The 72,089-nt window shown below is 43.1% G+C and overlaps 3 protein-coding genes across 5 annotated transcripts in view; 2 read left to right on the top strand and 1 right to left on the bottom strand.

The window, feature by feature from the left end:
- Nucleotides 1–11,447, top strand: part of wfdc3 (WAP four-disulfide core domain 3) — a gene marked incomplete at its 5' end in the record, with an annotated part of 12,188 nt that extends 741 nt beyond the window's left edge. Inside the window, 2 exons of the mRNA XM_033041655.1 lie at nt 8,023–8,160; nt 10,766–11,447. Coding sequence (XP_032897546.1) covers nt 8,023–8,160; nt 10,766–10,899 — 272 coding nt within the window. The remainder of the gene's footprint in view (nt 1–8,022; nt 8,161–10,765) is intronic.
- A 6,383-nt stretch (nt 11,448–17,830) lies between these two features.
- On the top strand, nt 17,831–54,141 carry ttll9 (tubulin tyrosine ligase like 9). 3 transcript variants are annotated; one of them, XR_004415447.1, is made up of 14 exons: nt 17,831–17,896; nt 19,360–19,400; nt 20,945–21,037; nt 23,466–23,577; nt 25,780–25,965; nt 26,606–26,674; nt 28,289–28,379; nt 30,510–30,550; nt 32,802–32,889; nt 34,698–34,756; nt 36,308–36,504; nt 39,591–39,704; nt 48,164–48,296; nt 50,734–51,744. XR_004415447.1 is itself a non-coding variant. In XM_033041651.1 (14 exons), the coding sequence occupies exons 1-14, from the start codon at nt 17,882–17,884 to the stop codon at nt 50,799–50,801; spliced, it is 1,293 nt and encodes a 430-aa protein (XP_032897542.1). In that variant the 5' UTR covers nt 17,831–17,881; the 3' UTR covers nt 50,802–54,141. The 3 variants fall into 3 exon arrangements, 2 of the variants coding, with proteins under 2 accessions (XP_032897542.1, XP_032897543.1); XM_033041651.1 differs by having other exon boundaries at nt 48,178–48,296; nt 50,734–54,141; XM_033041652.1 differs by having other exon boundaries at nt 17,852–17,896; nt 23,471–23,577; nt 48,178–48,296.
- A 9,851-nt stretch (nt 54,142–63,992) lies between these two features.
- LOC116986275 lies at nt 63,993–67,105 on the bottom strand. The gene has a single exon (XM_033041650.1). The coding sequence runs from the start codon at nt 67,064–67,066 to the stop codon at nt 64,604–64,606; it is 2,463 nt and encodes an 820-aa protein (XP_032897541.1). The 5' UTR covers nt 67,067–67,105; the 3' UTR covers nt 63,993–64,603.
- Between the last annotated feature and the right edge of the window lie 4,984 nt (nt 67,106–72,089).

Below are 72,089 nucleotides of genomic sequence, written 5' to 3'. Positions count from 1 at the left end.
AAGGTCGAAGTTATGTTCTCAAGGAGGCTGAATTGGATAGGAACAAGTTGGGGAAGAAGATTAGAAAGCTGTTTGAAAGTGTGAAGACACTCATGGAATCAGAAGAGAACCAGGACAAGGTGGAAGAGAAATTACGCCTGATAAGTAGCCTTAACCATGTCAGGCCTCATGTGAAGAGGAGCGTGAAAGACATTTTAAGTGGGATTGTGAAAATACGGAGTATTATGATGAATCCAAAGAAGTTGTAGAAGGATGGTTAGAGCAAGTTAGCAAAAGTAAAGGTAGCAGAAAAGAAGATACTAAGCCAGAAGAAGAAGGTGATGAAATAGAACCGGGAGATAGTATCTCAAATGTATCTTCACAAAGATCAGGCCGTAAATCTGGTAGCTCAGCCAGTTCGGTTTCGAGGGCTTCTGCTCGTTTGGGAGCAAAGGCTGAGTTAGCAGCGCTCTCAATAGAAGCGGATGCTATGAAGAAAAAACATGAGATGGCCCGACAGCAAGAAGAGATGATGCAACAGATGGCCCGACAGCAAGATGAGACAAAGCGACAGCAAGAAGAAATGGCGCGATGTCAGGAACAACTGGAATTAGATACAAAGTTGAAGGTGGCTAAAGCCAGAAGGGACATACTGGAAAGTGAAGGGTCTAGATGCAGCTCTAGATCATCAAAGGCGATAAGCTCTAGACAGAGAGCCAGACCTGCTCAGAGTGAATTGGCAGTTGAATCGATTCCACGGTCAAAGTCCACAGGATACCTTGGATTGGAAAACCTAAATAGGTTGAGTGAACCTTCAGCTCAGCAAATGGGTGCTGGACCGAAACTAGCTACTATAAGAACATCCGTACAAACTCGAGAAGGACCAGTGGACCAAGGAGAAGGGAATCAGGTTGGTCTATTGGCACTGCTACATAAGCAATCTGAATTCAACGAGATTATAGCTCGACGAAATAAATCTCTCATTTTGCCACCAGTTGAAATTCCTACGTATGCTGGAGATCCTTTAGAATATGAAACTTTCGTGAGGGCACTGGAAGAGGTATTAGAGAAGAAAGTTATGGATGAAAAAGAGCGCTTAAGGTTTCTGGTGAAGTACACACAAGGAAAGGTGAAGGGGCTTGTGGAAAGTTGTCAGATGGAGCCAGACAACCAGGGCTATAAAAAGGCGAGAAGATTATTGAAGGAACGTTTTGGTGATGAACAGAGGATTGCGAATGCATACATTGAAAAGGCCCATGATTGGAAAGAAATCAAGCCAGACGATGTGGATAAATTGAGTGAATATGCAATATTTCTGAGAAGATGTTGCAGCTCGATGAAAAATCTTGGCTATATGGAGGAAATTAATCTTTCAAGTAATATGAGAATCATCATTAGCAAGTTGCCCAGAAGAATGAGAGAAAAGTGGAGAGATAGGGCAGGTGAAATACGTGATAAGAGCAAACAAGTAGCCAGGCTACCAGACCTGGTGGAATATTTAGAAATAGAAGTACGGTACATGTCAGATTCATGCAGCGGGATTATTGAAGAAGCCAAGCCACTTGCAATTTATAAGGGTTCTACCTATGTCAAAACTAAACAAAAGACAGGGCCTAAGAAAAGCAATTTTGCTACCAATATAATACCTGAGAAGGTGTTAGGTGGTGCAAAAGAGGATGCACCGACCAGAAAGAATGAATTCTGTCCATTTTGTGATGAAGTAGGTCACACCATAAGATGGTGTCGTAAATTTAAGGAAAAGAAATATGAAAAAAAGATGGACTTTTTAAAAAGGAATGGAATCTGCTATGGATGTTTAAAGAAAGGGCACATGGTAAAAGACTGTAAGTGTCCAATAATTTGTGACAAATGTAAGCAGAATCATCCTGATGTGCTTCATACTGTAAAGAAAGAGCCAGATCTTACTGAGCAGAAAAAGGAGTCAGCGGATGTAAATGCTATCACCTCGCCTCAAGTAACTGCACATATTGGGGCCGGAGAGAAAGCATGCATTTTCTCTATTTTACCAGTACAAGTGAGAAATAGGGAAACTAATGTAGTGTTGCAAACATATGCATTTCTGGATCATGGGAGTTCAGCTACTTTTTGCACAGAGAATTTGATGAGAAGGTTGGACATTACTGGAGAGAAAGTTAAAATTCAAATGCGTACCATGAATAAAGAAAAGGATTACCAGAGTTATTATATAACAAATATGGAGATATCCAGTTTGGATGAAGATAATTTTATTCCAATTTCAGAGGTTTTCACACATGAAACAATGCCTGTTGGTCGTCAAAATGTACCCAGATGTGAAGACTTACAGCAATGGCCTTACCTGAAAGAAGTCAAAATAACAAAGATAAATTCTGATATTGACTTACTTATTGGAACGAATGCCCTGAGAGCATTAGAACCTGTACAGATAATTAGGAGCCAAGGGGATGGACCGTATGCTATGAAGACCCTACTAGGATGGGTTATTTATGGCTCCTTGGGTAAGAATAAGGAAAGCACCAGCAAAATGAATTGCCGTGCTGTTGCTGTTAACCAAATATCTACAGGTAAATTGGAAAAGCTGTTAATGAAGCAATATAATCATGACTTCAATGAAAGTACCAGCCAAGAACATGAAGAAATGTCTAGAGAAGAATTGAAATTCTTAGATATTATGAACCATTCAGTTAAGATGAAAAATGGACATTATTGTTTGGATTTACCTTTCAAGAAGGAAAGTGTCAATTTACCAAATAATCGCTATATGGCTGAACAGCGTATTCATGGTTTGAAACGTAAATTTGTTAAGAACACGAAATTTCAAGAGGAATATACATCCTTCTTACAGAATATGATTAATAATGATTATGCTGAAAGGATACCAATGAATCAACTATATCGAGATGATGGAGAGATCTGGTATATTCCGCACCATGGGGTGTACCACTCGAAGAAAGGGACATTGAGGGTGGTCTTTGACTGCGCGGCAGTCTTTAAAGGGACATCACTTAACAGTGAATTACTGCAAGGTCCAGACCTTACTAACTCGCTCCTTGGAGTTCTCATCAAATTTAGGCAAGAACCGATAGCTTTGATGGCTGATATCAGAGCAATGTTTTATCAAGTGAAAGTAACTGGTAAACATATTGATTATCTGCGATTCTTATGGTGGCCTGAAGGGGATGTGCAGCAAGACCTTGTTGATTACCGAATGAAAGTACATCTTTTCGGAGCAGTGTCATCTCCAAGTTGTGCGAATTTCGCTTTGAGGAAAACCGCAGAGGATAATAAAGATTATTTCCCAGAGGAGGTAATTTCCACTTTGAAAAATAATTTTTATGTGGACGATTGCCTAAAATCCGTATCTACCGAGTTAGAGGCAATTCAAATAGTGAAGCACCTAACCTTTCTCTGCAATAAGGGAGGATTTGTACTTACCAAGTGGGTCAGCAACAGTCGTGCTGTTTTGGAAAGCATTCCACCAGATGACAGAGCCGAAGAAACCAAGGTGATGGATTTAGACAAAGACAACTTGCCAATGGAAAGAGCACTGGGACTGCACTGGTGTGTGGAAACGGATGTGTTTAAGTTTAAATTGTCAATTCAGGAACGACCATGCACAAGAAGGGGTATCTTACCTGTGATTGGTTCAGTATATGATCCTTTGGGATTTCTGGCACCATTTACACTGCTAGCCAAGTTAATTTTACAGAATCTGTGTCGAGAAAAACTTGGTTGGGATGAGAGTATAACTCAAACATCCTCGCACAGTTGGACAGAATGGTTAAAAGACCTCCAAAAAATGTCAACGTTTAAGGTAGATCGGTGTATAAAGCCTAAAACCATTGGTAATATCGGAAATGCGCAACTGCATCACTTTTCGGATGCCAGCGAAAGTGGTTATGGGACTGTTTCATACTTAAGACTACAAGATGTAAACAAAAGAGTGCATGTTGCATTCGTAATGGGAAAAGCCAGAGTAGCACCATTGAAGCAAAAGACGATTCCCAGAATGGAACTTACAGCAGCAGTCTTAGCTGTGAAAATTTACATAATGCTGAAAAAGGAACTGCAATTTCAACTGGAAGAATCTACCTTCTGGACCGATAGTACTACGGTTTTGAAATATATTAACAATGAAAGCAAACGTTTTATGACATTTGTTGCAAATAGAGTTTCCTTTGTACTAGGAGCTACTAATGTTTCTCAATGGAGATATGTTAATACAAAGGAAAATCCTGCGGATGAAGTCTCTAGGGGACAAACAGCAAATTGCTTTCTTAATAACAAGAGATGGATCAATGGGCCAAAGTTTCTTAGTAAGCCAAGTAGAGAATGGCCAAAGCTTGAACTCGGATTTGAAATCTCTACAACAGATCCGGAAATTAAACAAAACATTTCGGTGAATGTGATTGAAAAAAACTCATATGACACCGTGAATAGTTTAATTACCCACTTTTCATCATGGAATAAATTGAGAACATCGGTAGCCTGGTTTCTTAAAATAAAAACAAGATTGTTGATGAAAATTCGGGAAAAGAACCAAATAACAGAAAGTATCTTGGAGAAGAATCCTGCGGAAAGGGAAAAGGAAATCAAATTCCAGACGCAAGTTTTTGAAGCTTCAGCCAGCCAACAGTGCCTATGTCTTGATGATCTCCTCAAAGCAGAAAATGCGATCATTTCTTTCTGTCAAAGGCAGAAATACAAAGAAGAGATATTAACATTACAAGCTGGTGGAGAAGGGGTAAAAAGAAGTAGTCAATTGTATAAGCTCGACCCAATTTGGGAAGGAGATCTTCTGCGGATGGGTGGACGCCTAAACAGATTGGCAATGCCTGAAGAAAGGAAACGTCCTATCATTCTCGCTAAGGACTTTTACATAACAACATTATTATTACGGCATATTCATGAACAAATTGGGCATGGAGGAAGAAATTACATGCTATCCCAACTTCGTAAAAAATATTGGGTTACCAAGGCTAATTCAGCAGCAAGAAAGATAATAAAAAATTGCATCATATGCACGCGAGAGCGTGGGAAACTTGGTATACAGAAGATGGCAGACTTGCCTTTGGAGAGGATCACTCCAGACAAACCTCCATTCACAGATGTGGGGGTGGATTATTTTGGTCCTATGGAAGTTAAGAGAGGACGTAGCCTTGTGAAAAGATATGGTGTGATCTTCACTTGTACGGCGAGTAGAGCGGTACATCTTGAAGTTGCATCTACACTCGACACGGACTCATGTATTCAGGCATTAAGGAGATTTATTTGTCGACGGGGTCAAGTTACTTCGTTAAGATCGGATAATGGTTCGAATTTCGTTGGAGTGGATAGGGAACTAAAAAAAGCACTCAAAGACTTAAATCAGGATAAAATCCAATATACTATGCTTCAACAAGGCATAAAATGGAACTTTAATCCTCCAATGGGTTCCCATCATGGCGGTATTTGGGAACGATTAATTCGTATGGTACGAAATGTGCTGCGCTCCGTTCTGAGACAACAAGTTTTGGATGATGAAGGGTTACAGACACTGTTTTGTGAAATTGAGGCGATTTTAAACGATCGACCTATTACAAAAGGTTCTGACGATCCTAATGACCTGGAAGTACTCACACCAAATCATATTCTTCTGCTGAAAGCCATTCCAACACTTCCACCTGGGCTTTTTGTAAAAGAAGATTTGTATATGAGACGTAGATGGAAGCAAGTACAATATATGGCAAATCTTTTTTGGAGGAGATGGATACAAGAGTATTTGCCTTTAATCCAAGAACGACAACGATGGCTAAGGATTAAAAGGAACTTTGTTCCAGGCGACATTGTGTTGGTGGCTGACTCTACAGCATCTAGAGGTTCTTGGTTAATGGGTAGAATACTGGAAATCATGCCTGATGTTCAGGGTTTGGTACGTATAGTGCGACTGAAAACAAAAAACAATGTTTTAATAAGACCAATAACTAAGTTGTGCTTGCTTCTAGAAGGCGAAAGCGAAGATGGAAGAGTCGAGAAAGAATTGTGATTGCAGATATATAGTGCATGCTATTTTTTCCTCATTATTATGGTGGTTAGTATCCACGCCTGGCATGCGGGCGATCGCGGTTTGATTTCCTGACGAGGGAGCCACAGGGTTTTATTCCCTGATATTTTGATTTTGATTTTGATGTATGTTAAGCCTTAATGGCCACTTTTTTGATGTTATTTGGTAATTGCCTCATTATGTATTCGGAACAATTAGGGGCCGGTATGTAGTGGCCATTTGGCCTATTTTGTATGTCATTGTGGATGGCATGTTCCTTTAAATTTTAGCCAGCCCGTTAAAATGTGGGTGGGATTTTATGACGTGTCTTGGGGCGTGTTTATGCAGCTTAACTGCTTGCGTGTTAGTTTAGTTGGGAATTCGTTTTGGACAGGAGAGGGAGAAGGTTTATCCTTCGACCATGTCAAGCATGTCAAGCCTCATGTGAAGAAGAAGACACGAAGAGTTTTCTAGTATCTGAAGCATTGCGCTGGAGTTCGAAGAAGATTGCTGGAACAAGTCGGAAAACCTTGGATGTATCTTACTGTTTTATATCTACAATAAAGAAAATATTCATTAAAAGACTGTGTGCTGAAGCTTTATGAAAGTAGAAGCTCTGTAAGTCTCTGAGGCAGCTTGCATGCGTACCGAAGATATTCCCCTTATCCCCTCTCAACCAATTAGTGGCTAGGGAGTTAATTTCCTGAAAGATCTGAAAAATCTGCCGCTACAGTATCTATCGCCTCACTTGCATGAAAATTGCCTAGTCTTCTAAACTCACAAAATTATGTTTTTTTGCACTTTGGAACATATCTTGGATAAATGCAGAGAAAATTCCAAAAAGAATGTTATTTTTTTGTGGGAAGATGATCTCAAACTAAAGACTTGAGCTTCTCAGTAACACCTGTTGATATTAATGAAATGTGGTCTTACATGTCGGGGCCCAGCAATGCTCTGTTTTATACCATGCAGAACAGTAGAATATCATGAGGTTTTTGAAACAACATTATGGAAACATGTAACAGTTTTAATGCTTAAACAATGGAACAATTAAATCTGTAGGTCTTGTGCTACTAAATAATAAGATCCCCCCTTCAGCCAGTTACTCCCCTTTCCTGAAGCCTGCTTTCAGTGAGAGGTGCAGACTCCATTCTTGTGTGACTCCATCCCCCAAGGTCCAGCAATATCAAATCCCTGCTGGTGGTTCAGTTCCTTCTCACTGAGCTTCATCTTCTGAGTACACGCATCACAGATTCCAGAAAAAGTAAGATCTCACAATAGACAATAGACAATAGACAATAGGTGCAGGAGTAGGCCATTTGGCCATTCGAGCCAGCACTGCCATTCAATGTGATCATGGCTGATCATCCCCAATCAGTACCCCGTTCCTGCCTTCTCCCCATATCACCTGACTCCGCTATTTTTAAGAGCCCTATCTAGCTCTCTCTTGATAGCATCCAGAGAACCGGCCTCCACCACCCTCTGAGGCAGAGAATTCCACAGACAATTAACCCTTCCTCACATCTGCTCCAAACTTGTATCAGGCTCGCAATGCCTTGCAATCCACTTCAGGCAGGTCATAGTCTGCAGCAGGTACACCTGGTTGCTAATTGAAGATGATATACCCATCCCACTGAACAGAGTGACAGAGTGCATTGCTCACCATAAAATGAGGATCTGGGTAATTATTATTTCTTAACAGTTCGATATTTCCTAAACCTGGATGTTCCTCTTGAACAAAAAGTGAACTGGTTACTTATAACCTGGGCTTAAAGAGCAAATTTAACTCGCTAAATCAAACTCAATGAAGAAGCAACCCAATAAAAACAAACCCTCAGGCATGACGTAAAGATCAAAATAAGGGGAGGAGTTAATAGAGGGTATGGGGCACTTGAAACAGGAGCCTCCGAGCATAAAATCTGCAGGGGAAATCATTTCACTGGATATTACAAGTGTGATTTATGTTGTATTTCACATCCTGACCCGGCTCTAACAGCAATTAATGTATTTGATTTCCATAGATAAGCCTGGGATCTGTCCTTCGAGAATCAGAGGAATTGGCGTATGTGCTGAATATTGTACAGATGACAGTGACTGCCCTGAGGAGGAGAAATGCTGCAGCAATGGATGTGGCCATGAATGCACCACTCCCAAAGAAGGTAGAACACACCTGAAACATGTTATCATAAGAGCACAAAATATAGAAGCAGGTGTAGGATGATTTCTTCATCTGAACCACTGATACAGATTGTGAACAGTTGGGGCCCCAAATCCTATCCCCATGATAATGGTGTGAGAAAGAACTGTGGATGCTGGATAAAATCAAAGGTAGACACAAAAAGCTGGAGTAACTCAGCGGGTGAGACAGCATCTATGGAGAGAAGTAATGGGTGACGTTTCCGGTCGAGACCCGAAACGTCACCCATTCCTTCTCTCCATAGATGCTGCCTCACCCACTGAGTTACTCCAGCATTTTGTGTCTACCCATGATAATGGTATTGGTTCACTATTGTCACGTGTATCAAGATGTGTGAAAAACATTGTTTGCCTGTTATCTAGACAGATTATACCATATATGAGTTCATCAGATAGTGCAAAAGAGAAAATAAACAGAGTGCAGAGTATAGTGTTACAACAACTGAGAAAGTACAGGTGCTGGAGTGAGGCTGGTTTGCATGATGGTCTGGGCTGTGTTCATAAATCTTTGCCAAATCCTTGCCGGTTAGGGCAGAGCATTTGCTCTCGCAGGCTATTATGCATCTGGATAAGATGTTTTCTATGGTGCATCTGTAGAAATTGGCCATAGTCGTTGGAGACATGCCGAATTTCCTTATTCTTCTGAGGTACTAGAGGAGTTGGTCTGGTTTTTTGGTCATAGTCAACCTGGTTGGATTCTAACAGATTTGTCAAATACAATTTCCCTTCATAAATCCGTGTTGACTGCATCCAATCTTATTATTTTCTTAGTGCCTTTTTAACACTTTTTAGCAATATATTCCAGTATTATATGATTTTAATTTCCTCAGTCCCCTGTTTAATTTATCTAGTGCAAGTCTGCAAGGGATCTACATTAATTGTTGACAATCTGTAGAAGCTTATGCCAACTGTTTTTATGATTCTTTCCAGCCTACATTTATATTCTATTTCCCCTTATCCAAGCTTTATTCCTTCTTTGGCCAATTTTGAAAAATTCCCAAATCTTATGTTTTCGGTTTCTTTTTAGCACAGCTGGACCACTTTTCCTGTGTGATTCCTGTGTATCTTAGTCCCTTAAATGTTAGCCATTGCTAGTTTGCAGTCATAACTTTCAATGTAGCTTCCAAATCCAGCACATACAATCAAAGCCTTACGCTTTGCTCATGTGCTTCATTCAAATTTAAGACTGAATAAATCTTTCAATTTTTATATAAAACTATATATTATGATCTTTGTTTCCTAAAGACACCTTAATTATCAGTCCAATTAACCCTTCCTCATTAAATAGGATTAGTCATTCAAGCCAGTTGGCGGCACAGTGGTAGAGTTACTGTGCCAGAGAACCGGATTCAATCCTGACTACAGGTGCTATCTGTAAGGTGTTTATACATTCTCTCTAGGACCGTGTGGAGTTTCTCAAGGTGCTCCGGTTTCCACCCACACTCCAAAGACATGGAGGTTTGTAGGTTAGTTGGCATCTGTAAATTGTCCGTAGCGTGTAGGTTAGAGCTAGTAAACCGGTGATCGTTGGTCGTTGTGGACTCGGTGGGCTGAAGGGCCTGTTTTCACACTGTACCTCTAAATTAAACCAAACCAAACCAAACTAAACTAAAAGGTCACTCAGAACAAAAGTTACCCAATGTGTATCTGTAAGGGTCAATGTACAGAACTCTATGAGTCCAGGGTTATCATAGATTCAGTAAACTGCAGTGATGTGCTGACCACAACTTCATGGCTCTCTTCAATTAATTTTTCAGGATATCATCGTCACTGGCAAGGACAGCATTTATTGCCCATCTCATAGTTACCCTTTAGAAAATGGTGTTGAGTTGCTTCTTAAATGTGGTAGATCATAGAGCTGTTTCCATGCTGTATAGCTCTATGGCAGTATAGTCCTTCTGGTGAGTGTGCTTCCATAGTACAGTTGGAGAGTGAATTCCAGAATTTAGACTCGATGACGATGAAGGACCAGCAATATATCCCAAGTCACGATAATGTTCGAGTGGAAGGGAATCTGCAAGAGAATTCTCAGACATCTGCTGCCCTTGCCCTTCTTGGTGGTAGAGCTTGTGGGTTTGGAAAGTGCCATTAAAGTGGCCTAGGCAGGTAACCACAGCACATTTTGTAGTTGGTACAAACTGCAGTCACTCTGAGTTGGTGATTGAGGGAACAAATACTTATTGCATATTCACATGAATAGCTTTAAGTTGCTTACAATCATGCAGGGAATTGTTTGCAGTTACCAACATTTAAATACCAACATTTTCCTACAAAATCTGGTCTATTGGTTATTCATGGTAATGTTTACTCATTAACTTTGCTCCCTTTATTAGGATCTTTCAGTACAGTACCTTACAGTATTAAATCTTCTGGATGGCATTCCCAACAATAAGCGAACTTATAAATTATAATATGAACATGAAATAAAGTCATAATGTTCCCCACTGACTCAGCAGTGTGTGTACCTTGGCCCTGAAACATTCTGGAGTACACCCAAATGCCTGCTATTACTTGTACATGAATTGATCACCTCAGTTGTTGACAATGGTATTGGTTTTGTTTATACAGTGAAACCAGGAAGATGTTCCTTGCCCCAAAGAACTCAGATGTGTGCTGAGTTCTGTCAACATGATGGTGACTGTCCAAAGGAGCAGAAATGTTGCAAAACCACCTGTGGGCATGCCTGTGCTGAGCCATGTTAATGTCTCGCCAAGTGTATTTTCATGCTCATCACGGTTGTTAGACGTCTGTTTGTGCCATATTCTAGCCATTAATGCCTGATTAGTAATCTATTACTGCGCTTTTAAAACCTAATCCTGCTCTGCCAGTGGTCAATTACTGCCATGTCCTTGGTATATTTTTGCCCTGCAAGTGACCCATAATGCTTATGCTCCATTAAGACGTTATTAAAGTTGAAAGTGCCTCCTCATTCTGTTGGAGTCCTGTGATCACACTGAATGTTATGTGCTGGACAACTGTAAGACCTTCACTGGAGTCCTACTGAAGTCCTGGATCAGCTGCTGATTTAGCAGTGATCTGCTGGAGTCATAAAAGGATCCTGCTGGAGTTGTGCTGTAATGACACCAAGTCACAGTATTCTCCTGGAGCGACGTCAAGTCACAAATGGCCTCCCACTTTGGAATGTTCACAGGCCAGGCAACTTCCTGCTTCATAAATTAGAAACCGCTAACAGACATGGATACATATGGAACTGTTTAATCAAAGGTAATAAAATTTATATCTGCATAAATTACTTTGTGTGATGTTTTTTGTCTTGATAATGCTTCTGAGAAGCACATAAGAACAGTTTTTCAAGAACAAAAATCATTCTATAAATTTTCTCATATTTTCCTATAACATAGGTGACCATTTGGCACATTGATTCAACGTTGGCTCTTAGGACAAGTATGTCAGTCCCATTTTCCTGATAGAAGCGCTTGTTAGAGCTATACAGCATAGAAACAGGCCCAGCAAGTCCATGCTGACAAGATACCCCATCCAAGAAAGTCCCATTTTCTTGCATTTGGTCCATATTTCTCTAGGTCTTGCCTGTACAAATTTATTTTAAATGCTGTTATTATACTTACCTAAGCAACATTCCCTGGCAGCTCATTCCATACCCCCACCACTCTCTGAGTGAAAAAGCTATCCCTTAAGTTCCTATCAAATTTTCCTTCTCTCACCTTAAAGCTACAGTATGTCTTCCGGTTCTTGATTTCCTTAATCTCGTTAGAAAACTCTGTTCATTCACCCTATCTTATCCCCTCATGGTTTTATACACCTCTATAACATCACCCCTTAGCCTCCTGCGTCCAAGGATTGATGCCCTAGCCTTCTCATCCTTTCCCTATAGCTCAGGCCCTTGAGCCCTGGCAACATACTCATAAATCTTCTCTGCAAATTTTCCCAGCTTGATGACATCCTTCCCAAAGCAGGGTGACCAAAGCTAAATACTCCAAATGCGGCTTCACCTACATCTTGTATAATTGTAACATGACTTCCAAACTTTAATACGCAATAGGAGATACAAGGAACAGCAGATGCTCGTTTACAAAACTGCTGCTCCCAAACATTCATTCAAAATCGGGAGCGGCAGGAGGGAGTTCAGTGATTGGTAAGGTCTTGGGAGTTTCTTTGTGTTCCCGTTCAGGAGCGGTTAGTTTAAAACTGGGCGCGACCAGCTAAGAACTCATTCCAAGTTCAGGAGCGGCAGGAGTGAGTTCAATGATTGGCTGATGAATTGGTTAAGTGGCAATTTGGGCAATTTATCAGCCAATATAAGCAAGGTTTGCAGTCGGGGAGTGCCTTGTCGAGGGAAGGGCCGTGTGAGAAAAGCGCGAGTCTTTGGCTCGAAAGTCTTCGGCGAGGAGGCTGAGGAGAGGAAACCACGCAAAAAGCTGGAGAGGATGGGACGCAGTGAACACATGATGGGTAAGATGATTCCGTGCGATGCTTGCAGGATGTGGGAGGCCAGAGACACCGATGGAGCCTCTGGTTGCTACAACTGTGGTAAGTGTGTCCAGGTTCAGCTCCTGAAGGACCGTGTTGGGGTACGGGAGAAGCAGCTTGATGACCTCAGGGCCATCCAGGATAACAAGAGTTTCCTGGACAGGACCTAAGTAAGGTTGTCATGCCAAGGATACAGGAAGAATGAAGGTGTGTGACTGAGAGAAATGATAAATTAGGTGGCGGTGCCTAATGAAAACAGGTACGTCCTCTTGGGAGCTGTCGGGGGAGAAGTAGCTTCCAGTCCGAGCGGCGGACAGGTCAGTGGCTCCAATCCTAGAGATGAGACTCGACCGGCGAGACTGACGTCGGGCAGAGCCATAGTGGAGGGTGACTCCATTGTCCGATGTGCAGACTGGTGATTCTGTGGCGGCAGGCGAGACTCGAGGATGGTCTGTTGCCTCCCTGGTGCCAGGGTTCAAGATATCATGAACCAAAGAACATCCTCGAGAGGGAGGGTGAATAGCCAGCAGTAGTTGCGCACGTAGGCGCAAACGACATCGGGAAGAAGAGGAAGGAGGTTCTGCAATGCATTTAGAGAGTTAGGAAGAAGACTGAAAAGCAAGACTTCTAGGGTGGTTATCTCTGGAATGCTTCCAGTACCTCGTGCTAGTGAGGACAGGAACAGGGGGATATGGGATCTGAATGTGTGGCTGAGGGGCTGGTGCAGGGAGCAAGGATTTAGATTTATAGACCACATGGATCTCTTCTGAGGTAGGGGTGACCTGTACAAAAGGGACGGGTTACACCTTAACTGGAGGGGGACTGACGTTCTGGCGGGCAGGTTTGCTAGGGCCACACGTGTGGGTTTAAACTAAATAGTGGGGGGGAGGGATTGACAAATTGGGAGTATAAAGATGGAGTTAACGGGGAAGTGAGTACAGGAAAAGTTACAAAAGATTCTCGAATTAACAGGAAGGAAAGTTCGAGAAGGGACAAGAGAGTAAGGTCTGGGCCAATTGTGAGCGTTGTGAGAGGGGAGGTGAATACCAAAGTCAAAGTGTTGAACATGAATGCGCGAAGTATAAGAAATAAAGTGGACAAGCTTGATGCTCAGTTAGAAATTGGCAAGTATGATGTTGAGGAATTACAGAGATATGGCTGCAAGAGAGCCAGGGCTGGGAACTGAATATTCAAGGGTATACCTCCTATCGAAAAGGCAGGCAGATGAGCAGAGGGGATGGGGTAGCTCTGTTGGTGAGGAATGAAATTCAGTCCCTTGCAAGGGGTGACAATGAAACAGGAGATGTGGAGTCAGTATGGACAGAACTAAGGAATTGTAAGGGTAAAAATACCCTAATGAGACTTATCTACAGGCCCCCAAACAGTAGCCTGGATATAGGGTGCAAGTTGAATCAAGAGTTAAAATTGGCCTGTCGTAAAGGTAATGCTAGGGTTGTTATTGGAGATTTCAACATGCAGGTAGACTGGGAAAATCAGGTTGGTACTGGACCCCAAGAAAGGGAATTTATGGAGTGCCTCTGTGATGAATTCTTAGAGCAGCTTGTACTGGAGCCTACCAGGAAGAAGGCAATTCTGGATTTTGTGTTGTGTATTGAACCGAATTTGCTAAGGGAACTTGAGGTTCAGGGGCCATTAGGAGGTAGTGACCATAATATGGTAAGTTTTAATCTACAATTTGAGAGGGAGAAGGGTAAATCAGAAGTGTCAGTGTTACAATTGAACAAAGGGGACTATGAAGCCATGAGGGAGGAGCTGGCCAAAGTTGACTGGAAAGATACCCTAGCAGGGATGACAGTGGAACTACAATGGCAGGTATTTCTGGGAATAGTACAGGTGCAGGATAAGTTCATTCAAAAGAGGAAGAAAGATTCCAATGGCAGTAAGGGGCGACCGTGGCTGACAAGAGAAGTCAGGGACGGTTTAAAATTAAATAGAAGAAGCACAACTAATGTAAGCTAGCTAAGAATGTAAAGGAAGATAGTAAAAGCCTTTTTAGGTATGTGAAGAGGAAAACATTAGTTAAGACCAAAGTTGGAATCTTGAAGACTGAAAAAGATGAATTTATTATGGGGAACAAGGAAATGGCAGATGAGTTGAACAGGTACTTTGGATTTGCTTCACTAAGGACGACACAAACAATCTTCCTGATGTACTAGTGACCAGAGCATCTGGGGTGACGGAAGAACTTAAGGAAATCCACATTAGGCAGTAAATGGTGTTGGGCGGACTGATGGGACTGAAGGCTGATAAATCCCCTGGGCCTGATGGTCTACATCCCAGGGTACTTAAAGAAGTGGCTCTAGAACGCATTGGCGATCATTTTCCAATGTTCTATAGATTCAGGATCAGTTCATGTGAATTGGAGGGTAGCTAATGTTATCCTGCTTTTTAAGAAATGAGGGAGAGAGAAAACAGGGAATTATAGACCAGTTAGCCTGACATCGGTGGTGGAGAAGATGCTGGTCAATTATAAAAGATGAAATAGCGGCACATTTAGATAGCAGTAACGGGATTGGTCCGAGTCAGCATGGAATTACGAAGGGGAAATCATGCTTGACTAATCTTCTGGAATTTTTTGAGGATGTAACTAGGAAAATGGACAAGGGAGAGCCAGTGGATGTAGTGCACCTGGACATTCAGAAAGCATTTGATAAGGTCCCACATAAGAGATTGGTGGGCAAAGTTAGGGCACATGATATTGGGGGTAGAGTGCTGACATGGATAGAACATTGGTTGGAAGACAGGAAACAAAGAGTAGGGATTAACGGGTCCCCTTCAGAATGACAGGCAGTGACTAGTGGGGTACCGCATGGATCGGTCCTGGGACTGCAGCTATTTACGATATACATCAATGATTTGGATGAAGGGATTCAAAGTAATATTAGCAAATTTGCAGACGACGCAAAGATAGGTGGCAGTGTGAACTGTGAGGAGGATGCTATGAGAATGCAGGGTGAATTGGACAGGTTGAGTGAGTGGGCAGAAGCATGGTAGGTGCCGTATAATGTCAATCAATGTGGGGTTATCCACTTTTGTAGCAAAAACGGGAAGGCAGATTATTATCTAAATGGTGTCAAGTTGGGAAAAGGGGAAGTACAACGGGATCTGGGGGTCCTTGTTCATCAGTCAATGAAAGTTGAAGAAAGCAAATGGCATGTTGCCCTTCATTAGGCAGGAAATGAAGGGATGTCAGGACTTTCCTGGGATTCCCTGGGATTCCCGGGATGTCAGGACTTTCATATGAAGACTGGATAGACTCGGCTTGTACTCGCTAGAATTTAGAAGATTGAGGGGGGATCTTATAGAAACGTACAGATTTCTTAAGGGGTTGGACAGGCTAGATGCAGGAAGATTGTTCCCGATGTTGGGGAAGTCCAGAACAAGGGGTCACAGTTTAAGGATAAAGGGGAAATCTTTTAAGACCGAGATGAGGAAAACATTTTTCACACAGAGAGTGGTGAATCTCTGGAATTCTCTGCCACAGAAGGTAGTTGAGGCCAGTTCATTGGCTATATTTAAGAGGGAATTAGATGTGGCCCTTGTGGCTAAAGGGATCAGGGGGTATGGAGAGAAGGCAAGTACAGGATACTGAGTTGGATGATCAGCCATGATCATATTGAATGGCGGTGCAGGCTCAAAGGGCCGAATGGCCTCCTCCTGCACCTATTTTCTATGTTTCTATGTTTTTATGTTTCATAACAAGATGAGTTGAGTATAGGAGCAAATAAGTCCTTCTGCAGTTGTACAGGGCCCTAGTGAGACCACACCTGGAGTATTGTGTGCAGTTTTAGTCCCCTAATTTGAGGAAGGACGTTCTTGATATTGAGGGAGTATAGCGTAGGTTTACAAGGTTAATTCCCGGGATGACAGGACTGTCATATGCTGAGAGAATGGAGCGGCTGGGCTTATATACTCTGGAATTTTGAAGGATTAGAGGGGATCTTATCGAAACATATAAGATTGTTAAGGGTTTGGGCACGCATGAGGGAAAATATGTTGGGGGAGTCCAGAACCAGGGGCCACTGTTTAAGAATAAGGGGAAAGCCATTTAGAACGGAGATGAGGAAACACTTTTTCACACATAGAATTGTGAGTCTGTGGAATTCTCTGCCTGGCTGGTTCTTTGGATACTTTCAAGAGAGAGCTAGATAAGGCTCTTAAAGATGCGGAGTCAGGGGATATGGGGAGAAGGCAGGAACGGGGTACTGATTGGGATAGATCAGCCATGATCACATTTAATGGTGGAGCTGGCTCGAAGGGCTGAATGGCCTACTCCTGCACCTATTGTCTATGTATCTGTGTAACGCATTAACCAATTCTCCATCACGTTTACACCCGGATTTCACTTTGTGCCATCATGCTTCACACATGGGATCTATGCTAGATAGGCACAAAATGCTGGAGTAACTCAGCGGGACAGGCAGCATCTCTGGAGAGAAGGAATGGGTGAGGTTTCGGGTCAAAACCTTTCTTCAGACAGAGGTTGGGGAGGGGAAGACTAGAGATATGCTATGATAGGGTATGGTGTGAAAACAATAGAGTTGAAGAGCAGGAGGCTGCTATTTTATGCGCCTTTTCATGCTCTGGTTATCTTCAGCATTGGATGCCTGAGTTCCCATTCTGCACGGTACTGCCAGTCAGCGCTCCTTGGCAGTGATTCTACCAATACAGTCCCGCCTGATGATAGACACAAAATGCTGCAGTAACTCAGAGGGAGAGGCAGCATCTCTGGAGTTGGGCGATGTTTTGGGTCGGTACCCTTCTTCAGATAGAGTCAGGGGAGAGGGAGACATAGAGATAAGGGAGTGTAAGGTGCGAAAGCATGACATCAAAGGAGATGGAATTCAAGGAAGATGTAGAAAAGATAATTGTTAGCAAAGAGAAAATGACAACGAAGCATAGCTAACAATGATCTATTCAATATTTTCCTTGATCCCCATCCCCTTTGATATCTCATTTTCAAACCTTACACTTCCTTATCTCTGTGTCTCCCTCTCCCCTGACTCTCAGTCTAAAGAAGGGTCTCGAGTCGACCCGAAATGTCACCCATTCCTCAGACAGAGAAGCTGCCTGTCCCGCTGAGTGACTCCGGCATTTGTGTCTCTATTCGGTGCAGAGCAGCATCTGCAGTTCCTTGACACACACCCAACCGCGCATGTGCCTGCCGCGTAGAGCGCGTCGTCGCCATGGTGACGGTGCAGTGTGGAGGCCGCCATGAATCGCAGCAAGGTGCGCTTTCCTCACAAATGTGTCGGTATCCCTCGACCCGGACCAAATTCACTTCCCCATGTTCACTCTCCCTCTGCTTAACGCGCTCATTTCTCTCCACCTCTTTCTTTTTCCATTCGCACTCTGCCCCCTCCCATTGCTCTGCATCCTTCCCTTCACCCTCTGACCTTCTCCCCCACTCCCTCCCTCGTCTTCCTCTGCACGCATCTTCTCCCCCTCCGTATCACCCCTCCGCCCCCTCTTCCCTTCCTCTACCCACATCCCTTGATCTCTTGCACGGGGTACCAAGCAATGGCAGGGATGATAAACTTTGTTTACTATACACGAGTACATGCCAAATATACCCACACGACGTAACAGTGATATAGCTACTTGGAGCTGCAGATGCTGGTTTTACAAAACGAAGACGCAAAGTGCTGGAGCAACTCAACAGGTTAAGTGGCATCCCTGGAGAACATGGATTAGAAATGTTTCAGGTTGGGATCCCCTTCAGAAACAGTTGAAAAGTTCAAGTTCACATTTATTGTCACATGCACCAATTACGGTACAGTGATATTTGAGTTACCATACAGCCATACAAGTTCATTCGTATTCCACTGGAGTTTATAATACTACTGTTAATAGTTGTTCAATAAATTCTCTGAAGTATTAATGATGCTCAATTTCACATTAAATACCAACAATATAATTTAGTGCATTAATGAAGGATTGAACTAAGTAAAACCTAAAACATTGTCCGAAGACAGGCCCCGAACTGAAATATTACGTATTCACATTCTCCAGCGATGCTGCCTGACCCACTGAATTATTCCAGCACCTTGCCTTTATTTCCACGTACAACAGATGGAATGACCTGGGTGTAAGTGGTTCTTGATTACATTGGCTGCTTTCCTAATGCAGCATGAAGTGTAGATGAAATGGATTTTGGAGAGACTGTTTTGTATGATGACATCGCCCCTGGTTTGTATGATGACATAGGCTGCACCCATAGTTCTCTGCAATTTCTTGCGGTCTTAGGTAGAGCAATTGCCAATTCAACCATCTCCACTTTAGCACCATTGATGCTGACTGGAACTTATACATCACCCATTTCTGAAATCAATGTCTAGGTCCTTCATCTTGCTGACATTGAAGGAGATGCCGTTGTCTCGGCACCATGTACTAAATTCTCCATTTTCTTCCTGTACTTCCTGATTTCCTCAATATTGTGGGATCATGCATTTTTATGGGAGGGGGATTAGTATGTGAAGGGGTGTGGTGGAACCAGCTTGCCTCTTTTCTTCGTCCCCCTACATTCCTTCTTCCCTTCTTTCCCCTGCATCTCCCTTCCCTTCCTCCCTGCCACCAACTCCCTACTTTGTAACACTTCACCCCTACGTCCCACCCAGCACCTTCACCTGCACCTTCCCCTTTACTTTTAACTGGTTCTGAAGGTGCAATAACATGTTTTTTCTTATTTATAGAGTGTTGTGAACAAAGGACCATTTGGTAACGTGAAACAGAGGTGGGTTGGTTTGTTTTATTCGGTAGTAAATAAACTATTTAATTAATTAAATGGACCTACGCTCTCCAAAACCCCTTCCCCAACTCATAGAAAATTTGCTTTTAGAGGTCCATTCAACCTATTTGGTCTGTGCCGGTCGGACAAAGTGTGTCAAGCTAAATCATATTTTCTGTCTCAGAATCATAGCTCGCCAAGCCCATATTTAATGCAATTTACAATAATGATGATTTGAGCCTCAACCCTCCTATAGTCCCAGACCACCACTGCCTATTTTTCCTTATCACCCTTTAATCCTTCAATCGATTACTTTAAATTAATCGCCCCTGTTTTTTTTACATCCTTGCTAAGAACAATAGAACCTTTCCTATTATTCTCAGCCGCTTATAATTTCATACAATTCACTTAAGCCTCTCCCATTCTGAAGAAATTCCTGGTTTATTTAATTTTTCCTCAAAGTTGTCATTTTCCAGTTCCTGCAAATATGTGTTGTTCATACTGTGACCTAATGTTGTATAATAGTTCCAGCATAATTTCTCTAGTCTTGTATTCAACGCTTCAAATACTAAAAGATACAGGTAACATGCCTTTAATCTATAGAGTAATTCAGTGTGGAAACAGTGCATTTGGCCCAATGCCCATGCCAACCAACATGCCCTTCTAAATCAGTCCTGCCTGCCTGCATTTGGCCAATATCCTTCTAAACCTATCCTATCCATGTAGTTGTCCAAATGTCTTTTTAACATTGTGATAGTACCTGGCCTCAACTACCTCCTCTGGCAGCTCTTTCCATACACCCACCATCCTTTGTGTAAAAAAAGTTGCTCCTTGGGTTCTTATTAAATCTTTCCCCTCCTCACCTGAAACTCATTTCCTCTGGTTCTAGATTCTCCTACTCTGGGTAAAAGACTCTGCATCTATCTAATCCCCTCACGGTTTTATACATTTCTGTTAGATTGCCTGCCATTGCCCTGCACGCCAAGGAATAAAGTATTAGCTTGGTCAACCTCTCCCAATAGCTTATGCCCTCGAGTCATGCATGGCAACATCCTTATAAATCTTCTTTGCACTTTTTCCAGTTCAATGACATCCTTTGTATAGCAGGGTGACCAAACGATACACAATATTCCAAATGCGGCTTCACTAACTTCATGTACAACTGTAACATAACGTTACAAATATCTATGCTCAATACGCTGACTGATGACAAAGATACAACATTAACCATTATACAGTCTTCCGCCGCTATTCCTCCGGAGATTGAACATTTGTAGTCAGAGGGTCTGGACAGCCTAGGATAGAGTTCACCCAGGCTTGGTGATTTATCCATTTTCTTCCCTTGTGTCCCTATATTCTTTACACCTAACCCCTATCAACCAATATTTTCACCCTTCTCTATCGCCTTGCTCCTCTCCAGCATCCTTTGCCCCTTTCCTTCCCTTTCTCCCTGTATATTTGGGTGTTTAAGTAGTTTGATATTTTGGGTACTGGGAATTTATGTTACATTCTAGTTTTTGCAGTAGTTTACGGTATGTTCTTGTTACTAGGGACCAACGCAACTTCATACGATTCAAATGTGTTTTGACAAATACTATTTTGGATGTTCTGCGGCAGCGACCTGGATGGGTTGAAGTTAAGGAGTGAGTACCCTCTAATTAATGGGTCAGTGGATGTGGAGCAGGATAAGAGGAAAGGGGTGAGAATAACATTAATTGGGATCAGGTTTGTGGCAACCATTCTCTTCTGAGACCTTTGTAGAACAAAACGGACCAAGGAACGGACAAATTTAAATGGTACATAGTGATTGGTCTGGGCCTGAGCAAATTGCTGGGTTAGAGAATGTGATTATGTCTCTCAAAAATCTGGTCGCTATAACTAATACAGAACCTTCAAGTTCTGGGCACCTTCCTTTCCAAGCCTGAACCAAACTCTCATAAGTATATTTAGTTTAAGAAATCATTTAATTCTCATGGTATTTTTCATGGACTCAGATGGTAGAAAAAAAGGCTTTAAGTTACAGTTGTGATTAGGAAACAGTTTGCTCACAACAAGTTCAAAGAGACACAAGGTAAAAATGACCAGATGAATATTGCACAGAGTTCCCTTGCTTTTCTTCAGGTGGGCATGTTATCATTTTTGCCCACCAGAGATGGCACCTGGGTTTAATGTCTCATTGGAAAAAAAGGCAATACTGAGAGTGTAGTGTTTCCCTCAGCACTGGACTGAATTACGAATCTTAACTATATTGACTATTTTGTGGATGAAAATGTTTAGGAGATTCTTGCCTTTCCTGGGGATAATTTCTTAATCAGAGTTGCTATGACATTTTTAAAAACCGGTGGGACATTGTATTCAAAGTTTGTAATTGAGCTGTCAAGTACCATTATCAAAATTATGAAATGGGGGCTATCGTTAGGCTGTTTAATCCTAACGCTAGGTGCCCCCAAAAGAGGCCTTTCCACTTATGTTGTACAGTGTCTCACACCTAAACACATGATATTAAAGTAATGTGAGGGAAGGAACTGCAGATGCTGGTTTACATCGAATATAGACACAAAATGCTGGAGTAACTCAGCGGGACAGGCAGCATTTCTGGAGAGAAGGAATGGGTGACATTTTTGGTCGAGACACTTCTTCAGACAGATAATCATGGGCGAGGGAGTGTAGAGATACAGAGTGGTAATGTGTAAAAATGACAGATCAAAGCAGACGATGACAAGGAAATGTAAAATGGATCATTGTTACCTGAGGGGAAGGTGACAAGGAGGTATACAATCAGTAAAATTAATCAGAAGGACAGCAAAACTAGTCGGAGAACTAGGGTGGGGGAGGGATGGAGAGAGAGGGAAAACAAGGGTTACTTGAAGTTAGAGAAATCAATATTCATACCGCTGGGTGCAAGCTGCCAAAGTGAAATATGAGGTTGGCCTCACCTTGAAATAGAGGCGGCCCAGGACAGAAAGTTTAATTTGGGAATAGAAGGGGGAGTTAAGTGTTTAGCAACTTGGAGATTGCGTAGGCTTAGGCTGACTGAGCCTAATGCTGCAGGTACACAAAAATGCTGGAGAAACTCAGTGGGTGCAACAGCATCTATGGAGCGAATTAAATAGGCAACGTTTCGGGCAGAAACCCTTCTTCAGATAAAATGTCTCTCTGTGTTTAGAAAACAAAAGTCAGGTCACTTCTGAACCAGTGTACCACAAGCTACAAAATATTGCTGAGATCCTAAGCAGCATTGGAAAGAGCAGATAAATAAAAGTCATAAACCAGTCATCTTGGCATCCCCAGGCAATGCACTCCTTGCCTGCATTGAGATGGTTGTAATGGCAGAAATTAGTCAGAATTTCAGTGACATTTTCTTCACAGCTTTAGAGATGCTCCACCCGAAATGTCACCCATTCTTTTTATCCAGAGACGCTGCCTGTCCCGGTGAGTTACTCCAGCATTTTCTGTATGTCTTTGGTTGAAACCAGCATCTGCAGTTCATTCCTACACCATGTCTGTACTAAGTGTTTGACAAGCTTTTAAGTGAACAAATGACTAACTCAGTACCGGCCTAATTATTCCCTACAAATTACAGGAGTGTCGATAAATTTACACACTCATGCCATAATTTGCATGTTGCTCTGCATACAGCCATGGTATTAGAGATGTATGCACGTGCATGTGTGCAAACTTCTTAATAAAGTTAGCTTGTGGTGTATGCATTTCCTGTGATCAACCATCTATTTTTCACTAAAAATCATGCCCTTTCCCCTCCCCACCATTTAAAATATAATTTAAAATTTCCCTTAACCTTCATTGTTCCAAGGAGACAATCACTGTTCCTGAGCTCATAACAGACCACAAGCAGAAGCTTTAAGAATGAAAGGATTTAAATAAATGGTATGCTCAGGATAAAGTTATCTGAATTCTGAAACTATGATTAGCTTGTTTAGAGAAACAGGCACATGGTGATATGTGAAGTGACATTGGTAATTGGTTTTGGTTGCTATCTTAGGTTTATGTGATTTTTCTCTGCTGGTTGTGTTCAAGTCCTGTTTGTCATTGGGTTCTCGTTATTGACAGTGAAGGTGAATGGGACTTTTACTGGTGCGATATCAGCTGGCTACGAGAGAACTTTGGCTATACATATATGGATGAGCATGTTCGCATCTGTCACTTTCGCAATCACTATGAGGTATGAAAGTGGAACTGCTGCCACCCACAGGTACGGTGGAAAAGATCACCAAAGCAGATGGGATGGCCCATACAGGGGATCTTTCTCTTGCCTGTGAGAGACAGGAAAGTATCAATATCACATCTTACTTCAGATTTCCTGAATTTAAAAAAACATTTTGGTAATAAGAAATTATTATGTACCTGTGATATAGTTAGAAAAAACACATTTCACGAGCCAATGGGGCTGCTGGAGGGAAGGAGTTGAACACAGGAACTAAACAACTCAATCTTCTGCAAAGAGCTGATTTTTAAGAAGAGAGATGTCCAAATGCATCCGCTTTTATGATGTGCATGATTGTGTATATCTTTAAGAACCGGATGTGGTATGACATTTGATAACATGACATAAAAAGCAGAAGCAAAAGTAGGCTAGTCAGCCCCTTGTACCTGCTTCACCATCAAATACGATCTTTCACTTCAGCACTGTCTTCCTGCAGTAACCCTATGTTCTTTGATTTCATGAATATCAAGCTCAGTCTCAATTATATTTAGCGACTGAACCTCCAAATCTTTCTTAGGTAGAGAACTGCAAATGCTTCTCATCTTTAGATGACAATTCTTATTTTCAAATTGTGACTCCAGGGTATAGGTGTCCCAGCCAGGGGAAATATCATCCCTGCATTTACCCTCCTATCGGAATGTTATGGGTCAGTCAGATCACCCCTCATTCTTCTAAACTCAAGAGAAAATGGGTTAGGAGGACCAGACCTGTAAAGTGTTCCATTCCAGTAAAACCTTCTTATTTAAAATTCTCCCTGTTAAACCCAACATACCATTGCCCTCCTAACTGCTTTGTGTATTTGCATGATAACTTTAGTCATTTGCATGCAAGAACACCCAGGTCTTCAGAATACAACACAATTCAGTTTTCCACCAATTAAAAAAATCACTGGATTTTTTACTGTTTTATCCAGCGATATAACAAAATATGAGCACACAAAAATGTAGACTTTGGTTAGTAAGAAGATGATTTCATTTTGGTTATTTATTTATTTAATTTGTCTCACTGTTGGATTTTGTAAACGGTGCAGTGGTATGAAAGTGACGTCATTTTGCAATTAATTTGGTTAGCGGCTAAAACTGGTTGACTAACATTATTATCAGCAGACTCAGAATTTGTGATATCTGGAAATACATATCTTTGGCAAATACAGAATATGCTAGAAAACCTCAGCAGGAGAGAGAGTATCTGTGAAAAGAGAAACGGTCAATGCTGTGGGTCTGTGACCCTTTGTCAGTACCAAAATGTTCAGTTTCTCTTTCCACTAATGGTGCCTGATTTGCTGAGTTTTTTCAGCATTTTCTGTTCACATTACACATGCTGGAAATCAGATTTTTTTTTTAACTGTTATGCAAATATGTGGGTCCGACTAAACTAGTGCCTGCAGTATCTATTAAGTGTTGACTTGGTAGATACTGCTCAGCAGAGACCTTGGTGATGCAGGGCATTCATTCAAATAATGAAGCTTTATATTTAAAGAATTAAATAAATTGTTATGGCAGGTTTGGCAGGAGAAGGGATGGGAAGTGAGAGAAATTATTGTCATAAATTAACGGGACTAACAGCTGATAAATGCCAAGTACCTGCTAACCTGCACCTCAAGGATCTGAAATTTAAAAAAAACATTGCAGATGTTAGAAATCTAAAATAAAAAAACGAAAAAATGCTGAAAATACTCAGCAGTTCAGGCCACGTTTATGGGAAGAGAAGCAAACTTAACATTTCAGGCCAAAGACCTTTTGCCAGATCCTGTCACTTGCATACTAAGTTTTTCATCACTTGCCCTGATAGCTCTTCATATGGTTCATAGTAATATTTTTAATTAATCACAGTGTTAATTGCAGTAAGTTGCAGTGGAACATCTTGCATGTCAAAGTTTCATCATATAAGCAATTTTTATAGTTAGGTTTATGTTTACATAAATGAAAAATAAGCAGGCAGCTTATCATTGATCCTTCACACTGTCAGAAGTCCGGTTCTAATCTCGTAACAGTGACTGCCTCCCTTCTGATTGAACCTTCCCCAATATATCTCCCACAGTTAAAATGATTCACTGGAAACAGTAGCACAGTGAGCAATTTAAATTGGTCTCTGTTTGTATATCCAATATTTAGAAACTGAGGTAGTTTCAATTTTCCCTCTTTCCCTCTTATGTGGAAGCTGACACGAAAAAACTTCATGGTGAAAAACCTAAAGCGGTTTCGCAAACAGCTGGAGCGTGAGCAGGGGAAGCTGGAGGCAGCTAAATGTGATTTCTTTCCAAAGACATTTGAACTGCCTGTTGAATATCACCTGTTTGTGGAACAATTTAAGAGAAACCCTGGAATTACTTGGATCATGAAACCGGTAAGAAAATACAGATAATGATCCATTGCCCCATTTTCTGCTCACTGGATAACCACAATACCTATTCATTGACACACACTTCCCAACCGTGACATATCCACATCCACCTTTCAATATGTAACCTGATATATACAAATATAGACACAAAATGCTGGAGTAACAGCAGGGCAGGCAGCATCTCTGGAAAGAAGAATAGGTCTGAAGAAAGGGTCTCCATCTGAAACATCACCCATTCCTACTCTCCAGAGATGCTGCCAGTCCCGCTGAGTTACTCCAGCATGTTGTGCCTATCTTTGGTTTAAACCAGCATCTGCAGTTCCTTCATACACATATACAAATATAACAGTAGAGTGGTACACTACCCAGTTCCCTCAAAAAGTGAACTGAATGTACACCCAATGTACATACAATAATTGACATTTTCCAGTTGAGTGAATGGTTTTCAGTGCAACGAGTGAAGGAGGAAGTGGCTAATCCGAGTACCACTGTAGACCAACAAGTTGTCCATTTCAATACGCCTTTTGAATTCAAGCACAGCAACCACTGAAAATGTTGGCAACATGTCATTCTCTCTTCCAGACAAGTGGTAGGAACTTTACACTTTGGTATTGCTTGTTACCTGAAAATCATTTTCTTTTAGGTTGCAAGGTCACAGGGAAAAGGCATCTTTCTTTTCCGAAAACTCAAAGATATCATGGAATGGAGAAAGGTACAGTTCTTCTCTGACAATATGTTTGTAACAATTAATATTCTTATATAAGGTAAACTGCTTTAGTTAGAATGGAATAAAGGCAACTACCAGAAACAAATTTTAAAAACTGCAGAGACTGGAAATCTGAAATAATAGAGCCTTTGAAGGCATTTCATCTATTCCATCTTCTCTTATCCTCTGTACTTCCACATAAAGCAAGGACTAAGTTGTCCTAGTCTTCACTTTCCATCCCACCAATCTCTGCATTCAATGGTTTATCATTAGCAATTTCTGCCACCTTCAATGAGATTTCACTCCCAGGCACACCATATCCTCCTCTTTCAGTATTCAGAAATGACCATCCTCTTTGAGATTCTTTCCCATTCTTCCATCTCCACCAACTGATCCTCTTCTAATTACACTTTCCCATTAATTGCACGAGATGCAACATCTGTGCTTTTAATTCTTCCCAACATTCAGGGACCAGAGCAGGACTTCCAAGAGATTTAGGAGAGGGTGCAAACGTTTACCAGAATGCTGCCTGGATTAAAGGGTTTAAGCTACAGGGAGATTTATAGCATGGAAAGAAGCCCTTCGGCTCAACTTGCCCTCGCCGACCAACATGCCCCCATCTACACCAGTCCCACCTGCCTGCATTTGGCTCATATGCTTCTAAACCTATCCTATCCATGCACCTGTCCAAATGCTTTTTAAACATTGTGATGGCACCAGTTTCAGCTACCTGCTCCGGCAGTTCATTCCATACACCCACCACATTTTGTGTAAAAAAAACCCCTCAGGTTCTTGTTAAATCTTTCCCCCCTTACCTTAAGCCTATGTCGGGTTCTTGTTTCCCCCACTCTGGATAAAAGACTGTGCATTTACCCTGTCTATTCCTTTATGATCTTATACACCTCGATAAGATCATCCTTCATCCTCCTTCACTCCAAGGAATAAAGTCCTAGCCTTCTCAACCTCTCCTACAGCTCTGGCCCTTGATCCTGGCAACATCTTCATTAATTTTCTCTGCACCCTACCAGCTTAACAACATCTTTCCTATAACAGTGTGGCCAAAACTGAACACAAGACTCAAAATGTGGGCTCACCAATGTTTTGTACAACTGTAACATAACCTCCCAACTTCTATACACCAGGAAAAGAGGTTCGATACACTTGGATTGCTTTGTCTGGAACAATGGAGGATGAGTAGAGACTTGATAAAAAATATATAAAATTATGAGAGGCATAGACAGTCAGAACCCTTTTCCCAGGGTTATAATGTCCAACACTAGAGGGCAGAGCAATGTCTGAAGATTTGTGGGGCAAGTTGGCCACCACACTGTATAAAGATAAATGACAATTTGAACCACCATTTCAATGAAACAGTAAAGATCACCATGGAAGTCAGAGGCCGAATTGGCGTGAGCTTAAGTCCCATGACACCTCTTGTTTGTCAGGAGCAGGCGTTGCTCTCCCCAAGACACTCACAACGAAGCCTCATTGCTAAAGACCATGCTCCAAAATTGCCAAACCTGCGTATACCCTGCCCCAACCTGGTCAGCAACCTCAAAGATTGAGCTGTTTCTCCAAAGCACAGGTATAACTTTTCTCATGGATCCTTTTATCTTCTAGGATGGGACTCGTGCAGATGACTCCAAAGATGAAGCTACCGTGGAAAGTTATGTTGTGCAGCGCTACATCGAGAACCCCTACCTGATAGGAGGTAGCATTCCCTGTCTCTTTTAGAGCACCTTTAATATGGTTAAATATCCATAGTCACTTCACAGAAGTGTTAGCCAGCAACTTTGATGCTGCGCCACATAAGGAGATTTAGACTTTGTTATATATATTGATGACATGTATATAATTGTAGGAGGAATGATTAGTAAGTTTGGGTATGACACAAAAGTTGTGGACAGTGAGGATGTTTGTCCAAGGTAATAGAAAGATTAAACGAGAATTTACCGTTTGAAGTTTGATCTTTATTTTATGAGAAGTTGGAGTGAGAGACTGCGTGAAGAACCCACCTGTCCGTATACGCATCAATCTTCAGAGCCACTGTATGAAACCACACTCCACTTGAACCAGATTCAAGCTATAGAAAGATTAATAACCCTTGACTTACCGAATTAAATTTATTATTCAGGGTTGGGAGTGGAGGGCACGTAGTCTCTCACTCCAACTTCTTATAAAATAAAGATCAAACTTCAAACGGTAAGTTTCCGTTTAATCTTTCTATTTTATTTCGAAGTCTCGTGACGATACTACGTGAAGCCTTTGAAGCTCTGTGGTTTAATGCAGTAAACCAATCTGCATGTGAACACACTACACAGATAAACCATAAATTGTAGAAAAGACATAGGCCATTAACACATGATGCTAACTTTACATTCATGTACATCGCCCTTAACAGGACCACAGTCCCATTTGCCTTGGAGTTACAAACAGCTCTAGTAACACTGTCCAGAATTCTATCTGCAATCGCCCAAACCTGTTTATTATAAAAATCCCGAAAGCGCGTTCATCTGACCATCCTACTGTTGTAAGAATGTGATCAAGAGGAACATCCATTCTACTGGCTGCCGATGTGCCAGCAGCCCTGGTAGAGTGTGACTTTAAAATTCACTCAAAATTCTTGTGAGTTGTATGATAACATCAAGAGGCAGTGCCTCCCTGGCCAGTATTGACCTTTTGGACAGCCAGTTCTGACTTGGTCTTCCCTGAGCCCGGTATCGTTAAGCTGCACCTTTTTGGAGCTTTCGCGCAGGTTGTTCTGCAGACCCTACCTGCCAGCGTCTCCGGGCCCGGGTCGACAAGCTGCTCCTTTCGCGGAAGTTAATTTGCAGGTTGTGTCTGTTCACGTTTCCTAGCCCGGCTTGACAAGCTGCTCTCTTTCGGACCTTTAGAGGAGATTGCTGTGCAGGTCAGGTCTGCCAGCTACTCCGAGACCGGGGTGGGCCACCTGCTCCCTTTTGGAGATTTAACGGTGGTTGTTGTGCAGGCCGCGCCTGCCAGCATCTCCAAGCCTGCTGTTAGCGTCTCTGAGCCTGATAGCAACGGCCACCGACCTTGCTCGTTGCCGTCATTTCCCACTGAATTTTCAGCGGCACATCTATTCTTGTTTGTGGTTTGTCCATTTTTGGAATCAAACCCACGTTGAAACAAGCAGTACCGTTCCTGCAAAAAACCTTACCTTCACCGTTAAACTCTGATGGAGCATTTCCATATGCAATCCGTATCTCGCGCCATGCGACGACATATTGATGCGCATGCGGACTGACGGGTTCTTCACGTAGTCTCGTCACGAGACTTCAAAATAAAATAGCAGGATATAGGTGAGATGGAAAGTTAGGTCAAGCATTGGCAGAAGGAATTTTATCCTGACAAATGTTAGCTATGAATTTGGAAAATCAAATAGGGTCGAACATATACCGTCAATGGTAAGATGCCAAGGAAAGTTGATGACCAGAGAGACCTAGAAAGTCCTTTCCTCCCTGAAAGTGGCATGTCCCGATGTTGGGGTAGTCCAGAACCAGGGGCCACAGTTTAAGAATAAGGGGTAAGCCAATTAGAACGGAGATGAGGAGAAACTTTTTCACTCAGAGGGTTGTGAACCTGTGGAATTCTCTGCCCCAGAAGGCAGTGGAGACCAATTCTCTGGATGCTTTCAAGAGTGAGTTAGATTGAGCTCTTAAATATAGCGGAGTCAAGGGATATGGCATGAAGGCAGGAACTGGCTACTAATTGTCGATGATCAGCTAATACATGGAAAGCAGGCTGAGCCACAATTTATTTTCCCTTGAGAAAGTGGTTATTTATTTGGTTTACTAATGAGATCTTTGGTGATTTACAGGGAGGAAGTTTGATCTGCGAGTCTATGTACTGGTGATGTCTGTAAGTAGTTTTTGTTTTTGAAGACTCTCATGCTCCATACATATTAAACAAATGTAGCATTCAACTAATTCATAGCCTTGGATTAGGTGCGAGGTTGTGTACTGAATTGGCAACGGAAAGGATTCTATTTAATATTCAGATTTATTAATCATATTTTGCATTTACTCTGATGTTGGATTTATGTTTGTCCATTGAAAAAAAATATGTATGTAAATTGAACCTTATCTCTGAAAATGATGGATGAATATGGTTAGAAAGATCAACACAAACGATCTGAAATGTGTCTTAGAACAGTGGTTCTGAAGATGAATGAGGATCGGACATTACCGTGTGCAAATCCTGCACTAGTGTATTTTTCTAATTTAATTGATGTCAACAATCAAACCAAAAAATGGAATTCAAATGTCTACCATTGGTAAATTCATAGCTGACCAAGAGTAGGCAAATGAAGGTCTATTGGTCAAAGCAGATGACATAACCTTACAGTGAATGTGCTGGGTGCCGCCAGGACATTAGGGGAAAGTTACAACGATTAGAAATGCATATCTCCTTAGGCCAAGATCAGACTTGATTTTTGCAGATTTGGGACACGATAGATGTAAGATGGCACCAGAGCATAGCAAATCTTTGTGTACTATCCCAGAAGAGGATCTATTGTTTTGTTAGAATTAGAAATGGTTCTATGAATAAAAGATCAGAGTTACATAAATAGGCTGGTGAAGCCGAGATTGTTCTTTGTAGCGAAACAAAGAGTGGGGAGCTTTAAAGAGGTTTAAATTAATGAAGGGATTAAATAGAGAGAAAAAACTCTACATTATCTGAAAATCATTACATTATTTAAGATGTTTGACAGAAAAAAATAACACAGGCCTGAGGAAAAGCACTTTCTCTCAGGATGTCCTGCATTACACGTATGAACGGAGAACCAGCAGCTGCCTTTAAAGGGAAATTAATACCTGAAGAAGACAAATGTGCTGTGGTCTAGAACAGTATGTGTATTGTTGAAAGGAGCTAGCATACACACAATAGTTAAAATCGTGTGCTTCCTTGTCGTTAAGTAATTGTAACCATTTTCCTTTATGGTTGACATATTATCTAAGCACACCTTGATAATACAGGTAGCTGTCTTCTCAAAGCGTAATATCATCTGAACCTATAAATCAAGTCATATCTATTAATCCAAGTGGTACTTTATACATATTTATGAGTCAACAGGAATACATATCAATATTTATTTTGGGTTTATTAAATCCATAAATTTAAATCATGCATTAAAGTATCATCGAAGATTAGGCACACGAATCTGGAGTAACAGTGTGTCCAACAGCGTCTCTGGAGAAATGGAATAGGTGATGTTTCAGGTGGAGAGCCTTCTTCAGACTGAGAGTCAGGAGTAAGGGAAACAAGAGATACAAATGGTAAATATAGAGACATATTGATCAAATGAATTAAAGATATCTAAAAAAGTAATGATGATAAAGGAAACAGGTCATAGTTAGCTGTGGGCTAGGTGAAAAAACGAGTTACAGATAATGAGACTCAATAAGATGACTTTGAAGCTAGTACAACGACTTGGGTGGGGGACGGATGGAGAGAGAGGGGATGCAAGGGGGGTTGCTCCTCAAATTCTCTGTGGAATTCTCTGCCACAGAAGGTAGTTGAAGCCAGTTCATTGGCTATATTTAAGAGGGAGTTAGATGTGGCCCTTGTGGCTAAAGGGATCAGGGGGTATGGAGAGAAGGCAGGTACAGGATACTGAGTTGGATGATCAGCCATGATCATATTGAATGGCGGTGCAGGCTCAAAGGGCCGAATGGCCTACTCCTGCACCTATTTTCTATGTTTCTATGAGTGAATTCACCTTACTGTATGTGCCAGCGTGTCCATTGTTGTTCCGGCATGATGACCAATGCCATACTGGTGGAGAATGCGGGCATGAGTGCACTGCAGCTCCACACTGAGATGACCATTTTAGTTTCTGAGGGACCCTATTCTCTCAGAGTTGTTGCTTAAGTCTATTGGTTTAAGGCTATTGACTCTCGGTTGAGGTTGTTTAAGAATATTTATGTATGTTAATTGCTCAATGGATGATGGTAAATTGGGTGGATGTTCAATAGAAACATGACTATGAAATTGTGAGCTTTCCTCTGGTTTCTCAGAATCAAATGGAGTGTCCACACACCAATGTAGATTTTTTTAGTAATGATAAATACAAGTTTAATTGTTCCTTTGCGATTCTCCCTCTATGCAGTACATCCCTCTGAAAGCCTGGTTATATCGAGATGGGTTTGCACGCTTTTCAAATACCCGCTTCTCCCTGACCAGCATTGATGATCATTGTATCCTTTGTTATATAATATTCAACTCTCATAAGAATATTTGTGCATTTGCTGTATCCCACGACGTTCATTGTATTTTTTATCTTGGTAACTCGCAGCAATCTTTCAGGCCGTTCCTAATGATTGAGGATGAGTTGCTTCCACTTCACCTCTGCAATTTCTGATTCCTAATGCGTCTTCTGCAGAATCTGTATCCTCTGCAATAAGTAGAGTAGGTAAGGGGGTCGACAAGATTGTTCATGCTTTTTCATTGTTTGATGTGGACATGAGGATGATTTTCACCCACTCACACCTTTACTGTCCCTACCATACCTTGCTGAGCAAGATCAAGGGCATCAATGTTCGCAACATTGGCCTGGAAAAAAGGATGTTGACGTTGGTTTGCCTATCCTGCCAGTGGATTTGGAGGAAACGCCTCACCCTGCAGATCACATGGTCTTAATATTTATATCCTTTTCAATGCCTCTACATGTATACCATGTTATGCTTGCTTTCAATGCTATTGGGCATTGAATATAAGAGTCCGGAGATCATGATGCAGCTCTATAGGACGTTGGTTACGCAGCATTAGGAGTATTGCATGAATTTCTGGTTGTCCTATTATAGGAAAGAAATGGAAGCTTTGGAGATGGTGCAGACATGGTGTACTAGAATGCTGCCTGGATGAGAGGGTTGACAGGGAGAGCTTGGATAGTTCTTGAATTGTATCCTTTGGAACGTTGGAGGTTGGGGGGGGAGGCTTGATAGGTATATAAAACAATGAGAGACATGGATATGATAGACAGTCAGAAGCTTTTTTGGGTGGAAATGTCCAACACAAGAGGCTATAGCTATAAGATGAGAAGGGGAAAGTTTAATGGAGATGTGCGGGGCATGCTTTTTACACGGTGGTGGGGGCCTGGAACACATTGCTGGGGCACTGGTGGAGGCAGATATGATAGTGATATTTAAGAGGCTTTCAGATTGGCACACACATCTGCAAGGAATAGAGGGATATAGATCATAAGCAGGTAGGTGAGATTAGTCCAGCACAAACATCGTGGGCCGAAGGGCCCATTCTTGTGCTGTACTGTTCTATGTATGTTCTGTCGGTTTCCTGTTAGTCAGTCAATCTCATATCCATACCCATAGGTTACCTCCTACTTCATGAGCCTTTATTTTCAATAATAATCTTTGATGCCTCATCTTACAAATGCCATCTGGAATCTACGTATAGGATATCCCCCTGTTAGCCACAGCTAAATGAAACGTTGCTTCTGCTTTATCCATAGCACTTGTCACTTCTGTAAATTGATCAGACATATTTTCCTGTTTACAATAGACAATAGGTGCAGGAGTAGGCCATTTGGCCCTTCAAGCCAGCACCGCCATTCAATGTGATTATGGCTGATTATCCCCAATCAGTACCCCGTTCCTGCCTTCTCCCCATATCCCCTGACTCCGCTATTTTTAAGAGCCCTATCTAGCTCTCTCTTGAAAACATGGTTTACCTTGATTTTTTGTCTAAGTGCACTGCTAAAATGTTTAATAATAGCTTCTAATATTTTCCCCATGGCAGATGCTAAACTAATTGGCCTGTAGTTTCTGCCTTTCTGTCTACCTCCCTTGCATAAAGTATTATTTTGTATATGTACATAGTTTTGAATGTGTCGGCAATTTTTTCAATCATTCTGGAGATCTGGACACCGCTGTATCTAGAAGTGTATTTCACACATTGATACATGAATATTTCTAATCTCCATGTTATGCAATGCAACTATTATAATATGTACTGGTACCTTTTTTTCCATAATTCATATCTTAACCAGTTATACATCTCACAAATGTGGCAGTCCAGAAAACCGCTCCTGACTATGATCCAGAAAAGGTGGATAACAATGATCAGTGAAATTGGAAGCGGCAGTGTAGCAGTCATTTGACATGGAAGAAGGGTTCCTGTTATTGAGAGGGGCTTGCGATAATACTAAATCACCCTCTGATTTATACGTAAACATCTGGGTGAATGTAATTCATAAATAACACACGAGAATATAGGAAAGGAGCAAATCACTGAGCAATTTACTTTGAACCATCCTTTTCCAATTTCTCCGATTTTCCTCGTGTGCCTTCACACCTTTAGATAACCAAATATCACATCCTTGATTTAAAATCAATAATTAACGGCATATAGAGGTGTTTCCTAATATACAATTCAAATTCAAGTACGTTTAAATCAGGACCTGAAATGTCACCTGTCCATGTCCTCCAGAGATGTTGCCTCACCCACTAAGTTACTCTAGCACTTTGTGGGTTTTTTTTAAACCAGCATCTTTGTTCCTCTGTTAATCCTTTCCAAATGCATCCAACTCAATCTGCCTTTGATTCAGACCATTCAGTACTTCTGTAAACATCAACAGTCTTGTAATCCCTAGAACTCATGCACTTTCATCTTCAGCAGTATCTGACTCAATCAATATTACCTTAATACAATATGTCGAGCTAAGTCTTTTGCTCCCAGCCTTATTTTTAATCAATTGCTCCGAAAATTGGTCTTGGAGGAATGGGGAATATGGATCATGTGCAGGCAGAAGTGATCAGTTTATACTGGCATCATATTCAGCAGAGACATTGCATCCGTAATCCAGTCTCCTTTTCAGTTTTTTCTTAGTGTTCATTGACCTGCAGTGAAATGGACAAATGCTCAGTCCTCAGTGCCGGGTACCAGGCCAGTTAACACTGCAAATCCATGATCCCAAAGTATTATTTAATGTCTTTGAAGGGATTCCCCTTCTTAATATTAACCACTGCTAATGCTTACTCAATTCTAGGGATATCACTTCCCATTCATTATCACATCACTTAATCAGAATCCTTGGTTTTACACTGCACCAATGTCCTTTGAATTTGCATCCTGGTTGCTTTAACTGAACAGTTATTGGAAAAAACATCCAGGAAGGTCACATGTTTTACTCTTGGCACTCTTTTCAACACAAACTTTATTGAGTTCCATCAGCAGTAATACAGTAAAAATATTTTGAAGAGGTTAACCACACATTACCTGGAATGGCTGTCTAAGGACGACAGTAGGTAGCTTTACACCCAGCCCTCATTTTGTTAACTGAATGACACAATAAGTACAGACACTGCAATGTACAGTAAGGTGCTGTACAGTAAGGCGCTTTTCTATCTGTGTCCACTGCGAGACACAGATACAAAGTTATCGTCAATGAATTGCAGCTAGTCTCAATTGCAGTGACTACAACACTGCCAGATTGGTGTAAAAAAAACATTTGGTTTACTGACACAGAGATACTGATCCGCTATAACATACTGTTAGACGTTCTGAGTTGCTAAAACATGTGGAAAGACACTGAAACTCACTGGTGAGACATATTAAGACTGACACTTCAAATCAATGAGATGCTTTGCTTTCTTCTAGGGGTGCAAATGGTTAATGCAACAGCTGCGACAGTATCTGACAGCAAAACATGGCACCGAGACTATAGAAACGCTCTTCAGAGACATGGACAACATATTCATCAAAAGTTTGCAGAGTGTCCAGAGTGTAATAATTAATGACAAGCATTGCTTTGAACTATATGGATACGACATTTTGATCGATAAGAACCTGAAACCGTGAGGACAATGAATAATGGATTGATCTAAAGCCATTTGAATCTCATCAGATGTGCCTGACTGTGTGCCTTTATGTGTTTGGTGACTCTGTACATGTTATATTTGCCTCCTATGTGCTGTATGGCTGTGTGTATGTACTCTGTATGAGTTATGTGGTTTCATACGTTCCTATATGTGTTGTAATTCTGTATATGTGATTATGTGTTGTATGCATAGAAACAGAAAACAGGTGCAGGAGTAGGCCATTCCGTGCCTTCGTGTCAGCACCGCCATTCAATATGATCATGGCTGATCATCCAAAATCTCCAGTAACTTACCAACTACAGATGTTAAGCTCACTGGCCTATAGTTCCAGCATTTTCCCAGCAGCCCTTCTTGAAAAGAGGCACAACATTCGCCATCCTCCAATCTGGCACCTCTCCTGTATTTAAGGAGAGGTGCCAGAGGATTCCTACTCTTTGCTTTCTGTCTGCCAACCAGTTCTCTATCCATGTCAATGCCCTACCCTCAATACCATGTACTCTAATTTTGCACACTAATCTTGTGTGGGACCTTGTCAAAGGCATTTTGAAAGTCCAGATGCACCACATCCTCTGGCTCTCCCATATCCATTCTACTTGTTACATCCCCAAAGATTTCCAAAAGATTAGTCAAGCATGATTTCCCGTTCATAAATCCATGCGTCCTTTGACCGATCCCGTCACAGCTTTCCAAATGTTTTGCTGTAACATCTTTATTAATTGACTCCAGTATCTTCCCCACTACCGATGTAAGGCTAATTGGTCTATAATTCCCTGTTTTCTCTCTACCTCCTTTCTTAAAAAGTGAAGTTACATTGGCTACCCTCCAGTCCACAGGAACTGATCCAGAGTCGAGAGAACATTGGAAAATTTGGTTGGTCCAATCTATATGTAGAATGAAGTCACCCATGATAACCGCTGTACTTTTGCTGTACGCATCCTTAATTTCCTGCTTGATGCTATCCACAACCTCCCTACTGCTGTTTGGTGGTCTGTATACCACTCCAAGAAGCGTTTTCTGCCCTTGGCTATTTCGCAGTTCCACCCATACTGATTCTACAGCATCCAAGCTAATGTCCCTCCTTGCTATTGCATTAATCTCCTCTTTAACCAGCAATGCCACCCACCTCCTCTTCCTTTCTGTCTATCCTTCCTGAATATTGAATACCCCTGCATGTTTAGCTCCCAGCCTTAGTCATCCTGGAGCCATGTTTCCATAATTCCAACTGTATCATATCCCTTAACTACTAACTGTGCATTAAATTCATCCACCTTATTTCGAATGCTCCTCACATTAAGGCACAAAGCTTTCAGGTTAGGTTTTCTTATCTCCTTTCCATCTTTTGCTTCTGTCTTCCTGTTATTGCCTCCTTGCATTGGATCCCATCCTCCTGCCCTGTTAGTTTAAACAAGACCTTTCCTACACTCTCTTTCCCGTTAGCTGCATGGATACGCGTCCACGTTGTTGACTTCAGCCCCCCACTTTTTAGTTTAAACCCACCTGTGTAGCACTAACAAACCTGTCTGCCAGAATGTCTTTCCCCTTCCAATTAAGGTGCAACCCGTCCCTTTTGTACAGGTCACCCCTGCCCCAGAGATTCTAGAAATCTAAATCTCTGCCCCCTGCACCAACTTCTCAGCCACACATTCAGATCCCCTATCTCCCTGTTCCTACCCTCACTAGCATGAGGTACTGGAAGCAACCCAGAGATAACCACCCTAGAAAGCCCTGCTTTTCAGCCTCCTACTTAGTTCTCTATACTCACGTTGCAGAACCTCCTGCCTCTGCTTACCCACGTCATTTGTGCCTACATGCACAATTACTTCCAGCTGTTCACCTTCCCTCTCGGTCTGAGACATCTTGGACCCTGGCACCAGGGAGGCAACACACCTTCCTCAAGTCTCGCCTGTCGCCACAGAATCTCCAGTCCGCACCTCGGACAATGGAGTCACCCACCACTATGGCTCTGCCTTATATCAGTCTCGTCGGTCGAGGCTCAGCGTTAGGATTCGAGTCAGACTGGTCCACTGCTCGGATTGGAAGCGTTGTCTGCCCCAAGAGCTCCCAAGAGGACGTACCTGTTTTCAAGAGAAACTTTCACCTGCACTCGCTTCATCCCCTTTCTTTCCGCCTCTATCCGTCGCACCTCCTACACTTTTGCAGTGACTCTAGGTCCTGTCCAGGAAGCTTTTGTCGTCCCAGATGGACCGCAGGTCATCCAGCTGCTGCTCCAGTTCCCTAACTCAGTCCTAGAGGAGCTGCATCTGGATACAGTTCCCAGGGGTGTAGTGGTCAGTGACATCAGCAGTGCCCCTGACTTCCCGCCTCCTGCAACAAACACAATACAATAACATTCCTGCCATCAAGTTTAATTAAATTAAACACACAACCGATGCAGCAGAGCAGCAGCAACCAATCACTGTGAATCTAAAATAAACAAGGCCCCAAAACTAGCGACAGACCAGGCAGCATCTGTGAAGAGAGAAAGAAACACAATATTTCAGGACAATTACTTTAATTGTCATTTGATTGTATTTTTGCATATACTCTGTGGCTCTGTGTACCTGAACCTGCTCTGTAGTTGCGGTGTATACCTGTATGTGCTGTATAGCTTGCATGTGTGTCTCTGTATGTAGACTTAAGTTCTGTGTTTGTGGTTTGTTCAGAAGAAATTCGTTTTTAGGTGAGTGAAAATATGTGAATGGGTTAGAATGGTAGTTACATCAGTGAATTACAGGATGAATGGATGAAATTCTTTAAATTGTTTTGTACTCAGCTGCTTGTGAAATTTAGAATTATCCATATCCCAGTTTATGGCAGAGAACTGAGGTGAATGTTCAGTGCCTCTCTGTACAGCTGTCTTTTATGGTCATGGGACAGTGCTTGACTCTTCTGGTCAGAAGAAAAGCAGTCAAATTGCAAATATCACAGGACTTATGCTTCACACCTGTTTGTTCCTGAGTAACTTCTCCGCTCATGTTGCATGGCATTCTCAATGTTTGGTCTGCAGTTCCACTCGGCAGCTCTTGACACATCACATATTTGGTTTCTTCCTGTTTTATTAGGTGGCTTTTGGAAGTGAATGCATCTCCATCACTGATAGCTAGCAGCCAGGAGGATTATGAGCTGAAATGTCGTTTGCTGCAGGACACAGTGAACATTGTCGACATGGAAGGAAGGTGAGTGAAGAAAAAACATATTTACATCGTATCTTCGAAGTCCACATGATATTTTAACATGCCTCAGAGGTAAGGAATCTCTTATAAGGAGTACTGTGGGAGACAAATGGAGCAGCCAGTATGCACAAAACACTTCTAAAAAAAGTTATGAATGAATGAATATTTGACTCTTTGGCAGTGTTTGTTGCTCAAGAAATTTAGTTTAGAATCAAAAGGAATACAGATATTTAATGCCCATCCGAGCTAGTAGATATTCAGAAAGAAGGCATTTCCTGAAGACCAATGCTCCCTCTGTGTTGCCTACCAACTGTCGCTCAGAATCTCATCTAATAACTTTTCAACCACTGATGTTAGGTTCACCAGTCTGTAGTTCCCAAAGCTTTTCCTTGCAGCCTTTCTTAAGTAGAGGCATAGCATTTGTCACCCTCGTCTTTTAACATCACTCCCATGATACAAATATCTCTACCAGAGGTCCTACAATTTCTTCCCTAGCTTTCCACAATGCCCTGTGATACATTTGATGAGGTCTTGAAGATCCATCTATCTTTATTGATTTATCATCACCTCCTCTTCTGTATGATGGACTCACATTATTAACTATGAGTTTCCTGGCATCTATGTTTTACCCCCCTTAACATATCATTTATGGTTTAAAAAATGATTCAGCTCCTACAAATGGACCACATTTGCCCCTCATTATTACCATCTTACCCATTGTAATTCATACTGACGATTCCAGATTCTGCACTCGCAGGTTAGCTGTATAAACTACAGATATGGGAATAGCCCTTCCTACCATGGTAGTTAGTAGGAAGCCTACAAACTAAGAGTAAGATCTAGATCAAAAACGACTTGAATTTTGGATAGAAGAGGCTGACATTTCCTTGGTTGTCCATAGTGGTGTGGGTTTAATGTTTTTCCAAAATCACTTTACTGCTACCTGAAGTGAGTGCTGTTTCACTGCCAGTAGGACAGAGTATGCATCTGCTTCCTATCTGCCAATTCAGGCTGTTTATGCCTTGAAAAGTAGATGATGCAAGGTCAAGTCTATGGATTAGAGCTCCCTGTAGCAACCTCCAATCAACAAAGTCCTTCTTGCTGATTAAACATAGAAACATAGAAAGTAGGTGTAGGAGGAGGCCATTCGGTCCTTCAAGCCAGCACCGCCATTCACTGTGATCATGGTTGATCGTCCCCAATCAATACCACGTGCCTGCCTTCTCCCCATATCTCTTGATTCCTCTAGCCCCTAGAGCTCTATCTAACTCTCTCTTAAATCCATCCAGTGATTTGGCCTCCACTGCCCTCTGTGGCAGGTAATAGTAAGATTAAACGAGAACTTACCAGTTTGAAGTTTGATCGTTATTTTATGAGGAGTGACGTTGAGGGAATACGTGAAGAACCCCGCCAGGATGCATGCGTGTCATTCTTCAAAGCAGCGGTGTGAAATCACAGATAACTGTAATGACTAAACATAGTAAGATTAGAGAAGAGATACCAGTTGAGTATATGATCAAGGGTGGGAGCGGAGGGCACGTAATCCCTCAACGTCACTCCTCATAAAATAACGATCAAACTTCAAACTGGTAAGTTCTCGTTTAATCTTACTATTTTACTTCGGAGTCACGTGTGTGACTACGTGAAGATTTTAAAGCTCTGTGATTTCATGCCATGGAAACGGGTCCATGCATCACATCTGCCTTGATTATGGGGAGAATAGAGTTAACATCATTAGACATCAATACGATATTGAGAACCCAACGATAAAAATATTAACACCAATTATTGCCCCTATTTATGGGGTAAATGATATTACAGAACTTAAATTTGTTTCTGCAAATGTTCCATGTTCAATGACTGGTTTGTTATAAAGTCGTTGGAAAGATTCCTCCGTTGACCATCCTGCTGTCTTGAGGATTTGGTCCATAGGAACGTCCAACTTCATAGCTGCCGATGTAGCTGCAGCCCTGGTGGAGTGAGAGTTAAAAATGCTAGTGTCTACTCCAGCCTTTATTAGGAACTGTTTTAGCCATCTAGAGATGGTCTGGACTGTCACTATTTTGAGTGGCTGTTTGTAGCTGATTAAAGTGACATATCTTCCCTCTGATGATCTTAGTATACTCCATATATAATAGTAAGTGTGTTACAATACAGAGACGACCATCTGTCGGGTAGGCCCTGAATTCTGTTTTTAGGCCTGCTGACCCCTGTCTGTTCTGTTTGACTATTTCATTGATGTGAAAAGTTAAATTTCCAGATGAATAATCATGTTGTCCAACCTTTGTTTCCGTTGTGAGTGGACCCTTTGTGCCGTGACCAAGGCCATCAGCATGACTGTTTTCATAGTCAGTTTCTGTAGGGACAGAGCTGTAGCTGAAGTCCAGTTTCTTAACATGGTCAGTACAATGCTCACATCCCATATTTGGGAGTACCTGGTTCTTGGGGGATTAATATTAAAATGCCCCTCATGAATTTGGTTACCAGGGTGTGTCCCAACAGAATGCCGCTCTGTTCCTTGCGACAGGTATGTTGACAGAGCACTTCTGGCACAGTTGATGGCACTATGACTGAGTCTCTCATCGTAATGGAGGCTTGTCAGGAATTCCAGAACAGACGGGATGTTCATAGATCTGTGGGTGATGATTATTGTTGTGACAGTACTTCCCATTTCTTGATGACACCAAGTACTGATTTTTTGGGGGACTGTCTGTGGCCCGCTGAAATAATTCCACATTCGGTCCGTCAGTCCCAGGTGTAGAAGAGGTGCTTTCAACTGCCACTGCCCCAGGTTCTGGTTCCCAAGAACATAATTCGATAACTGGTGAGAGCATGGATGTGAATAGGTCGTTATCTGGTGTTCCATACCGTGCTGTTCCAGCAATACATTTTTTATCCAACATCCATACAGTGTTCTAGACTTAGCGTGACCTGTTGTCTACCATTAAATTCAGTTTACCTGGTAAGTTGGTAGCTGATATCCAAATATCTATCTGGATACACTATTGCCAAATTGTGTTGGCCAGATAGTCACATGATGTCGATATGTTTCCACCCATATGGTTGACATATGCTACCACGGTGGTGTCTAACATACTGGTGATATAACCCAGAACAATATGACTTAAAGCCATGGCATGCACTCACTTCCCCAGGTATTTATGCCCAGCGTTTGTAATGATGCCTCCTGTGTATTCCATCTCCCCCACAGCTGGAGATGGAATTAGTAGCATCCCAATCCAAGTGCCCATCAGTATGTAGTTCCATAGACGGGTAGCTGTTAATGTTTGGATTGGAACAATGCCTAATGTTATGTTTCCACCATTTTAGTACCATAGTGGCCTCTGTTGGTAGCTTCATAGGTCTGTCAGAATGAACCCCATAATTTTTGAGTGCACGCATGATTGCGCTCAGTAATTTGATAATGTAAAGGTCCAATTTATGTGGCTGGAACACAGCCACTAAATGCCAATTATTCTACTACCAGTCTGATGGATGGTTTAGTTTACTGCAAGCCTCCATTAAGGCTGTACCCTTTCTTACGGCAAAGTCACTGACATGTGAACTGTGTTAAGGGTGAACCGCAGATGATCTATTGTGTTAAATACATCTGTGGTCACCTCCAATGAGTACTGTATAGCAAGCATATTTTAATACGATGCTTGCCATGTAGTACCCTAGGATCAATACTTTTGCAGTAACAAAGGTTCCCATCTAGTAATGAATATAAAGTACGAAAGTATTCAAATTAGTCAAATCTATGATGATGTGGCAACCCCCATCTATATTATGATAAAGATTTTTGGACACGAATCCCTGTGATTCGTGTTGGTTGTCCTCCATTACTCCTATTTTATTTGGGCACTGTAGTTCAGCATGCGCTTTTGATTATTTCTTTGCCTGTAAGCATGAACATTCAGATCGGTACATGCTGAACTGGAGGATTATGTTTTGAATAATTCTATGGTATACCCCTATACTTCTGAAATATAAGTGTCAGTAGTAATATATTCTATGCATCCAGATAGAACTATAATCTCCCACCAACCTCGTAAGGAGCCAGACCCACCTTCCTCCATGGTTACTATTAGTAGGTTTGTTATTATTTCGGCATCCTCCGTGGTCGTTGAGGTGCCGGTGTCTGGATCTGTAGTTGGGTCTGTGTTGAGGGTTAGCGCATTCCCCAGGAAGTAGTTTTTAGACGTTGCTTAATGTGCCCCAGGGTTTCCCTCTATGTCAAGTTCTTTACCTGTTAAGGTAAGATGCCTCCAAATTTTAATATTGGAGGTATGGAGGTTCCAGGTTTGCATAGGCCTGCAAATTAGGGTCTAAAGCCTGTTGGATGGTACTTCTTCCTAATGCTGTTACTCGTATTGGTAGTTTGCAAAATAAGGCCAGTGCATCCTGGTGATCTAGTGTCAGGTCTTTTTGTTTATTGTGCGGGCGAACCCGTCCCGCTGTTAGGACTTTTAGAATTTTCTTTCGTTTCAATTCCCTGCCCTGCCATGTTTTCAAATACACTGGTTGATACTGGGAACATTCAGTGTTTTGCAGTTCCCTGATGGTAAATGTCTTCCAATAGGTTTTCTGCACCCCATGTGCACTAGGGGTATGTTCTGCACCCCTGTTCAGGTGCAGCCCAGAATTGACCCCCTATACTCCCCTCTGATGAGGGAGAACACTGTGCAGCCCTACAAGAGGTACTGCTGTAGGACTTACTAGCTGCCCCCTGTGACTAGTCTCCATCTCCCGGAGCCTGCCACTTACCTGCTCCAACAGCCGCTCCAGCTGGCTCCGATGCTCTCGGGCACACAACCTGCTGCTTGAAGCTGTTCCTCCTGCAGCCGCTCCAACGGTCACTGGCCATCGCGGCTGCTCCTGAAGCCGCTACTCCTGAGGCCGCACCTGCTCCAGTTCCTGCAGCCACTCCACCCGGCTCCAATGCTCACGGGCACTGACCGTTGCGGCTGCTCCTGAAGCCGCTCCTGCTCCAGCTCCTGCAGCCAGCCCAGGATTGACCCTCGGTGTTCCCCTCTGATGAGGGAGAAACACTGTGCAGCCCTACACGAGGTACTGCTGTGGGGCTTATTCCCTGCCCACTGTGGCTAGCCTCCATCTCCCGGTGCCTGCCACTTTGGGGTATTTCCTCCAGCAGCCGTTCCAACTGGCTCTTATGCTCTCGGGCATAGGCCACTCCCGGCTGCTGCTGATTCTGCAGCCGCTCCAACCGGCTCTAATGCTCTCGGGCACTGGCCGTCGCGGCTGCTTGAAGCTGGTCCTCCTGCAGCCCCTCCAACCGGCTCCAATGCCTGCGGGCACTGGCCGTCGCGGCTGCTTGAAGCTGCTCCTCCTGCAGCCGCTCCAACCGGCTCCAATGCTCTCGGGCACTGGCCGTCGCGGCTGCTTTGTTCCCCGCTCCCAGCCGCTCCAACCGGCTCCAATGCGCACGGGCACTGGCCGCTCGCGGCTGCTCCTAAAGCCGCTCCAACCGGCCCCAATGCGCACAGGCACTGGCCGCTCGCGGCTATTCAGAGTCGGACTCCTCGGAGTCAACGACCCTGTTAGCTTTTGCTTCCCTCTCCCGCCCGGCTTGGCCGGTGCGGGAGCGTAGTCGGGTGCGAATTCGGGCACAGCTTTTCCCATTACGGGAGATTGGCGTGCCATTGGCTGTTGCTGCCGGCAACTCCGCGGTTCTCCCCCGCCAGCTTTCCCGCAGCCTTCGTGGATCCGGTCCATGTCTCCACCTAAAAGGTAAGTGGAAGGAACGCAGAGTCTTCTTACCTGCTGTTCCCGACTTTCAAATTCTGGAACGCAGAGTCTCCTTACCTGCTGTTCCCGGCTTTCAAATTTTGCCGCTAAGGGAACGTCTTTCCCCTGCTGTGACTCGTTGCAATGCGTGTAGCGATATGACACGCATGCGTCCTGGCGGGGTTCTTCACGTAGTCACTCACGTGACTCCGAAGTAAAATTCCACAAATTCACAATTCTCTGGGTGAAAAAGCTTTTTCTCACCTCAGTCCTAAATGGCCTCCCATTTATTCTAAGACTGTGGCCCCTGGTTCTGGACTCACCCAACATTGGGAACATTTTTCCTGCATCTAGCTTGTCCAGTTCTTTTATAATTATATATGTTTCTATCAGATTCCCCCTCATCCTTCTAAACTCCAGTGAATACAAGCCTAGTCTTTTCAATTTTCCTCATATGACAGTCCCGCCATCCCAGGGATCAATCTCGTGAACCTACGCTGCACTGCCTCAATCACAAGGATGTCCTTCCTCAAATTAGGAGACCCAAACTGTACACAATACTCCAGATGTGGTCTTACCAGAGCCCTATACAACTGCAGAAGAACCTCTTTACTCCTATACTGAAATCCTCTTGTTATGAAGGCCAACATTCCAATAGCCTTCTTCACTGCCAGCTGTACCTGTACACCAACTTTCAATGACTGGTGTACAAGGACACCCAGGTATCGCTTTACCTCCCCTAACCTAACCCCATTGAGATAATAATCTGCCCCTTTGTTTTTGCCGTCAAAGTGGATAACCTCACATTTATCTATATCATACTGCATCTGCCACGCATCTGCCCCCTCACTCAACCTGTCCAGGTCACCCTGCAACCGCCGAACATCCTATTCACAGTTCACACTGCCACCCAGCTTCGTGTCATCCGCAAACTTGCTAATGTTGCTCCTAATTCCTTCTTCCAAATCTTTAATATATATGGTAAACAGTTTCGGCCCCAACACCGAGCCTTGCAGCACTCCACTTGTCACTGCCTGCGATTCTGAAAAGGACCCGTTCACTTCTACACTTTGCTTCCTGTCTGCCAAGCAATTTTCTATCCACGTCAACACCCTAACCCCAATACCATGTCCGTGACATCCTGGATCCTGGCACCAGGGAGGCAGCACACCATCCTTGAATCCCGTCTGTTGCCGCAGAAACCCCCTGTCCGTACCTCTCACAATGGAGTCTTCAAATACTATGGCGTTGTCTGACGTCAGCCTCTTTGGTTTTGGCTCAACAGCACTTTTTGCTTCCGAAGCCAGTGCGCCGCTCAGTGTGTTAATGTCTTCTGTCCCGACAGCTTCTAAGTGGGTGAACCTGTTCACAAGAGGTACAACACCCGGGGATCTTTGCATTCCATGTTTCCTTCCGCTTCTCACCGTCACCCACCTTCTCTCTTCCAGTACCTTAGATGTAACAATCTTACTGTAGGGCTTGTTGAGGAACGACTACGTTTCTCGAATGAACCTGAGGTCATCCACTTGCTTCTCCAGTCCCCCAGCACGGTCCTTCAGGAGCTGTACCTGGATGCACATCTCACATTTGTAGCAGCCAGAGGCATCCAGCAGTGTCCTTGACCTCCCACATACTGCAAGCATCACACTGAATCAGCTTGCTTGACATCTCCTTCTTTCGTCTCTCCATCTCCAGCGTTTGGTGTGGCATCCTCCCTCAGCCTCCTCATTGAAGACTCGCAGCAAAAGACTCGCACCTTTCTCACAGGGCACTTCCCTCGAGCAAGTCTTGATTATATCAGATGCTAAATTGCCTAATTGTCCAATTTACCAATCTCCCAATCTAATTGTTCAGCCAATCCCCACACTCACTCCTAACCTTCCTTCCTCTGATGAGCTTGGAAGTATGTGCTTTGTCCGACCTGCACTCAAAGACTGTTAAAGTGCTGTTTGTCCTCCTTTTAAACCTGCACCCAAGACTCACCAAGTTCAGCCAACGGTCGTTCTCACTGCTGCTTTGTCCATTCTCCTCTCAAGCTTTTTGTGTAGCCTCCTCCCCTCAGCCTCCTCACTGAAGACTCTCGAGCCAAAGACTCACACTTCCCTCACAAGGCCGCTCCCTCATTGCCGCTCCCTTAGAGCAGCCTTGCTCTAAATGACTGATAAACTGCCTAATTTACCCATTTACAAACCAAATTCCTCAGTTTTAAACAGTTTTCCCCCTGTGACATACTCACCTTTCCCACGGGTTTCTGCCAATCAGCTCTTCTCCCTGCTTCTCTTTGTTGCTGCTTGTCCAAGATCCACGTAAGCTCTGGGCTAACTCTGGCTGCTTTTTGGCACTCATTTTAAATTGTTTTCCCCCTCTGACTCATCTTTCTCATGGGCTTCAGCCAATCAGCTCTTCTCCCTGCTTCTCTTTGTTGCTGCTTGTCCAAGATCCACGTAAGCTCTGGGCTAACTCTGGCTGCTTTTTGGCGCTCTTTTTAAACTGTTTCCCCCCTCTGACTCGATTTTCCCACGGGCTTCAGCCAACCAGCTCTTCTCAGGAATAGCAGGAGTCAGGAATAAGTCAGGAATAGCACAGAGCTAAGGCAGATGAAAAATATTGTGCACTAGAGCCTGCCTGAAGTAGGTTGGAGGAGGTTGTAGACTTGTGACGAACATATACCTCCATACTTTCTTTGTTAGAATACCACATTCTTTCACTAACAGGCTGTGTTTTTCAGACTCTCTGGAAAAGAGAAGCAGGTCGGAGGTTTTGACCTGATGTGGAACGATGGTCCTATTTATAGTGAAGATGTAAATTTCGAAGGAGGCATTAATCTCATTGCTAACACTCACTTGGGTAATAATGCATTGGATTTTATTTTGTGCCATCTGTTAGTGTTTGATTTCCTCTTTGTAGAAGATATATAAATAGCTTTCTTCTCTGTCAATGAGCCTGGATGTAATACCATACTGATATACATATTGGTCTATCTTACTGCGAGGATCCCTGTTTGGCGAATGGGAAAAGTAGTTTAAAATCAACTCACCTGTCCACAGCCCTGAACTACATTGATGTTGTTTTCATTTTGAAATGTGTAGAATGGGTAGAAATGTACATTAACTAAACCTTGCAAAGCTGTACTCTTGAGCATCAAGAAGGTACTTTATTGATACTAATATTTTTAAATGCATGATATAGCAGATTTCCGTATTCAAAGAGAGATCAGTTGCACACAGTACCATATTGAGCAAATTGACTTTCGATAGGTGTTTCAATAAATGAACCATATCAGACTGATTTGCAAACTTGAAGCTCGGGGGCATTTCATTTATTGTTTCAAAGCACTTTATAAAAGGAATATGAACAATGAAAGTGAATACATTGTATTACATTGTACAAATTACATTGTACCTGTACTATGTTTATATATTCTGTTGTGCTGCAGCAGGCAAGAATTTCATTGTCCTATCTGGGACATAGTTGAGCCCACTAGGGAAAAGGCAATGCTGGATTTGGTGTTTTGTAATAAACCAGATTTGATAAGGGAGCCTTAAAGTGAATAGAAACCCGAAGAGCCAGTGGTCATAATATGGTAGAATTCAGCCTGCAGGTTGAGAGGAAGCCAAAGTCAGATGTATCGGTATTATCATTGAGTAACTGCAGAGGCACGATGGAGGAACTGGCAAAAGTTATTTGGAAGGGGAACCAAGCAGAATGGATGATGGAGTAGCAAAGGCAGGAATTTCTGGATAAAGACAGAGCAGGCCCACAAGTTAAAATTCTGAATCTGGGCAAGGCCAACTTTGATGGTATAAGACAGAAACTTGCTAAAGTTGATTAGAGTAGGTTGTTTATGGGCAAAGGAGATATATAAATCACCATTAGACTCGGGTGTTGTGCCGGAAGACTGAAGGGCGGCTAATGTGTCTCTATTTAAGAAGGGCTGCAAGGAAAACTCTGGAAACTATAGATCAGTAAGCCTAACATCTGTGATAGGCAAGTTACTGGAGAGTATCCTGAGCATGTTTGCATTTGGACAAACAGGCTGATTAGGGATAGTCAACATGTTTTTGAACGTGGGAGATCGTGTCTTATGAATCTGATTGAGTTTTTTGATGAGGTAACCAAACCGTTTGATGAGGGCAAAGGCATCAAGGTTGTTTTACATGGACCTCAGCAAAGCATTTGCACGGTGGGCTGCTTTGGATGGTTAGATCACATGGGATCCAGCGAGAGCTAGCCGATTGAATTAGGTTCATTGAAAGAAGCAGAGGATGATGGTGGAAGGTTGTTTTTTGGACTGGAGACCTGTGACTAGCAGTGTGCCTCGGGGATCAGAGCTGGGCCCATTGCTATTTGTGGTTTACATCAATAATTTGGATGAGACATGATTAGTAATTTTGCTGATGACACTAAAATGGGTAGTATCATAGAGAGCGATGTTGCTTATCAAAAATTACAGTCGGCTGAGGAATGGTTAATCGATTGTAATACAGATAGGTATTCCGAGGTGTTGCATGTAGGGAAATCACACAGGGCAGGAACTACACAGTGAAGTACACAGTACCTTCAAAGTGGCATCACAGCTAGATGGGGTGGGATGGGGTGGGTCAAAAAGACTTTTAGTACATTGGCCATCATCAGTCAGGATATTGAGCATAGAAGTTGGGATGTTATGTTATAGTTGTACAAGACATTGGTGAGGCCACACTTGGCATATTGGTGTTCACTTTTAGTCAACCTGCATGTTATTAAGCTAGAAAGAGTACAGAGAAGATTTACAAGGATGCTGCCAGAACTTAAGACTTATGGGGAGAGGTTGGCAGGCTTGGAGCACGGGAGGATGAGAGGTGATCTTATAGAGGACTGTAAGGTCATGAGTCTAGTAGACAGGGTGAATGCACAGTCTTTTACCCAGAGCTGGAGAATCAAGAACCACACGACAAGAGAGGGAAAAAATGTAATAGGAACCCGAGGGGCAACTTTTTCACGCAGAAGATGGTGGGTATATAGAACAAGCAGCCAGCGAAGGTAATTGAGGCAGATACGATAGCAACATTTAAAAGACATTTGGACAGGCACATAGATAGGAAAGGTTTAGAGGGATATGGGTCAAACACAGGCAGGTGAAACTAATGTACATGGAGCATCTTGGTCGGCGTGGGCAAATTGGGCTGAAGGGCTTGTTTCCGTCCGGTATGACTTTATGACTCTGACACATGATGTTTTGAGACAGGTGTTCTTTGTTGATGGATCCAGTTCATGTTGCCTTTGGTTTGTGTTTTATTTCCAGGCTGCTTGAATGATAGGGAGATGCAGTTGTGGCATCTGTTAAAACCGCTCTCTGCCCAGAAGAAGTAGCAGTGAACAGTTTGTGGAAACAGATGAAGAATGTATGCAGTCTAATGCCTCGTCCCACACCTGGCTAGCTAATTCCTCAAATCTAATGTAGAGCAGGATAGTTTGTCTACAGTTTTAAGTGTGCTCCTGTTATCAGTGGTCCTTTGCCATTGTTTGATAGATAACACTTTAGAGATTAGTTATTCCTGAAAACTGTGCTGTACATATTTTCTGTAACAACTAAAAAACAAGTGCACTCTCACTGTAGGTTCTCTTGACTGCTCACTCCCAGTATATAAATATTCAGCACAAGATGCCCTGGTTCTATGACAGAAACATTAAATTGAATTTGTATAAGAAAAACAAATGTCTTGGCGTACAAGTAAACTATTCGGGAAGTTTGCAATGAAAGATTCAGTGGCAATAAATGCGTAGTTGGCAAATAAATTCCCCGATGTAGAGGCTGGTGGGGGCACTGCATCAAGGGCCATTGTCCCATTGTCAGTACAGACCTGTGTTCACATATGAACAAGGACGAATGCATAGAATACTTTGAGATCACCTGCATCTGATGTGAACAGCACTGTAATGGCTTTGATAGCATGTCCCATGGTCCTGCCTCCACCACCTCCATTACGCTGGGGATGGTGGCCAACTTGATTTTGAAAGAGGCTTCTGACCAGGTTTCCAAGTGAAATCTGTGTTATGCAATCAGTTGGTTTAAATGGGGATTGAGTCCTGCACTGTGATTCAAGCTCTCACTGCCCACCATAAGTATTGTTGAGCTGCTGGTTAGAAGACTACAGCACAATGCCCAGGGTTCCTATGGAGCTGTTATACAGGGTATTATAGAAAGAACAGTACAGCACAGGAATGGGCCCTTCGGCCCATAATGTTTGTGCTGAATATGATATCAAGTTAAATCAATCTCATTTGCCTGTGCATGGTCCACAAATCTCTATTCCCTGCACTTCTATGTATTTATCTAAAAGCCTTTTAAATGCTACTGTAGTATCTGCTCCCCCCCCCCCCCCCCTCACCCCCCTCCCTAAGCAATACGTTCCAGGCCCCCACTACTCTCTATAAAAAACATGCCCCACACAATTCCATTAAATCTTCCTCCTCTCACCTTATAACTGTGCCCTCTAATGTTGGACATTTCCACCCTGGGAAAAAGGTTCTAACTGTCTACCTATTTATGGCACTCATCATTTTATATACTCCTGTCAAGTCTCCCCTAATCCTCTGACATTCCAGAGATAATATTCCAAGTTTCAACTCCCTGTAGTTGAAACCCTCTAATCTGGGAGTATAATGGTAAACCTTCGCTGCACCCTCTACAAAGCCTCAACATCTTTCCTGTACTGGGGCGACCAGATTTGCACGCAATACTCCAAATTTCTTGTGGGGGCAGTTATCCAGAATAGCACACTGAGGTGACTGTTTTTACCTGTGATTATTATCCAGTTCTTTTATGTTGGATATATCGGAGATTGGTTGAGCTCTTAGGATATAGGAAAGGATTTTCTCTGAGCACAGAGGGAACTCCCAGAACAATGGGAAGTGCGATGTTCAGAACACTGCGTGAACTGTTAGGCAGTTCACTAGTAGAGTTGCTGCTAAAGATACATATGATCAGTGGAAAGATATTGACTGGGTTGTTTAAGACAAGGAGACATTCAAAACTCTAGAGGATTTGCTACCCAGAACAGGTGTGTTTAGTACACCACAAGAGGTTTGGGCAACAGTTTATGTCCAGGTATTGAATGGCAATGGTCTGGACAGACGGGTAATAAACAGTTCACTGGTGGAATATCTAGTACTCTGTATTTGGTCAGGAAACCTCATGTAGTATTTAGCATGATTCTGAGCAAGGAACTGGAAAGGATTTCCCAGGCCCCTGAGAAGAGAGTTTGCCAGAAACTGGTAGCCAGTCAGGATGATTAAGTTATTATTATTGTTCAAGATGGGAGGATAGCATTTCCCCAGGACGTTGAGGGAGCTAAACTCTTGGCTACTTTTGTATGTGATTAATTTTTCAGGACGTAAAGATTGTTGGCAAGGTCAACATTGATCGTTCATCCATAATTGCCCTTGAAAAGATGACAGTAAGCTGTGTTCTGCAATCCCAAGGAAGATACTAACACAGCACTGTGGTTAGAGAGTTCCAGGATTTACACAAAGATTAGTGTGAATGACAAAGAAAGGGTAATGAATTTCCAAGTCAGGATGGTTTGCAATTTGGAAGTAGGTTGAGTTTCCACTTCTGCCTTGAGCAACCAAACAGTCTGAAGGTCTTGATTTAGAAAAGGCATTGTGGAGATAACTTCATCAGCTGCTGGGTTCAGCATTTCAGAAACCATTAAGCATAATCAAATGGTTTCATCAACAATCCTCACGGGAAATGCTTTGTACAACTCGAACCTGATTGTCATAAATGCATTGTTATCTCTAATGGTCATTGCATAATAGCATTGAGTCTTTGACACTCTCTTCAGTCATAAGTTTCAGCAGATGAGTTATCTACTTATTTGCTGCAATTTGTCTGTTATCAAAGGTCCAGCAAGGTGAAACGTTTTTGTGCTAAACTTTGATCTTAATGTATCAGTTGTTGCATCGAGCTTTATGTTATATAGAGCAAGTGTTAACATTGTTGATCATCACCATTTCTAAAGGTGGAGGTGATGAGGACTGCAGGGCACAGAGCAACATCGGGCATCCATGATGCTTTCTTTCCGAATGAAGGAATTACCCATGGTCATGTTATTGAATCTTGAAGGTTAAAAAATGGAGGTCCCAATTGTGCTATCATTAATTTAACTAATTAGAACGCAATGAACACTTTACCGGAAATACATTGCACAGCTCAGTATATTGCAAGCAAGTACCGTACCTAACCCATCCAATGGTTTCCTCTGTCTGCACACCAGAATGCTTTCATCTGGAATTCCATTAATATGTGAAAGCCTCACAGCTAGCTAAGGTCCACGAGAGGCTCCGCAGAATGTTTCCTCTGAGGACCACTGAGATAACTGTTTTTAAAAGACTAAAGGACAAGAAAAATCTGTTGATATAGGATGGTACAATGTGATAAACCAGCAATTTTAAAACTCCTTTAAACACCTGTACAATTTCACATCTACTCACTAATAATTTTTTGTGGGAATACTGAAGTTCAACATTTGTATAGTAGAGTCGAACACTCATTTGCAGGAACGATGCAAAATCATGAAATAATAATAAATGATTTCCAAAGCCACCTTCATCACTCATATAAATAATTATGCTGGAATCAATTGGTGAAAATATTGTGAACAGCATAAACCTAAGGATTTAATTTATCACTTTTAGGTAATAAAAAGTGGTTTACTTGAATTTTATTTTACCCTGAAAAAAATCGTACAGGTGTGTTGTATTGTGTATCTTGTAAATAAATCAGAAATGTGTATTTACAATTTCATTCTTTTTGCTTTGACATTACATAATTTGCAGATAGAAGACATCTGACCAACCCCATTTTGCTGTGTGATGCATCATTCTGTGGCAGTGAACTGTTGGCAGTAAATTTTAATAAATCAAAATGACATTGTGAATATTGTAGTTTTAACTTGTAACATAGTTGTATTTTGTAGAGACTAAATGTTGGTACATCTAAACTGATATTTGTGGTAACTAAAATTACCCAACTTTCCCAAAAGTAAAAGACAAAATATTCAACCTACACAGAAAACTCCCAACGTATATAAAGATATCAACTATTATTCATGTAATCTTCCTCATTAACAGCTTGTTGGGTGTTCAAACTAATTCCTTGAGGTGCACCTCCTAGATCATCATGCAAATACACAGATTCATACACAGTGGCTGCAGCCAGGCTAGTGGAAACCTCTTCCCAGTAGTGGCATTGAGTGCTGTTGTCATTCATGGCTGACTACAAGCAGCTCTACACCTAGATGGTGTGGCTGGTAAGCTTATGATTTTGGACTGAAAATGTAACAGTCTAGTTCTAATGATAGAATTTATGAGGCTGGTGGGGTGACAAATGCTAACATTCTGAGTGACGACAGAACTTACTGGGCCCATGGTGCCAGTGGTACTCTCACAGGACTAGGCATCGTTCAGCGAAACAGTCGCTGAGACTGCACTTAGTCTCGCCAATGTACCGGAGGCCAAACCGGGAACACCGGATGCAGTAGATGAGGTTAGCGGAGATGCACATAAAGCACTGTTTCACCTGGAAGGACTGTTGGGGTCTCTGGATGAATATGAGGGAGCAAGTACAGGGACAGGTGTTACATCTCTTGCAGTGCAGGGAAAAGTACCTGGGGAGGAGGTAGTTGGGGTGGGAAGATTTGAGTGAACCAAAGAGTTGCAGAGGGTGCTGTCTCTGCAGAAGGCAGAAAGGAGTGGGGATGGGAAGATTGTGACCGGTGGTGGGATCACGTTGGAGATGAAGGAAATGCCGAAGAATGATGTGTTGGATGCGTTGGCTGGTGGGTGAAAGGTGAGGACCTATCCTTGATATCTCTTGTGGGAGGAGGAGCGAAAGAAGAACTACAGATAGGTTACAGGAAACTACATATTCAAGCTCTCACTCCCCCTCCTTACTGCTCATCCTCTTTCACTTGCAACACTTGCAACACCTCACACTTGCTCAGAACAACATCTCCTATGGCTCGAGACCAGACACAGAACATGGAACAGTACAGCACAAGAACAAGCCTTTTGGCCCACAATGTCTGTGCCAAACATGATGCCAAGATCATTTCTTATCTACCTGCGCATAATCCATATCCCTCCATTCCCTGCATATCCATATACCTATCCAAAAGCCCCTTAAATGCCACTATCAAATCTGCCTCAATCTGTTACTTTCTCGGGTTGGACTATCCACATACTGTCTCAAGTAACCCTCTTGGATACACCTCACAAATTCTGTAGGCTTTGGCACCGAGCAATTCTTAGTCAATTTTGGGAAAGTTAGTTACCCACGTTGCCTTGGCATCTTTCGGAAATGTGCCTACATATCCGTTAGTCTATCTCTCGCTTGCTATTGGGGGGCCTATATGAAAGAGTGCTTGTACCTTTCCTATTTCTAAGTTCCATCCATATCTCCTCAGCGAAGAACCCTCCAGTATGTCCTCTCTAAGTGCAGCCGTGATAAGTAGCACAATTCCTCCATCTATTTTGCCTCCCTCTCGATCACATCTGAAATAACGAATTCCCAGAATGTTGAGCTGCCATTCGTGACGATACCTAGATTTCCATCGAGGCTCCAGCCTTGCCTCTCTAAATAATCTGTGATAGATCTTATCAGGCTTTGGAGACTTATTCCCTTTAGGGCATTTCAGGAGACCAAACATCCTAAAAATGCCTTCACATATTAATATACCTCAATTATTTCACTATCGTCCATGCTCTTTGATGAATACCGATGCAAAAATATGATGTACAAAATAAATATTACCCAAGACAAGAGTAGGCCTAGAGAGAACTGTTTGTCTAGGACATTGGCAGTTTTTATGTCATGCATCTGGACGAGCTGTTGGATAGATCATTGGATAAGGATTTTGTTGATCAGGCCACTGGGGGAGATGTTTTAAAGAGGTCTGAGAGTAATGTTCACCGGATGGTATACGAGTTGCTGGCTAGGATACATATGCTGGCTAAAACAATAAGAAACAAGAGAGTTTTATTGTCATGTGTCCCAGATAGGACAAAGAAATTCTTACTTGCTGCAGCACAACAGAATATGTAAACATAATACAGAACGGGAGATAAAAGTTCAGTGTGTCTATGGACCATAGACCATATATACACAATAAGTAACAGATAAAGTGCAATCTATATTACTAAAAGTCTTTTGGCTCACTGTGGTGTGAGTTCCGAGAGAACGCTGCCACCTACAGCCGTCATTTTTGGCCACCTCGCTCAGAGCCCCCCTCCGCCTTCTGGGACCGGAGGATTTTTCCCATCGATGAAAAATCAGAGAGATATTAATGTTATTAAAACAATTGCCATTCTCTCTGCTGCCCCTGCTGGTGGGAGGGGGGAGGGACTATAAAACCCAGAAGTGGTGTGCCTCACTCAGTCTCTGCAAGATGGAGGGTCAGAAGGTCACGTCTCTGAGCTCTGAATAACACTGAACACATGTCTACTCAACTGAGTCCTCTTAATGTGGTTTGAAAATGAAAATATGGTTGGTTTGAAGTAAAAAGGCACTGCCTGCAAATGGTTGTTTGGGTGCTTTGGGTTGAAGTTAAAAGGCACTACTGCAAATGGTGGTTTAGGTGCTTTGGCTTGAAGTTAAAAGGCACTACTGCAAATGGTGGTTTGGGTGCTTTGGCTTGAAGTTAAAAGGCACTACTGCAAATGGTGATTTGGGTGCTTTGGCTTGAAACTAATAGGCACTACTGCGAATGGTAGTTTGGGTGCTTTGGCTTGAAGTTAAAAGGCACTACTACAAATGGTGGTTTGGGTGCTTTGGGTAACTTCCTGTTTGCACTGTATATTGATTTTAGATAAAACACTACCACTTACGGCTGTGATTTTTGGCCATCTTACTCAGTCCTCCTCCGCTCAGCAGGTGCAGAGGATTCCTCCCATCAATGAAAAATAAAAGAGTTATTAGTGTTTAAAAAATGTTGAGAATCTCTCTTCTGTCAATCACGCCATGAAGGCCACACCTTTTCCGGTGGGAGGGGGAGGGGCTATAAAGCCCGGAAGTGTGGGTGTGGCTCAGTCTCTGCATGATGGGGGAGGGAGAGGTCACGACTCTGTCTGAGCTGTGAATCAACTGAACACACTGAATGTCTACTGAACTGTGAGTTTGGTGTTTTGTGTGGTTTTATGGTGGTTTCACCCTGCATGAAATGGTATAAAGCTGCATTTGAATGTGGTGGCCTTGCACCCTGCTTGAAATGGAATGAATCTGCACTTGAATTTGGTGGCCTTGCACCGTACTTGAAGTGGAATGAAACTGCACTTGAATTTGGTGGCCTTACACCCTGCTTGAAGTGGTATGAAACTGCACTGAATTTGGTGGTCTTGCACCCTGCTGAAAGTGGTATGAAACTGCACTTGAATTTGGTGGCCTTGGATCCAGCTTGAAGTGGTATGAAACTGCACTTGAATTTGGTGGCCTTGCAACCTGCTTGAAGTGGTATGAAACTGCACTTGAATTCGGTGGCCTTGCACCCTGCTTGAAGTGGTTGGAAACTGCACTTGAATTCGGTGGCCTTGCACCCTGCTTGAAATGGTAGGAAAATGGATTTGAATTTGGTGGCCTTGCACCCTGCTTGAAATGGAATTTCAAGGAATAGCCATGAGTCAACTGCCAGCTGTGAGTGAGCTGCCGGCACATCAGGCTTGAAGGACTGAGCTGCCACCCCAAGAACCCATACCAGCACTCCAGAAAGCCCCCCCACTGGCCACCAATATTGGAATTGGTGGAGAGGTGGAATATTGCGTCGGGGGACCAGCCCTCCCGTGTGAACATGGGAACCAACGGGTCCCACTTAGTCTAGTAGTAATACTAAAATGTTATTGTTCAGAGCTTATTTGATGTTGTGTTTAATAGCCAGATGGCTGTGGGGAAGTATCTGTTCCTGAACCTGAATGTTACATATTTCAGGCTCCTGGACCTTCTTCCCGATGGCAGCGGAGAGATGAGTGTGTGACCAGGATGGTGTGGGTCTTTGATGATGTTGGCAGCCTTTTTGAGGCAGCGACTGCGATAGATCCGTTTGATGGTGGGGAGGTCAGAGCCGGTGATGGACTGGGCAGTGGTCACAACTTCTGCATTATTTTCTGCTCCTGGACTTTCAAGTTGCCATACCAGGCCACAATGCAGCCAGTCAGCATGCTCTCTACTGTGCACCTGTAGAAGTTCGAGAGAGTCCTCCTTGACATACCGACTCTCCGTAATCTTGTTAGGAAGTAGAGGCGCTGATAATTGCTTCAGTCTGCTGGGACCAGGAAATATCTTCGGAAATATGCACGCCCAGGAATTTGAAGTTTTTGACCCTTTCCACCATTGATATAAACGGGATTGTGAGTCCCTATCCTAGTCAGAAAGAATACCATTGTAGGATCTCGGTTAGGTACCAAGTGGGCAGGGTACAGGAAAAAATGTTAGCCACGTCTCTGGGAGGTTTTGGCTGAGGTACTGGGATTATGGATGACATATTGTGTTTTAAATTAGCAAAAGCACAAGGACTACTATTGTCCTGAAAACTGAGGCACTTTGGGCTGTGTCAAGAATAATGCAGCCCATTTGGTTGGCATGCCGACCAACATCATAACCATTCATTCCCTAGACATTAGCACATAGTGGGTGTAGTGTGTATCAACTATAATGACGCCTAAACCCGTGGGATCTACCAAGAAGGACAAGGCCAAGAGATGCACAAGGACACCACCATCTGTAGATTGTCCTCCAAGTCATACATCATCCTGTCGAGGAAATGTATCATCATTTTTCATTGTCACTGGCCCCAATCCTGATACTCCCTGCCAATAGAACGACGGAAGTACTATTACTACCAGGATGGTAGTAATTCAAGACGGCAGCCTACCACCAATTATGGATCTGGCAATGAACCTAAGAAACTGTTAATTCAGATTACTGGGAGAGTGATTGGATGTGTCTCGGAGATTTTGAACAAGACATTGGGGAAAGTGGTGGAAGTGACATGGAAAACCATTGGGTTCGACACTGGAAATCAGATGGGTGGGCTACTGGGAAGTATTAGATTGGACAATGAAGGCAGTCATTTCCCAGAATATTAGAGGAAAATGTTGGACAGGGCATGAGGCAGCTCGTGAACAGCATGCTGGTGGAACTGGGGAATGATATGCTGCGAAAACTTGAACAATACATTATTTAATGTGGTGGTGTGATGTTGTTCATCTAGTTCTGACCACTGACTGCTATGCTTGCACAGTAAGTACCATTGTGTACAACAGGCAATCTGAGGATATTCAATGGATTATAAATAGAGCCAGGATTTTGCCATAAATGCCATGTGCCTTGTTTGATGATTTCACCGGGATAATGCCTTTTTAACGCTTGAGTGCCTAAATCAGCCTTTTTTCATTGTGTTGCTAAAAGGTTGTGCTATTTTCTCTAGTTGTACCGTGATTACAATGTTTTCTATGTTAATACGTTAATATTTAAAAGTTATTATTAACGTGTTAACATAGCATAACTTACAAGAAAATTTGGGGCGAAACCGGGGGCGCCACCATCGGTCATTCATTCGTTCATGCCGCTGCCTGCTAGTTCAGTCTTCTCCAAGATCCTTTTAAGAAAGGACTGCAGATGCTCGAAAAATCGAAGGTAGACAAAAATGCTGGAGAAACTCAGCGGGTGAGGCAGCATCTATGGAAAGAAGCGATAGACGATGTTTCGGGTCGAGACCCTTCTTCAGGCTGATATGGGGGGGGCGGGAAAAAGAAAGGAAGAGGCGGAGACAGTAGGACAAAAAGGAGAGCTGGGTAGGGGGGGGGGGAGGAGGGAGAAGACAAGGGTTATCTAAATTTAGAGAAGTCAATGTTGATACCACTGGGATGTAGACTACCCAAGGGAAATACCCAAGCTTGTCTCCTCACTACATTTACTGCTGGCTCCAGTCGCAAATCTGAGTTTGAGTGATCTGTGCAAGGCATTCATTGATGCTGGAATTCCACAGTGGAAATTGGAAAACAAATCTCTCAGAGGTTTTTTATAGAAATACACAGAGGAACATATACCAAGCAAGTAATCATTACGGAAAAATCATGTTGAGAGCAACTTCAACATTGTTGTGCAGAAAATTAGAGATGAGTTGAGTTGAGTTGAGTTTCCTTTATTGTCATTCAAAACGTAATAGTTTGAACGAAATTGCGTACCTTGCAGCCATGACAAAAAATAAAGTAACAGAACACACAATGAAGTTTAACATCCATCACAGTGAGGAGGTGCCTGGGGTCACTGTGATGGATGTTAAACTTCATTGTGTGTTCTGTTACTTTATTTTTTGTCATGGCTGCAAGGTACGCAATTTCGTTCAAACTATTACGTTTTGAATGACAATAAAAAAGTCGTAAAGTATTTTCTATTCCCTGCTTGTTCTCCCTCTGCGTTGAGGCGATCCAGGCTTTCGATGTTGGGGGCCCCCCGGCGGCTGATGGTAAGTCTTGCAACCAAATCCAAGCTTCACGAACAGGCCGATTCAAACTCCGCGGCCCGGGGCGGACGAAACTGCCACCCTCCAGTCCAGCGGACGAAGCTGTTGTTGCGGGAGCTCTGGCGAATTGGTCACCAACCTGGGAACTGCGAGCTCCCGATGTTGTCATCCACTGGGCCCATGGCCGAAGCCTCCGAGGCTCTGAAGTCGGGCTGCAGCGCCACCACAGCCCCGAAGTCGGCCAACTTCACAATGGTGTCCACAGGCTCTGCCTCCGGAGCCTTGGGGTCGGTTCCAGTTGGAGACCACCAGCTCCACGATTAGGCCTCAGCGCAGACGGAGACAGAGATACGACAAAGAAAAGGTCGCATCCCCTTGAAGGAAGAGGTTAAAACAAGTTTCCCCCATCCCCCACTCATACACAACTAAAAATAAACTAAAACATACATCTAACAAGACAAAAGAAAACAAAAAAAAAGGAAAAGATAGACAGATAGCGCCGCCACTTCCGGATGAAGTTGCATGCAACAAAATATGGATCTCAATAGATGAGACAACCAATACTGGAGCCAGGTCAACCATCAAAGGAGTATTTGTTGACATCGGAAGTATTGAAGTCAAACAGCTCAACTATTGCCGTTGTTTACATCTTCACTTGCTGTTCTTTGGCCAGAAGGTATAAAACACGAGAATGTTATTCTGTTTGCGACAACGTTTTATTCCCCAAAATGTTGCATTTGACATGCTTAGCTCAAGGACTTCATACGTAGCTTGTTTCCAAATGTCGATCGCCTAGTTTCCAATGTCAAGAAAATCTTCCTCAAAACACTGTCATGTGTGGAGTTGTTCAAGGAAATGGCACCTGAGATTCTGCTACCTCCTCAGCCCGTTTTGACTATGTGGGGTAAACGGCTCTATGCTGCAAATTTTGAAAAGATAAAATAAATCGTCAACTGTTATGAAGAAGAATCCGCTGCAGTCAGGATCGTCAGCGAAATCATGCAGAAAAAGTCCCTCAGCCGTGATCTTGTGTTTACTGCTTCGAATTTTGTAAACTTCCCACAAGCTATCACTTCCCTTGAGAAACGTGACGAAACATTAGTGAATAACTTACAGGTTTTCAACAAAGTAACTGACGATATTCGTAAAGTTCCTGGCGATGTAGGTACAATACAATACAATACAATTCAATTTATTGTCATTTGGACCCCTTGAGGTCCAAACGAAATGTCGTTTCTGCAGCCATACGTTACAAACAAATAGACCCAAGACACAACATAATTTACATAAACATCCATCACATTGCTGTGATGGAAGGCCAAAAATTTTTTTCTCTCCACTGCACTCTCCCCCCCGATGTCAGAGTCAAAGTCAAAGCCCCCGGCGGGCGATGGCGAATTGTCCCGCGGCCATTAAAGCCACGCCGGGTGATGCAAGGTCGCACATAATAAAGACATACAAGGTAAAGACATACAAGGAAAAACATACTCCAGAACCAGGGGCCACAGTTTAAGAATAAGGAGTAAGCCATTTAGAACAGAGACGAGAAACATTTTTTCTCACATAGTGGTGAGTCTGTGGAATTCTCTGCCTCAGAGGGCGGTGGAGATGGGATCTCTCGATGTTTTCAAGAGAGAGCTTGATAGGGCTCTTAAATATAGCGGAGTCAGGGGATATGGGGAGATGGCAGGAACGGAGTACAGATTGGGGATGATCAGCCATGATCACATTGAATGGTGGTGCTGGCTCGAAGGGCTGAATGGCCTACTCCTGCACCTATTGTCTATTGTCTAAAATGTGAGTGATTTTAGCTAACAAATATCTTGAAGAAATAGAAAATATAACTAAAGTTCTCAAAGGTAGTTGTAATGCCACAAGATATCGACATGAATATTGAGTCTGTAACTTGCTTCGGGTATGCACCAGTGACCTCAGTTGAGGTAAAACTAAGTTGTTCACAACTGAAGCAGATTCTGTCTGACAGATGGCATCGTTTAACACCAGATAATTCGAAAAAAATTCTAGTAATTATGTGCAGCCAGGCAACTTTGCTCATTTAATGTAGTATACCTTTATATTATTTTTAACCATATTTTGGTGGTGGAAATAAATGCCTTTTTATGCATATTTTTGCCATTTTATTATGCCCTTTTGCCTGCCTAGCTTAGAGTTTTTTAGTGCCTAAACATCCTGGCTCTAATTATAAACGTAAATCAGTGAGAATATTTTCCCCAGTACTTTTTAAATATTATTCAAATAAAGTAATGTGTGAATGTTGCCCAGGGTTCCAGGAAGATTACTGAGCACAAAAGCAAGGATGCTGGTTCGAAAACAGGAGCAGCATTGACTCGGACACCAGTTGTATGCAGCCCTGGAAAAACTGTTGGCTAAGACATTATAAGACTTGCAAATAACATTTTAGGCCACTAACCTGGGTGTTAGTCAAAATATTAAAATACATATCACCTAAGAAACTAGAAACTTTTGACAGGGCTCAAACATGGTCAGTGCATTAGACAAGTTGTTAGCTAGCCTCTAAGGGAGCTGTTACTGAGGAACTGTTATCAAAGACTTTGAGAGAGGGGCAGGTAGTGTTTTAGCCAGGACAATGGGAGCTATTGGCCAGTTGAGTGTCTTGGACAAGGTTTTCCTGCGCAAACAGTCCAATGATTTCTTAAGCTAAAAATAGATTCTTTAAGTTCCTTAATGTTATTATAGCAAAATAAATGGCTGCATTACCAAGCAGTACAGATTCTCAATATTCTGGTATTTGATGAGTACAGTTTGTATTTGTGTGCCGCACAGATCCTGAAAAAATAGCAACGCTGATTGGGCATGGAACATACAGGGAATTCCTCTCCCAACCTCAGGGAGAAATCTGGCACAAGAAAACATTTTACAAAGATGGGCGGCACATTGGAGCTGCTGCCTTACGGTGCCAGAGACCCAAATTTGATCCTGGTCTCAGGTGCGGCCTGTGTGGAACTTGCATGTCATTAACTGTGATGGTATGAGTTTCCTCTGGGCACTCCAGAGGAAACTTTGCCTCACCTACTTTACACACTTTTACAGTACAACAATGATCGTGACAGGCCCAAATACCAATAACTGTTTAATCACCAGAACTTGTCCAAGATGGATATTCATAAGATGTTGCTCCAACATAAAACAGGATTTGGAGAATTCTACTTGTCAAATGCACCTTCCCCCACATTTGGAGTGTTACTTAGAGTGCACAAGGGAACATTTAATTTGTTCCAATACTGATGTTACTAGATGCAACTGTCTATTTTTCATGTGGCCAAACATTACGGGACGTAAACTGAATTTTCATTATGCAATTAGTTGCTTGAATGGCTTCTTACTTCCTGTAGAAAGCTTGGACGTCGTTACTGCTGACTCACAATTCTAGTCAATATTTGCAGTGGATCCTGTTTTTGTCATTCTTGCATTCTTCAATTGAATCATATATTTATCCTCTTGAATTCCACCTGTGAGGAATAACCCCACCTGATCTCAAGTTATCTTGTGCACTGCAGGTAGCTCCTGATAATCTTCTCTGCAGTTTCTTAGTTCCAGGGTGGTGTGTTTTGCCTGATCATTGCTGCAGCCTTGGTCAACTTGTCTTTGTTTTTGGTGCCAGTTGCTTGGAGGTCAATTTAAACCAACCGTCCCATCCTTGTTGTCATCAGAGACAGTGACTTGAAGAGACTGGTATGTCATCTTGTAATTGATACCATTGTTGTTGTCCCAGAACTCTACTCCATCAACACTGTACTTGATAGCAAACTGAAGGCAGGTGGCTGCCGGGAGCATGTGTGTAGTAGGATTCAGTGAGAATGTGAAGCGGTCCATTTTGCCATCAACATTGCTTTCAAATAGGGCTGAAACATCAGTGAAGAGATTCCAATCAGTGCAGGTATAACGGACTGTCACCTCCTTATGGTATGCCAGGTTAATGACCAGGATGGTGCCACTGATAACCAGTTCTGACTCTGTCAATTCTTCCAGGCACACCTTCTGGCTATTCAGTCGTTCACTGAAGTTCTCATCGTCCTTGGGATTGGTGAATTCCATTTTGAAACGCTGCACCCATATCACATGTTCTGTGGGCTCATTGGCACTGTAGCTGGCCAGGACATGTGATGGCACTGTTGGCTCTACTGATGAGTCAAAGTTTCGAACTTCTGTTAACTCTAAGCCTAATGAATCTGCAAATCTCACCCTACTACTGCCATCGCTTCTGTTGCTCCCTCGCCTCTCTTCCGGGGAGCCCGGACATGATTTTGCTCGTTTCCGCACTGTCGGCTGTAACAGCCAGTTCCTTTTACCTGGACCAAGATGGGAGCCATCTTGTGCGCTATGCAAGTCATTCTGTGAGCCAAACCCATCAGCCAAGTGCACACTATCACATAGGCCTGAGATGTAACTCAGATTTTGCGTAAGGGTAATAAAGATCTGCTGTTCGAGTTCTGCTTTCTGAGTGGGGTCCAGGGACTCCACATCTTGGCATTTGAAAAGCTTCATCTGTTGTTTGAAAGTCCTGCTGCCACTTGAGGGGATGTGAACACATTGCTCCAATCTCTTGCCCCAAGCTGATTTTGCATCCTGACGCACGGTAGACTTAATCTGCTCCATTGACTTTGTGGTTCTATACATAAATGATGGTTTGGGTTGTACAGGTTGAAAACTCATCCCTTCTACGTGCGCTTCTTCTTCTGATTCCAGCTTCAATTGCACAGCACTCTCAATACTTGGATCGAGTGCCGGTTTCATTCCATTTGTCAAGGGGTTGGTCAGCTCTGGCACTATGCCATTAACCTGAGCATGACCAATGTCTTTTTCCGATTCCTGATCGTTAACACTAAATTGGTTCTGCTTTTCTGGTCCTGAACTATCAACTGACTGGTTATCCTGGTTTAACTCACCCTTCTTACCTAGCGTACACTGGTTGACCTTCTCTGACCCACTTTTCTTACCATGTGCACACTGAGGTATCTGCTCTAACCCATTACTCTTACTCAATACCGGCTGGAAAACCTGGTTTAAATCATCAAGCAATGAAAACTGGGTGACTTGCTCCAAACTGCCTCTCTCACCCATTGTGAATTGGGTGAGGTGCTTTGAATTATCACTCTCACTCAGGGTATACTGGATAGATTGGGTGATACATTTTAAACCACCACTTTTACCCATTGCAGTTAGATTGGTGCCCTGCCCTAAACCAACACTCTCACCCTCAGTGGACTGGGTGACCTGCTGTAAACCTACACCCTCACCCTCAGTGGACTGGGTGGACCGTCCTAAACCAACACCCTTTCCCATAGTGGATTGGCTGATCTGTCCTACACCAACACCCTCACCCTTAGTGGACTGGGTGATCTGTCCTAAACCAGCACTCTCGCCCTTGCTGGACTGGGTGATCTGTCCTAAACCAACACCATTACCCATTGTGAACTGAGTGATGTGCCCCACATCAACACCCTCACCCTCAAGAGACTGGGTGTTCTGCCCTACACCAACACCCTTACCCACAACGTGCCGTAAACCAACACTCTCTCTCTTGGTGTACTGGGTGACCTGCCCTGAGCCTCCATCCTTACCCAGGGCTGACTGAGTGACCTGTGTTATTCTTTTGCCCAAGTCAAGCACAGAACTGACCTTTTCTAAGGTGGAAACAACTATTTGCTCCTTGCTTGATGGTGAAATCAAATTCAGACCTGCTGGTTTGATTCTTTGTTCTAATTCAGAATTGCCAACAACTACCATCTGGCTCTTCCCAGGTCTCACCACCTTATCCAGGGCTAACTGAATGCCTGACTCCGACCCAACACATTTAACCGGGACAAACTGGGCGCCCTGCTCTAACCTGGTGTTACCTGAGCCAGGTTGGGTGACCAGCTCTGACCCGACGCCCCTGTCCTGCCCGGGCTGCCCCGGCCGTGATTCCCCGGCGGCTGACAGTTGTTTGACCCCCTTCTTCCAGCCCAGGACCTGCTGGATCTGGTTCCTGAAGCCCATGCAGCGGTTTCCTGGGCCTGCCCGGGCTTCGGGCGCTTGCGGCGGGCGGCCCTGGACGGCGCCGGCTTCGCCCAGACTCTGGGAAGCTGCTGCCATCGACGGTGCGGGCGGGCGGCGGCCACGGGCGCCGAGGCGGCTCCATCACCGCGTGCTTTGTGACCAGCGTCGACACGTCAGCCGCCCAGTGGTCAGCCCGTCCACAGGGGGCGGTAGCGACGCTGTGCCGCCTTGGCCCAGTGGTCAGCCCGTCCACAGGGGGCGGCAGCGACGCTGTGCCGCCTTGGCCCAGTGGTCAGCCCGTCCACAGGGGGCGGCAGCGACGCTGTCCACCAAAAATCATATATATATGAATTAATATATTTAAAGAAATGCCTATATTTATATGTACATATTTATAAATATAATTGCCATTATGGTTTATGTACATCATCTGAGAAATAAAATAAAGAGAGAAATAGAGCATAGCTTTAATCAAAAGTTGCTTCTGATCCATGAGAAGGAACTTTGAGATGTATTTATCTCTATCTTGCCTCTCACACATAGGCACACACACAATCACACATTCATATATATATACTAGATTAAGTGGGACCCGTTGGGTCCCATGTTCACACTGGAGGGCTGGTTCCCCAATGCAATATTCCACCTCTCCATCAATTCCAATATTGGTGGCCAGTGGGGTGGGGCTTTCTGGAGCGCTAGTATGGATGGCGTGGGCCGAAGGGACAGGTTTCCAGAGGGCTAGTATGGACATTGTGGGCCGAATGGATTCTTGGGCTGGCAGCTCACTCACTCAGGCCTGGTGGGCTGGCAGCTCAGTTACTCAAGCCTGTTGGGCTGGCAGCTCAGTCACTCAGGCCTGGTAGGCTGGCAGCTCAGGGCTGGTGGGCTGGCAGCTCAGGCCTGGTGGGCTGGCAGCTCAGTCACTCTAGCCTGGTGGGCTGGCAGCTCAGTCACTCAGGCCTGGTGGACTGGCAGCTCAGTCACTCACAGCCTAGTGGGCTGGCAGCTCATTCGCTCACGGCTGGTGGACTGGCAGCAGTCACTCACGGTTGGTGGACTGGCAGCTCAGTCACTCACGGCTGGTGGGCTGGCAGCTGACTCATTCATGGCTGGTGGACTGGCAGTTGACTCACTCACGGCTGGTGGGCTGGCAGTTGGCTCAATCACGGCTGGTGGGTTGGCAGTTGATTCACTCATGGCTGGTGTGCTGGCAGTTGACTCACTCACGGCTGGTGGGCTCACACACACACACACACCCTCCATCACACACAAACACACACACCCTCCATGAGACACACACACACTCACCATCTCACACACACACACACACTCACATACACACCCTCCATCTCACACACACATACACTCCCTCACACACACGCCCACCATCTCACACACTCTCACACAAAATATATATGACAGTAAAACTCTTGAATCTACTCACGCGGTTGAGCGCGGCCTCTCTCCTGAGCGGGATTTCTGCAGTGAGCGGGACTTCCGCAGTGAGCGGGACCTCCGCTGTGAGCGGGACTTCCGCAGTGAGCGGGACTACCGCAGTGAGCGGACATTGAGTTCAAGCAGCACATAGTGCTGACCAACCCTTCAATTGAGTTCAAGCAGCACAGTGCAGACCAACCCCAATTCAGTTCAAGCAGCACAGTGCAGACCAACCCTTCAATTCAGTTCAAGCAGCGCAGTGCAGACCAACACTTCAATTGAGTTCAAGCAGCGCAATGCAGACCAACCCTTCACTTGAGTTCAAGCACAGTGCAGGCTAACAGGTCACTCACAGTGTGGACTCATAGTTCTGGACTCAACTCTCACTCACGGTCTTCCGGGGTGACTGACTCACGTCCGGCCTCCGGGGCTTTATTCTCCTGGCCCCCCCGGAAGGGGCGTTACCTTCATCATGATGACTGTCAGGCGAGAAGACCAATCTGCTGATCTCACGATTTTTTAAACATTCATAGCTTTTTTATTATTTCCGATCGGAAAAAACTTGGGGTGGTTGGAGGAGAGGAGGATGGTGAGTAAGATGGCGAAAAAGTCATAGCGATATAGGGCAGCGTTTTTTCATAAATTTATTAACAATGTAGACAGGAAGTGGTCAAGATGAGACTTTAAGTAATAGTATAGATGTTAAATTTGTGCATAGTGTGTGTTAAAGCAATACAAGGGAAACTGCACAAGGGAAGGGGTGGGGGCTGGTGAGGAACGATGGGAGGGAATTGGATAGAAACAGATAGATTAAGCAGGGGGAAAACATTTAAAAGGAAAATTAACTAAAATATGTGAATTGATAGATGAGATATATCACACACATGCTGTTCTACTGCAACACTGATTACACCAAAGATACTAGGGATTACACTGCGAGAGGTATAAAGGAAGTCGCGTTTTGCATTTCAAGATGGCGGCCGTTACGCTCCGTTACGTACTACACCTCAGTGCATTGGATTACGCAGGAGTGGAGTATCTTGCTCCGCTCTATGATCTTTTGCTGTCCACTGCCTACAGGGGGCAGCAGTGGAGTGGTGCCACCCTCCCACTGGGCGCCAGCTCTCGGCACCCCTACACAGCCCCACTTCCTCAAGGCTCGCTCGTTGTGATTATACCAACTCTTTGCATTTCAATGCACTTACACCTTCCACTAAATTTTGTTCACGTTCACGATTTTAAGTCTTGCCTTGATTCTCTTAACCAGGACTTATTGGCTTCATTATTATTTTCAAACATTGAGTGTAATGTGGAGGTACAGCGGTTTAGAGAAGATCCAGTGTTTTGTGTTGATGAGCACATCATTCTATCTTGTGTCACTCCTTTAGCACCATGTCATATTTGCATCATCATTCTCTCTGTCAATCCTGTTTTACACCTCCAAGCCTTTTCCTAGCTTCTATGTCATCCACTAATGTGGAACCCTTGTAATTCATAAGTAATAGAAGAGGCAGTGATCCCAGTACTGATCCCCAGTAATGCCATTCAACAGATTTGTTCACCAGCATTCTCTGGTTTTTGTCTTCAAGCCAATTTCATTTTCGTGGTGTATTCATATTCATTCAGTTACAAAGGAAGCTCACCAACAGCTTGATTTCCTCAGACATTTGTGGTGATTCAGCATGTCGTCAAATACTCTATCATACCTCTTCAGACGTATAGTGGAAAGCCTGCAGCTGGTTACATCACTGCCTGGTTCAGAGTCCAAACATCCAAGAGTGTCGGAAGCTGGAGAAAATGATGGATATTGCCTGGTCCATCATGTGTACTGACCTTCCCCCTCGATGGGATCTACAAGAAGCACTATCACAGGAAGGCAGCAAATGTCATCAAACACCCACACCACCCTGGCCATGCTCCCATCTCACTACTACCATCAGAAAGAAGCATGACACATTACATCAGTTTAAAGAACAACAGCTTCCCATCAACCATAAGGCCTTTGAACCACATTGAAAAACCCTAACTCCAACCCTACATCAGCACTGAACTATAATGGGCCTTATACTATTAAGGTTGCACTACATATGTTAGCTTGAACTAGTCTAACTTAGTTGATGGGTTGTTGTTGGGTTGTGCCAGTAAAGATGCAGCAAGTAAGAATGTCATTGTTTCGGTCCTGCTGCATACGGCGATTGAACAGGTATTTGACTCTTGGTGTATGATTCCATATGTCACAACTTTACTCACCAACTTTTATTTGGGTCTTTGTAATGAACACCTGAAAATTCATGTATATGGTCCCAATGGTATTTAATAATTTATTTTTATTTTACGTGATCAAAAAGGAACTCAATCAGATCAATCAAACACTTCTCTCTACTGGCTCTGCTTTGGTGACTTGAAGCTATTCTTGTTTTATCCAGTTATTGTCTTTAAAATCCTTCCCCACAAACGGGGTAAACTGATGCCTTGCAGCTTCCTGGGCATGTGATAGGAGTCATATAGATATCAAGCATGGAAACAAATCCTACAACCCACACATCAATTCCAGCCATTATGTAATCGTCTCTATTAAATCACACTTTCCAGCACTCAGCTGGTGGCTTTCTATGCTTCATGAGCTCAATGGGGCTACAAAAGCTCAACCATGTATTACTAAAATGTTGTGAAACCACCGGCCTCCACGAGCCACTCAGGCAGTGCTTTCCAGATTTCAGCCATTCTCTGCGAAAAACAAAATCCACATATATACTTTAAATAACTATTTGCTTTTATATTCTGTCCCATACCCCACCTTAACCATCTCTGCTGCCACCATCAGGGATCCTTGGATATTCCTTTGTTCCTCAGTACTTCCCAAAGGCTGTATAAATTGTACATATTGTACGCGTCTTATTATGCCTCCCAAAATCAATCACCTTACATTTTCAAGATTAATTTCCAACTGGCATTGCTCTTCCCCTCTTACTAACTCATCCATATTGCTCTGAGGCCAATGTCCAGCCTGCTCATTCTTAATAATACCACCATTTTTATTGTAATCTTTACATATCAGATTTCCTGCTGGCATGTCAACCCCAGTATTGATCCATGTGATACACCACTGGTGACAGTTTTCAACCATCAGCCTCTGTCTCTTACCACCAAGCCAATTTTAGTCCCAATTTACCAAATGACTCTGGATCATGTGAGCTTTTATATTCTAGGATTAATTAGGGGTAGTCAGCATGGCTTCATACATACTAACTTGATCGAGTTTTATGATGTGGTAATGAAGGTGATCGATGAGGGCAGGATAAATATATTGTCTACATGGATTTTAATAAGGCATGTTATAAAGTTTCCCCATGGTCGGCTGATGGAAAAGATTAAGATGCATTAAATTAATAGTGACTTGATTGTATAGATTTGGAACTGGCTTACTATAGAAGAGAGAGTTGTGGTGGAAGGACAATATTCAGGCTGGAGGTCTGTAACCAGTTTAGTTTCCATTCATTTCATTTCATGTTGTTTAGATATATAGAGTGGAAACAGGCCCTTCGGTTTACAGAGTCCACACGGACCACAATCACCCATGCACTAGTTCTATCCGACACAAGGGACAATTTACAGGAGCCCGTTAACCTACAAACCTGTATGTCCTAGGGATGTGGGAGGAAACCAAGCACCCGGAGAA

This window comes from Amblyraja radiata, chromosome 23 (genome assembly GCF_010909765.2).
Source record: "Amblyraja radiata isolate CabotCenter1 chromosome 23, sAmbRad1.1.pri, whole genome shotgun sequence".
NCBI classification, from domain to species: domain Eukaryota; kingdom Metazoa; phylum Chordata; class Chondrichthyes; order Rajiformes; family Rajidae; genus Amblyraja; species Amblyraja radiata.
This window is presented reverse-complemented; position numbering and strand designations above follow the sequence as displayed.

What these genes read in the sequence shown, in the direction of transcription:
- ttll9 (XM_033041651.1), top strand. An exon ending in ACTTTCGCAATCACTATGAG is followed by an intron (nt 23,578 to 25,779) that starts GTATGAAAGTGG and finishes CTTATGTGGAAG; the next exon opens with CTGACACGAAAAAACTTCAT. An exon ending in ATATCATGGAATGGAGAAAG is followed by an intron (nt 26,675 to 28,288) that starts GTACAGTTCTTC and finishes TTTATCTTCTAG; the next exon opens with GATGGGACTCGTGCAGATGA.
- LOC116986275 (XM_033041650.1), bottom strand. Translation starts at nt 67,066, where the DNA reads ATGGCAGCAGCTTCCCAGAGTCTGGGCGAAGCCGGCGCCGTCCAGGGC.